A 56,159-nucleotide genomic window follows, 5' to 3' on the forward strand; every position below is an offset into this window, starting at 1 on the left:
TAGGGAAGGTCCCTCCTGAGCCTCTTGCCCCACCCACTATCCAGCTGCGGGCTAAGCCTTCTCTTATCTGACCATTCCTTAGGCAGTGTCTCTGGGCCCTGTCTCCCAAGGTCTTTCCCACATACCATTACATCACCCTCCCCTTCAGACTCATCCCCCCTCCTGAGTTCGCAGGGAAAACTGATTGTGGGCTGTGAGAATGAAATGTAGCTTGTCTCTCCCCTCTTCTGCTGGTAACTTCCTGAGATCACATGAGGTGTCCCTTCTGAGCCTCCTGCTCTGCCCATTATGCAGCTGTGGGCTGTGCCCTCTCTTATCTCACCGTTCCCTAGGCAGCGTCTCTTCGCCCCGTCTCCCAAGGTTTTCCCACTTACCATTACAGAATGCTTATTCACACTGATGTTACGTAGTTGGGTAGTGAAACATCTGCAAGCAAACAACCAAACACTGCGTGCACCAAGGATGCCAAAATCCTAAATGCTTTTACGGGTAGTCCTCATGGAGCGACTGCCTTGTTTAACAACCATTCGCAGTTATGACAGTGATGATGAAGTAACTTTGCAACCCATCCTCCCATCGATGACCTTCGCGGGTTTGTAAAGCAAAGGAAAGCTGAAGGAAGATCATAAGCACAGTTGCAGTTCTACTTAGCGACCGCTTTGCTTCATGACTGAGTTGCTGGTCCCAACTGGGGTTGCTAAACAAGGACTGCCTGTAATGTCAGATCAGTTATGGTTTCTCAAACTTGGCACCTTTAAGACATGTGGACTTCAACTCCCAGAATTCTCCAGCCAGCATGCTGAGATACCCCAAAGGCAGTTTATTTCCTCCCTCCCTCTTTGAATCCCAGATGCAAAAAAAAAAAGTGCATGGGAGGGTGAAGCGTGGCTTTTTCTTGCATTTAAGGCTCAGTCCTGGGGGGCGGGGGGCGGGGGGCAGCCAAGACCCTTGCTTAGCACTTGTGGACACCCCAGGGTCTCCCCGCCAAAACGTTTTGCATGGGGGGGGTGGAGAAACATCGCTTCTAAGGACACCCCCGATCTCCCCTCCAAAAAAATAAGTTTGCATGGGGGGGCGGAGAAACGCGGCTGCTTCTTGCATTTAAGGACACCCGCAGGTCTCCCCTCCAAAACATTAAACAAAAAAAGTTTTGCATCATGGGGTGGAGAAACGCGGCTTCCTCCGGCACTCAGGGCGGCGGGCTGGGGCCTGCCCTCCCCTCCCCTCCCCTCCCGGGGGCAGGAAGCTCGCCCCCCTCCCCTCCCCTCCCCTCCCCGGCAGCCTCTCCCAGGGCGCGCGCGCGAGCCGAGCCCAGCCGAGCCGCGCTCAACCAGCCCGGAGAGGCGGCCGCCGCCGGCACCGGCGCCGCCCCGCTCCCTCGGCCATGGCCTGCCCGGTGGCGGCGCGCGCCTGGCTGGGCGGCCTCCTGCGCGACTTCCCCGGGCCGCTGGGCCCCGCCGAGGCGCCGCCCTGGAGCCCCGCCGCCGGGGCCAGGGCCGCCCCGCAGCGCCCGGACGAAGCGCTGGCCGAGCTGGCCGAGCTGGCTCGCGGCTTCCTGGGCCGGAGGTGAGCCGGGGCTCGGGGGAGGGCCCGGCCGGCTCCGGCGGGGCGCGGGCCGCTGGGCCGGGGGCGGCCGGGGGCGCGCGCTGCCCCGCGTCCTCCCCGGGGGAGGTGTGCATGCGTGTGCACGGGCGCCGCGCCGGGTCCCTGCCTTGCCTCGCGGAGGGGGGCGCATTGGGCGTGCTGAGCCCGGCCCCCTCTGCAAAACCCGCGGGGAAGCTGCCCGGCCGCGAGCGGCCTCGGCCCGCGCCCCGGGTTCGCGCCGCGAACCGAATTGACTCTCCTTGGGGGCTTACCGGGGGAGTGGGGGCGGCTCCGCAGCCGGCGGGGGAATCGGCCCATTTCCTGGGTGTGTAGAAGCCCCGCCGGGCGCGTTGCCTTCGGTGCTTCCGTGAACCCGTGTCCTGCATTCAGACGGGCCGCCTAACCTGGCTCCCGAATTAACTCGCGGAGTTCCTGCTCAGGCGGACACCCCAATGAGCCCCTTTGCAAAATTCGCTGGGGAAGCGTCAGGGTGTTTTCTCACTTTGCCGCCGCCTTTCGGATGCTTCGCTTGGTGACCGAATTAACTCGCTTTGGAGGCTTGCTGGGTTGGCCCAAGTTGGCCAGTGAATCAGCCCCTTTGCTGGGTTTGGATCGTGGTTAACGTGGTTCTTGCACTAAGCTGTTTTCTAAAGGTCCTGCGTTTGCCTGGGATGCCTAACCCGATTCCTGAATTACAGGTAGTCCTTGCTTAACAACCATTTCTTTAGTGATGGTTCAGACTTACGATTCTGGCTGGGCACCCGTCCTTGCAAGAACGTTGATAAAATCTTTTTGCTGCTTCTCAAGACTTTGTCAAATTTATTTCATGAGTACGATTCTCACAATTTGGGCACTTGGCAACTGGTTCGCATTTATGACCATTGCGGCATCATGTGGTCACGTGATTGCCATTTTTGACCTTCTCAGCCAGCTTCTGGCAAGCAAAATTAATGGGGGACTGCATGATTTGCTTAACAACCATGTGGTGCTCTTAACGACCGCTCCAAAAAAGGTTATGAAATTGGGTCAGATTCACTTTATGACTGCTTTGCTTAGCAACCAAAATTCTGGTCCCAGTTGTGGTCATTAAGCGAGGACTACCTGTAAACCTTGGCAGAATTTGTGGCATCAACTCACAGTACACGCAGTGCATTAACCTAGGAGGGAAAAACTACCTAACCAAGATTAACTCTAGCCAGGCTTAGTGTATTATATATAGGCTGTAGGCTTCCCCACTATGCTTTAAACCTGTGGTGGAAATGCAGCTGTGTATTGGAAAGTTGGAGTGCATGGTGCATGTGTGAACAGAGGCGGGAGGGTCACAAGTCCACGTCTGACTGGGGCTGGACACCTGTGGCTGTATTTATGAAACTCAGTTAACTGGCTTACTAAATTAGCCCAGTTGGTTTAGAGGATGAGTGGGCTTTGTGTGCATTTTGGCTTAAGGAGAGTTTGTAACTGCTGTGATGTTAGGAATGCATGTGTCACAGAAGGATCAGAGAATCATGCGCAGGGCAGTCCTTCTAGGGGTTCCTGCATGTAGAAATGAGAGTTACAAACGCTGAAAGGGCAGAATTGCGTTCATCACATGGATATTTTGGCTTTTCCCCAAATAAATACAGAGAGCATTTGTTGGTAGATGGGTTTTAGCATGGCCAGGCATTAAAGAATTGTGGAATCAGAGGATATAGGGGTTAAAAAGGACCATGGAGATCATCTAGTCTCCCCCCTGCCCAGTACAGAGACTAGATGATCTCCATGGTCCTTTTTTTCTAACCCCTGTATCCTTGTTAGAAATGAGAAGCAATGCAAGCAGAATTTGGCAGTGTTCTGATCTAGCTCCATCTTCAGCGTAGCCTCTGTGTGAATGAAGTTCTGTTGGTCAAATTTTGGGGAGAATTTTTGCACGTTTGGGCATTTGTTGACAAGATGTCCTAACCAAGTTTTTGTAATTTCCCTATGTGCAATCTTCCTCTTCCACTTGCCTATCCTTTAAATGTCCTTTCATGAAAGGAAGTGTGGGAGTAAACTGAGAACAATGGGTAGATACGTGCTTGTAAGCCGGCACCTTCCCAAAGCTCTGCCTGTAAACAGTATTTTCCGTTTTATCTCAGGGGTTCTCCAAAGGCTAATCTTGTGATTGAGAAATGCATGGTGATTGCTGGGTGACTGGCCTAAGTCACTTGGGGACATTAGTGAAAAGGACTCTGAGCTACATAGTTCGGCAAGTTGGATACGGATTCTGATCTTACTAACTGTACAGTTTTTGCCACGCGTTTATCTCACGTAGTTATTTATTAAATTTACGTAGCCGCCCATCTCACATGTGTGACTCTGGACGGCGTACGAAAAAACAAGCAAGCAGTTACAAAGCAATATAATACAGTTTAAAAAATTCAAAACCATTTAAAACAGTTAAAGGGTTTCCCTTGACATTAGGTCCAGTCGTGTCCGACTCTAGGGGGCGGTGCTCATCTCCGTTTCAAAATCGAAGAGCCGGCGTTTGTCCGTAGACACTTCCTTGGTCATGTGGCCGGCATGACTACACGGAACGCCGTTACCTTCCCGCCGAAGTGGTACCTATTGATCTACTCACATTTGCATGTTTTCGAACTGCTAGGTTGGCAGGAGCTGGGACTAGCCACGGGAGCTCACCCCGTCACGCGGATTTGAACCGCCGACCTTCCGATCGGCAAGCTCAGCAGCTCAGCGGTTTAACCCGCAGAGCCACCGCATCCCTAAAACAGTTAAAACACAGGTGTAAAGAAGACCGCAGGTGAATGGACCAACGTCCGTTCTATGGACGTTGTCTTATGTCTTTTATGATTTATTATTTACATAAATATAAATACATATTTATATATATATAAATATTTCTTTATAAACATATGTGTTTATATATAAATAAATATATATTTATATAAATATAAATAATGCGTTTATTATTACAAATAGCCTCCGGTCTAGTTCTGAAGGCGAGTTCAAATAGCATAAAGTAGGATGATTTTTACCAAATGTAGTTTTGTATACCCGACAGGTAGACCTGAACTGTTGAATGTTTGCATAATACTGAGGATTTTTTTTTAAACATTCTTTGCAAAAGGTTGAGAGCTATGACATTTTGGGGTGGGGGGTTGGAAAAGTCTTCTGGCTTCCTGGAAGAAGCGTGATCTTCTATTACAGTGTTTCTCAGCCCTGTCAACTTTAAGATGTGTGGACATCAATGTATGAAGTCCATACATCCTAAAGTTGACAAGGTTGAGAAACGCTGTTCTATTGTGTTGACCCCTTGGCTGGCAAATCGCAACAGCATGATATTCTCAAGGCATTAGTAAATAGCTTCATGTAGGACCAGGAGGCCCAATGACACCCTGATTTCTAGCTTTTCTGCCCCTTCTCCAACTTTGTTACTTACTACTACTTCAGAGTAGGTGTTTATGGATTAGCCAAAAGACCATATCCCACTCAAAACACCATGTTGCATCAAAGACAGTAAAACCAAAGAGCTGCCATGATTTTACCTCGTTAAAAGATGTTTCAGTAAGTCCACCTCCTTTGCAAGCCAGTTGGTCCTAAAAACAGTCTCTCATTTGAGCAGCTGTAATTATAAACTTGACAGTGCTTGCTAACTATGTGTGCATTTACTCCCTGAAGGAGGGAAGACAGTCTAATATTAGGGCACCAGTGAAGTGTTCTAACTAGCAATGGATTTTGATACTGGATCCTCACTGAGGCCTATAAATGAGAATCATATATAAAGTATGCAACGTCTTCTACAGCTATACGCTACATATGCACTTCCTTTCCTATATGGTATTTTCTGGAATTGACCATATTTTACTATGGTGTCCAGGAGTTTGAATCTTGCCCTAGTAAAGGCCATTTTCTGGCCCTGCATCAGATGATAGTTGAGTATTTTTCTGCTTTAAATGACCGGTTTATGTTTGATTGATTTTATTGTAATCTCTTTGTTTGATCTGAGCTGCCCAGAGGTGTCAAGAGTCGGGCAACATACAGTTTAATAAATTGTTGTTGTTGTTATACACAACAACATGAAATCAGAGCTGCCAATTCTTTAGCTGGTGTTGGCCTTCATTCGCACTGAATTCTTCCCAAGAACCTAGGATGTAGAGTCCCTCTTCTGGGGGGAGATGGGCGCTGGCAAAATTTGATAAATCAAATAAATGTCATAATGTATTGGTGTAGCATATGTGCAGGTCTGAGCAGTAATAATACTAATACTTTTGTTCTTGGCCAACCATTTTAGGAATGTATTGCTTTTGAGCAACTCTGTGCCAGTTTAAGCACTGGCATCCCAGACCTTCCCCTTGGTCTGTTGACCAACCAAAAATAGACAAGGTGATGGACCATGCAGCAACATAGTTTTAAAAAGCTGGTCTACCCAAACATAGGGCAGAGTTGTTAGTTACTAGAACTTGTGGCCCATGTTCTAGAGGATAACACGTGTCTGCAAAAGTGCCTGATTTGCTCTCTTGGCAGCCCGCTCTGCTTATGCCAGCAGAATTTGGAGATGGGGATCCATGAACGGGTAATGCAATCTTAAAATAAGCCGTTGAAAGCCAAACAAAAACCCTGAAAAAAATCAGGAAATTGCAGTTCATGTGCCTTTGTCCTTCCTCCCCCAAGTATCCTCCATAGACTAACCACTGAAGTATTTATTATATATCGCACCAATATGACATGATTCCCACATTGACCTAAAACTTTATTCTGGCTGTAATTTTATGTATTCCTCATTCAGTTCAGTGGAGCCTGTTCTAAAGGAGCGTGTGGAATGATGCTGCATGTTGACTAATCTCATGTGACTGAATTTTTGGCAAGCTTTACCGTTGAAGAGTGAAACATTTTTAGCAAGTCAAGACACAGTTTGGCCTCCTGTGCTATTTGAATGGGAAAATCACCCTACCTTGTAAACTTAGCTGGGGGCTATGCTATATTTCTTCAGCGTGGAGCAATGAACAAGACCGAATTCTGTCTTGATTTCAGCGTAAGCAAACACAGGCTGCATTCTTCAAGCAGAAATAAATTCCTGCAGTTTCAGACAGAATTTCTAGAGCCCTGTTTTGTTTCTTTTGGGGCTGTGAGCAGACATTTTTTGGCCTTTCGTGGTTGTTTTTTGCTGGTTCATTCCACCCTTTTTTTAAAAAAACACTATTATTATTATGTTGTTGTTGTAAAACTTACATATTACATTATATTGTTTTGATACGGTGGTATTGATAAGTGTGGATTAAAGATTATTAACACTCTCTTGTTTAAATAGCTTAGACCATTGAGGTTACAGAAAAAGAATTATTAGATCAATCTTAATTATGGTTTAAAATGTCAATAAGATTATTTGAGTTTTTCATCCAGAATGGAATATAACATTAAAGAACTGCTGCGGGTTGCATCAAAGTGGTTATTGTACAATAAAGGTTTCACTCTTAAGCTGATTACTTATTACTAAGATCTCCACTGTATTGTCGCTTAACGTTGGTTATGCGTATTGGAAAGAAAAAGAGAAGTTAAAGTTTGCCGATGATTAAAATACCAGTAGATACTTATTTTTATAGGATTTTGTCTCCTGAACATTGGTCAGGTTTATGTTTTCAGAAACCAACCATTATTTAGGCTGTCAGATGTAATAATTAAAGGGATACATTAAAGGTAGTGAATATGGTACGTCAAATGCTCCTGCTTTTTGGGGGCGTATCCTTCACCCCGAAAGTAAGTTAGTCTGCCTGCCTTTAAAGATCTGGGTCTCCCCCCACCCCCCAGTATTGAGTATGGGAGTGGGTGACCTGCTGGATGACTTTTTTTTTTCCTTCCAGCACTTATGCGTGTATCTGCTGTTATTTTGCATGGTGAGTTTCTAAAAAAACCCCAAACCCAATAGATAGTTCCAGTATTTATTCAACTCAAATGCTGAGCTTTATTCAACTTAAGTTGATTAAATGGAGCTTAACTGGCGGGTGCAGGACGCAGCTGGCCATGGTTGATCCAGATTAACGCTTGCAGAACTTGCTCCAACTCCCTACGTGTAATTCATGCGTTCTGTCTCTTGTAAAAGAAAACGTCTGCCCTTCAGTGCAATCTATCCCATTGAATATCACGCTTGTGGGGAGATGCAGTGTGCTTAGCACTGATTTCTTATTATCTGGAGCGGCCAGATTCTTGAGGTTTGGATTGCGTTCTTAAAGGGAAGCCAAGCCTTATCCAAGCCAAGAGAGGCATGTATCCTGTATCCTGTAGGAAATTTTGAAACGAAAAGGGAAGCTATTGTTAGCGTTCCAGTCCTGGGGTGGAATATGATTGTTAGAGAAGGAGAGAATAACAGGAAATACCAAGAATTGGCTCAGCACTGAAAATATCCCCCTTACAGTATGGAGGAAAGGGGTAAACCATTTCCAGATGGGTAAGTATGAATGATAGAATGGAATGGATTGTCTTGAGCTGTCTAGAAGAAATTGCTGTGGATTGTAATTGGCAAGAGCTGGAGGGTTGATGTGGAGTTTTACCATCAGAGCCAAAAGGGGTTGGAAGGCTGCTGTAAATATGACCCACAACCTTCATGTGATTCCCTTCTGAACATCGCTGGTGTTCCAGGAATCTTTTGAAGTACATTCCTAATCCAGATTCCGTATTGTTACTAAGCTGAAATGTGTGTAATTGAAAATAAATCGCCACTAAAGTGCACGGAATTGATGCAATCAGATCTGTTCTTGTAAAGTGGCACGTACATGGGCATAAGGAAGGTGTGTTGTATTCTCATCCTATATTCTGTGGAGTGCTTGGTGCTCTCTGAGCTTGGTGGTTGGCTTGCAGATGTTCCATTAGCCCACTAGGTAGCCTCATCAGTGCGAGGGAGTGTGGGGTTTGCTTCCTGTTTATATACAGTAGCTTTCTCCTTGGTAGGTATCCTAATCGAGGAACTACCAAGGAGAAAACCACATTCCCACCAACACTGGCAGGGCAAGCTACTGTATATAAACAGGGAGCAAAACCCCACGCTCACCAGCACTGATGATGTTCCCTAGTGGGGTAATGAAACATCTTCAAGGAAACCACCAAGCTCAGAGAGCACCAAGCACTCCACAGTCCAACCCTGAGCTACAGAGATTCTCTTGTTTGGATCCTACATTCCACTGACTGCAAACTTCAAAAGTTCACCCAGTGGGGTATCTGACTGTTCTCCTTCCAAACCATATCTTGCAAGCAACAGCACTCTGTGGTTTGCTAGCAAACAAGGGTGGAGGAACTGCCTTATACAAGGAGAGAGAAGGACACGTCAGCCCCAAGGTCATTCACATAATTGCTCAAACATGGTTTGATGTGATGTCCAAGAGAGAGAGCACCTCAGACCATGGGTGGATTTCTGCAGCCTGGTGTTGCTGAATGTGGCGGACTGCAACTCCTGTCACCTTGGCCATTGCAGGTTACCAAGTTAGGGAAAGCTAATTCAAGCTGATAAGCATCTTTGGTATTTCCCTGCTTGCCTGCAGGGAGCTTTAAAAACCCACAGAAACGTTGTTTGGCCTGTTTTCTCTCCCTACCCCTTTCACTCACCTTATCCTTTTTATTAGGAACGCACCTCCTCTTCTTGCGGCAGCCTTAATTCACGCGGCAGTCAGCGAGATGCTCCAAAGTGGCCTGGAGGATTTTAAACAACAGAACCTAGAAGAAGAGGAGGCCAGTGACCGTGAGACGTGCCACTGTAAGTGTTTTCCCTCCCGTGGTTCTAAACATGGTTCACCATCTCTAACAAAAGCTCCTTATTTTGGGTTTGACGTTGTTCATCTCTTTCTCCCTAATTCATGTAAAGTAATTCAATTTAAAATTTGTCTGTTACTCTTTATAATAAATAAAAAAGGGAGCAGTGGATAAGGCTTAGAAATACCATATGCAGGCAAAATTAGAATATGGGAACTCTATCCTAGATAATTAGCAAGTAGAAGAACAGGATAAAAATGAAGCAAACGGCTTCAGCGAACAATTTGCTTTAATCTAGCCAATTAAAAACCAGTAAGAGGAATCTACTTTTCTGGCATCGCAGCTTGAAGTTGCTCTGTTCTGGTTAACAACAGTCTTACTTCAGACGGAAAAGGGCATTTGGGAAAGGCCCACGCGAGATAATCTTGGACTGGTAGTAAGTTGATACAGATCCAGGTCTCAAATCACTGAAAATATTAAGGGAGAAGCATCCACATTTTAACAAGCCAGTGAGAAGTGGATTGGATCATGCTCAACTATAGTTTGTTTTGTGATTTATTGTATTAATAAATCAGCTAGATCGGCAGAACTCGTTAAGGCTTAAACCATGGTTTACAGACCACTGGGGCCAGGTTCACACAACCCAGTCAGAACTGAACAAGACGGGGCTTAAGGGTGATGCATGAATCTAATTGCGGTTTGAAATGGTGGTCTAAATCAGACATTGTATTCTTCTCTAACTTGAATTTGAACAGGCAAATGGAGTCCCACCTATACTGTAGAAATTGCAGTGGGGGGCAGCCTTTCTCAACCTTTTGAGCCTGGAGGAACCCTTGAAATATTTTTCAGGCCTCAGGCCTGAAGGCTCAAATACAGGCCAGAAGTTACATAATTATTATACTTGTTTCATGTGCAGGCCTGTATACATGCATGAACAGTGTTCTTAAACTAAACGTAAAGAATGAAACTTACCTCTTTAATGTGAAGTGGCTGGAATTTGAAATAATTTTTTAAATAAATCGTGATCTCCCAGGGAACCCCCAGGGACCTCTCACGGAACCTGAAGGTGCTCTGGAATCCTGGTTGAGAACCTGATGGGGGGTATAGCAAGCATGAGTTTAGGCTGATGTCTTGACATTAAAAGATTTAGCTAACAGAAATAATGGCCTTTATGGTTTTCAGTGGCATGGCAAGTTCATTGCCTCTGCCTCAGCATAACTGCAAAACAAGCTGTTACGACAACATGAATGGGAACTAGTGAGGTCATACCTAGCAGTGCATAATTTTATCGCAACAAGGCAGAGAATTGTGGCCAACATATGTTGTGATAGGAACAGCTAACCGGCTTAGTTTTCCATTTTGGCATGATAATGCCAATATATAATGTTATTACTATGCTTATGGAGAAGTAGAACTGCCCCTGAAATGAATGGGAAAGCTTTTGTGCATTTTTTGCACATTGCAGTGATAATGTGCGTTCTTTTTAAATTATTATTTATTTATTTATATTTCAAATTTAGTCACCGCCTGTCTCACACAAAGAGTGGCTCTGGGCGGCTTACAACAAAACAAGAACAAATAGTAATTAAAATGCAATAAAACAATATTCTTCAATAAAAATTATAGATGTTAAAAAGTTCTTAATTTACGGGAGCCTCTTCAGGGTGCTAACCACCCCCAGGGTCGGTTACCCCTCCTTACATCCCACATGAGATGGCAGAGCCAGGTCTTCATCCCTTTCCAGAAGGCCGGGAGAGTGGGGGCATGCCTCACCTCTGTTTTTAAATCATTATTATTAATTTTTATTGCTTTTTAAAATAATGACAGAAAAAGGAAGGTAATGCTCATTTTGGGACCACAATAGTTGCACAATCAGAACATCTGTTTTGGGTTTAATTTGTGTTTCTTGTATGCTGTTTTCCTGTGAAGTACAAAATAACAGGAAGCTATTTTATCCCAACTCCAACTTTTAATCCACACTGCTTAGTTTTGTCTACATTGCCAGGTAATGATCTTCAGGCTTTCAGGCAGGGTTCTTTTCTCAAGGTGCTGAGGTCCAAACTTTGCACACTAATGTATAGTCTTGCAGAGCTGTGGCCTTTTTTTGCATGGAAAGTCTGTATTTCAGTCTAGACTAACAGGTTGAGCATGACACAGAGTCATTGAATTCATCGCACAATACATTGAAATGCTAGATAAATGTGCATTAGATGGATGATGATTTCCTGCAACATCCTCTGGATTGCACCTGTTGGTTTTAGTATCAGTTTGTTCAGCAGTTGACAGGGTTCTGTTCTGCAAGAACGGATGTGGCTTGAAGTTAGACCCACTTGAGTGTGAAACGATGAACGCCCTTCCTCTTTCTCTTCGCTAAGACTTGGAGACAAATGACAACAGTGTGGGGGAAGACAGTCTGGCCAACACAAGTCTCCTTTACACCTAAATTATCTTGTTGCTACTGTTTTTTAACAACTAATACCTGAGCTTGTCTCTGTCCTGTTCAAGGCTTCCTCTCTAAGTGTTCTTCGTGTCAGCTTGTAAGGCTTTCGTTTGTAATGAGAATTTGAGTTTCCTCTTGTGCCTTTCTTCCAAGAATCTCAGTTTCTCTACAAGGTTCTGAAATCTGCTGGATCTTGACATGTGTATATAAAAGGGCAGGGCTTGACTGCATCACCACATTCATCATCCTGCCTTTTTTTTTTTTATGCCCACCCATGGATGCCACTGTTTATGCAATTACTTTGGGTCATTCCCCATCTGCCTCACTGGATTATGGTTAGGATGTGATTTTGGAAGTTGTCTACTTTGCTCTAAATTCCAGAAGGATACCCATCATACCACTATAGAAGATCTTGCCACGAGCTCTTCTACTTCAGCAATCTGCTGGGACATTTTCCCTCTGCATCCAAACAAAGTTAAGAAGTTGGGTCCATCTGCTGGGGAGAATGAAAAGTACATGTCCTTTAATGACATTTAAGAGCAACATAACAAAATTTTATCTTTTAGCCAGTCCCTAAGGTTTTAACGTTAGTATTACAACCCAGTACTGTCTTCGTTAAAAAACCTAAAACACTAGAGTCTTGTGGCACCATGCATCTGATAAAATAAATCAAAGTTCAAGAAAAAATTTGTAGTAATAAATGTTAGTCGTTTGGGTAGCAATATGTAAGTACCAAAAGCCATCCCTCTAGATTTTGTTGTCACATTTTACTTTAGGGTTGTGTGTCAGTGATTGTATGGTGATCTTGTGCAGCCTTACATTGGATTTCTGACTTCCTTGATTGTGAACATCAAATTTGTGTTGCCTGCTGAGTCAGATTTTCTTCCCCCCCAAGATCCATCAAGTAATTCCAAGGCTGCAGTTCAAGTTATTACTTCAAAGTTGTGTGTGCGTGCGCGTTTGAGTCAGTTTTTGACTAGTCCCTGCAGTTTTCTTGACAAGGTTTTTCAGCAGTGGTTTGCCATTGCCTCCTTCCTAGACTGAGAGAGGGGGACTGGCCCAAGGCCACCCAGCTGGCTTTGTGCCTAAGGTGGGACTAGAACTCACGGTCTCCCAGTTTCTAGCCTGGGGCCTGAACCTCTACCCCAACTTGTTGTTGTTGTTGTTGTTATTCCTTGCAGTTTTCTTGACAAGGTTTTTCAGCAGTGGTTTGCCATTGCCTCCTTCCTAGGCTGAGAGAAGGGGACTGGCCCAAGGCCACCCAGCTGGCTTTGGTCCTAATATAGGACTAGAACTCACGGTCTCCCGGTTTCTAGCCTGGTGCCTTAACCAGTATGCCAAACTGGCTCATAGATGACCCCTAAAACTAAAATAAAGCAATTGTTTTATCTAACAGGTGAGAAGTCCATGAGAGCCAGTTTGGTGTAGTGGTTAAGGCACCAGGCTAGAAACCAGGAGACCATGAGTGTTTTTATCTAAAACCTAAAATTTTTCAATTCATCAGTTAGCAAAGGAGGCAGTGGAAGTTCCGAAATACACATTTCAATGAGTTCTTTTTCTTGAATGGCAGTCTTGCAAGGTGGTCCTCTGCAACGCTCCTTCTTTAACAAACTCTTGGAGATTTGCTGCGAATGGCAGAAGGACTTACCCGCCCTGAAGCCGTCTAAGCGCTACCTTCAGATTTCTGTCCATGCAACTCGTAATACTCGACGGAAGATGGAAGATAGACACGTTTCCCTACCAGAATTTAATCAACTTTTTGGCCTGCAGGTAATTTTATAGAAGCTGGGGAGGAAACGCTGAAATAAATAGTCCTCCGTGATCTTGTGACTTACGTTTTGGGTCTGCAAATTCTGTCCTTCCTTATCTTTGTCCCCATTAACCATCCCTGATGGGATTTGGCATTTGAAAACATCCGGGGGGCCCACACATTTCTTTCCCTCCAAAAGAGTCCTACTAATTTTTAAATTTTTATTTTACACATTTTGATCCCACTGCAATCCAACGACTTGGCGGCTTACACAGAGTATAAAAACCAGTGAAAACTTCCATGGTACAGACTTTGGTAAAAATAAGAAAAACTGTACCAACCATGGCAATTAGGCCCAGGGGTATTGAAAAAACCTTGATTTCCTAAGCATGGTGGTGGAATAGAAAGATCAAGGTAGGCTGGGAATTGTTTAATGATGAGTAGGAAGGGAAGAAAGCAAATGTAATGGTGGAGTGATTGGGCTGCCAACTTCTCACCCTGCCCTCAAATGAATTGTGACCATGGAGATCCAAAAGTTTATTTGCCCAAGGACATTTCCTTGACCCTTGGCTCAACAAATCTATTTTGTGTTTTCCTTCTCTCTTTACTCATCCTTGCCATCAAAAGGATGGTTTAGATCGAGCCTATTTTGCTGTTTTTGATGGCCATGGAGGGATTGAGGCAGCTAACTATGCAGCTACCCATTTGCATGCCAACCTGGCACATCACAAGGAGCTTCTGGAAGACCCAGCAGAAGCTTTGAAAGATTCCTTCCAGAAGACAGATGAGATGTTCCTTTCAAGAGCCAGGAGAGAGGTGAGTGGGGTGGAAGGAAGGCAGGGACCAAATGCTAGTAGAATGTTAACAAAAGAGGATGTGTAAAAGTTAGCGAGTTTGGATAAATGTATTCTCCTGACAAGTGACTTTTCTGTACCGACTTTAAGTTGGTTTGGATGCATGGAGTAGATTTTAGACTTAAGAATGTGTAATCTGAAGAAATGGAAAATGTAATGGAGATGAACTTCACTCAGGGTCTGTAACAGTATGCGGGAAAGACCTTGGGAGACTGAGCAAAGAGATGCTGCCTAGGGAATGGTCAGATAAGAGACAGCTTAGCCTGCAGCTGTATAGTGGGCGGGGCAAGAGCTCAGAAGGGACCCTCCCAAGTTTCTTGGGCTGTAAAGGAGACAGAGGGAGAATTTTCCTTTCAGACTTGCAAGATTCTGTTAATGTAGCTTTACAATAAAGTAGAATTAGCTTATCTCATTGTGTTTCCTGTCTGGTCTACCTGGTAAGGCTGTCAGGGTTTGAGCTGAAGTTCTTAATTTTTTTGCACCATGGACCTCTACAAGAGTGTGCTGAAACCTTCTCAGAAAAATGTATGTAGATGCCCAAAATAAAATACATAGATATAGACTGTATTACCAAGGACACCAGTTCTGCTCAAATATAGTTATCAAAATATTAAGAATAATTCCAGTGATTTTAGAGATTGATTGAAGTTAATGAACATTTTTCGAGTCTAGAGACAATCCATTACTTTGTGGCCTACAGTAGCGATTGAACAAAAAACTACATTTCACTTAAAGGTTAGTGAAAATAATGTAATTTTTTCCCACCCAAGTCCACAGATGACCTGAAATCCATCCAGGCATTTTGAAAGCTAAGAAAGCTGGTCTAAGTTTTTGCAGATAGAGAACTATCTCTGATCAGGGTTTGGCTGATCCCATTTTCCATACTGGGCTGGGTTAGAAACTGGACTACCAAGTTAGTATAATGGGCCAGCTGATTAACAGTAACTTGCTACAGTGTTTAAGTAAGTTATTTAAATCTCCAAGGGGAAAAAAAATCAGGTTTTCGTTTGTGTAGGTCATCTGTTTCATAATCAAATAAAAGGTTTGTGAAGGTTTTCATATACTGATGGATCTGGAGTGTGCTCTGTGCATTTTATATACGAACATAATGGCAGAGGTGGTTTTGTGTGTGCATAGAATACAGTACGTTTTTTCCAGAATCTCTGTGTTAGTGATCACAGATCTGTGGTTGTTCAGCTGAAATGGAACTCACACGAGTAACAAAGATCACTTTATTGATTGTATTTGTAAAATGAATAAATTTGGAGTAAAAAGTAGGTGACTAATATTGATTGGGGCCAGGGTAGAATAACGCTTCCTTTGCATCTACCAGACTGCAGATTCAAATTGCTTCCCATAAGACTGGCTATTTTCTTGTTTTCTTTAAAAAAAAAAAAATGCTTGGTTTTGGGTACCAATTCCCGTGTGTTTTTCAGCTTTAAAACCAGAACCTCAGTAGGAAAATTGCCATGCATGAAATGGGCCTTGTGCAGAGCCTGAAATGGCACATCCAGAAAGATGAATTTTCTCATAAATATGCACAGTGTTGCAGACTTAAATATAGAAATTGAAGAAAGAGAGGAAGAAATAAATACCTGCACACAATAACGAGTTGCGTGTTTCTGTCCGAAGTGTTTAATAACTGATGAGATCTCACGGCGGGTGGTGCAAAACAGGTGGTGTAAATTCAGTGTAATCTCACATCTTTAAGAGAATATTCTTTAGCAGAATATTAATAGAATATCTGTCTTTGCAGTGTGGTTAACCAACAGGTGTCAGTTTTCCTCATGTCTTCTGTTTCATCCTTTGGGAAAAAATCTTTTCCTGCTTTTTCAAACTTGTCTACAGAAGCTACGCAGTGGCACGACAGGGGTGTCTTCTTTCATTGCTGAGGACAAACTGCATATTGCCTGGCTGGGAGACTCCCAAGTGATGCTGGTCCAGCAAGGGAAAGTCATAACTCTGATGGAACCTCATAAACCAGAACGAGAGGTAACTTGCCCTGTTCTTCAAAATTTGTGGTCTATGTTGGTTTGGGCTCCCTTTTGGTATAAAGACAGTTCACCTATTTGGAAGATCCCCGGAATGTCTAAAAAGCTTATTTCTTTCCAAGCCCTTTATTTTTTTAATTGAAGAACCCCAAAAGACCTTTCTAATCAACTGAATGTTAGAGCCACAGTGGCAAAGCATTGTGGGCCTGGTGTTGGGGAGAGAGGAAATACAGGATTCGCTTCCTGAGGTTTTTACCTCTCAGCAAAGACCTTGGAAAAGGAAATTGAGAGATGAACCTCAAGAAAACAGGTCTTTCAAAAAAAAAAAAAAAAAAAACAACCAGTAACTGTGGATGATAGAAAAAAGTGAGGGTTTTTTTTTTGTAATCATAAAGTAAGAGTTAATTTTGTAATTGTACGTCTTTGCTGCAAAGGGAATTGGAAGCTGAGATTTAAGATAAAAAGATTTTAGATAGAGATACATTTTTAGATAAATCTAAAATAAAAAGATTTATTATTTTTATTTTTTTCTGCACTTTTTTCTTTTTTTTTTTTCTTTCTTTCTTTGCTCTTTACGCTTTATTAGTTTGTGTTAGTTTTTATGTTCTTTGTAAAAAATTAATAAAATGGAAGGAAGGGAGGAAGGAAGGTTGTTCTGCCAATGTTGTTATCTGTGATGAAATACAATAAAATATCTGGGCCATTCCTGAAGACAGAATTTATATCTTAGGTGGAAATCATAAAATGAATTCGATTGGGAAGAAACCTATTGTCTTGGCTGGCTGGAATTCTGTCACTCCTGTCGGATGCTTGCTTAAGTGCCGTCCTTTGATATAAAAAAAGGATCAGATGGTTGACTTACTGATTTGTGATCTAGACCTTCTTAGATGATCAAAAAGCAGCAACCACAGTTGGGGCTCCCTGTGAAGACATGGTGGCTTCTAGGCTACCGTTTCTTGAATCACGTGTAGACGAGCGCAGAGAGAGAAAAGAAGTGAAAAGCCTTTGTAGGGAGTTCTGATCTGAGGCTTGGCAGGATTGCTGTACCTGTGTGCATTGCATTTCCATAGTGTGGCTGGATGAACCCAGGTTTTGGGTGGTTTCTAAATGGTGGGGTCTCTACCTTTGCGTACTAGGAGAAGCCAAGACTTGCTCAAAATATTAGAGCTTAAACGAGCCACCATTTCCTGCAGTGTAGAGCTCAGGAGTAACTGCCATAGGACCAAGAGGAGGTGAAGCGCATGTTTCAAAAGGGCTTTTAAAGATCTTGCTTCCCTGAACTGTATGAGAAGGTTTCAGGAGCGAGAAGACAAAAAGGGACACACACTTCTTTTTTCCATTCCCAAACCTCTCCTCTGTTGCGTTGTCCCCAGCCAAAGCTTAGGTGTGTTTGTTTCTGTCCTGACTTAAGCAAAAGACCACGCTGAGACGAAGAGATTGTCCCTAGTGTTTATTAACTGCTATAGTAGGCAGAAAGTCCTACCAAACCGAAGGAGCGTGGGAAACCCAGACAGATAAACCCCCAAAGCTCAAGGTGGGTCAGTTCTGGGTTTCTTTGAAGGACAGTTCAAAGCCTCTAAACTGCGCATGCGTTTTCCCCCCTGGATAGGGGCCCCCTCCTGCTCACCCTCCATACTCATAACGGTTTCCTTGCATACACAGGACGAGCAACAACGCATAGAAGCTTTAGGGGGCTGTGTAACGTACATGGACTGTTGGCGTGTCAACGGCACCCTGGCTGTTTCCAGAGCTATTGGTAAGCGTGTTTTGTCATAGAGCTTAGTTAATTTTCAAGATAGAATTAAAGCACAAAATACAGAATATAGAACAGATCGAATACAAGTCTAAAAACGGAACAAGAGAAACTAAAACAGCGCAAGAATAGACAGAAAAACATATAAGGCAGGTGGCTTCTGGCCTTCTCCATCACAGATATAAGAGTACATAAGAGTTAATCCCTTGCTATTAATTAAACATTCAGTAACATTATTTCTCTAAAATGAAACCATTTAATCATCAAAACCCGAAATCAAAACTTCATTTTTTTGCGTTACAAGCAAATAGTCCAAGAGCAGCTTCCAAATAGAAACAAATCCAGTTACTGTATTTTCTCGTATCAGTGCTGTCAGTTTAGCCATTTGCACCAATTCCATTCACTTAATCATCCAATCCTCCATTGAGGGAATTTGTACTTCCTTCCATCTTTCAGCTTGTAAGAGTCTTGCTGCTGTTAGGCAAGCGTGGTTTGTAAAGCTAGTTGGCCAGTGTGTGTTTGTTGAAAATCGTTAGCTCAAATAAGACAGCCAGCGCATCAGTGCAACGGGAGGTCTATCTCCCGTTGCAGCTTTGCACCTCTGATCAAGCAGGGTTGATTCCAATTGTTGGCCTCCACAAGTAGAAACTTTACAAAGAACTCATTTATGTAACGCTTAGAAAACCCAGCGACAGCAAAGCTAAGTTTGCTGTTGGCGTGTCAACGGCACCCTGGCTGTTTCCAGAGCTATTGGTAAGCGTGTTTTGTCATAGAGCTTTATTAATTTTCAAGATAGAATTAAAACACAAAGTACAGAATATAGAACTGTGTATATATAAAAAAAGCAAAGCTAAGGGTTTTTTTTTTTTTTTTTTTGGAAGAAACATATGAAGAATGAGACTATTAAAAAACAAAATGAAACAGCCAGTCGTATCCTAATTTTACTAGGCCGCCTGTTTTTAATATTAACAGAAACAGCATCTTCTAATCTTGGCACGTCGGCTGGCATTGAGGCACCTACATTAAGAATTGCCCTGTACGGTGCATTGCCATAGTAACCCGAACCTGACAGTGCGCATTAAAGAATAAAGTTCTTGCAGTTCGCTCCCGAAGGATCTGCAGTGGTATTTTTAATATTTTAAATAGACGGGCAGAAGTGTGCATTAATATCTGTGGCTAACAGTTCTTCCTTTTAGCTCAGACTGGTAGGTATATGAACATTCTGAAATGGGTCGTTATAACCTTGTTTTCACATCTGTATGTGGAAAGTTATAGGGAGCCCTTTGCTTATTACGCATATGCTTAACAGGCTCATTGTAGAGGGCAGGGGGAATGGCCTTGAAGGACAGGAGGAAGAGGCACTGCCGAGTCAACGGTCAGATAAGAGGGGCTTGAGCCCGGGCCAAGAAAGGAACGTGAGAAAACGTCTCAGACAAGCCCCTCCCCGGTTCATACAAAGATAAAGGGAAGGAGGGGGAAGCACATATAGTAACAACTGTTACTATAGATGTTACAATAAAAGTCCTGACCTATAAGGCATTGGTTTCTTCGACTGGTCTACCTTGTTGGGCTGACACTCATCCATTTCCAAGCAGCATGGCCAGTGGTTTCATTTTAAACAAAGGGAAGCATTAGTGTCCTGGTTTAAGCAAAGACCACACCGAGACAAGGAGGAAGTCTCTAGTGTTTTATTTAACTGCTATAATAGACAGAAAATCCTACCAAACTGAAGAAGTGTGGGAAAACCCAGACAGATAAACCCCAAAACTCAAGGCAGGTCTGTTCTGGGTTTCTTTGAATGACAGCTCAAAGTCTCTAAACCACGCACGCGTTTTCCCCCCTGGATAGGGGCCTCCTCCTGCTCACCATCCATACTCATGACAATTAGGCATGGTTTACCTTGTGGGGAGAAAGGCCCCACATCTGCCATGTGTCCCATGGCAGACCAGAGGCAGTTTATTATAAGGGGGCCCAAGCTGTGGTTGCTGATTTTCTCCCAGAGAAGCAAATGCTGCTTCCTTCCATCGCTTGAGATATGGAAAGAGGCCGGAACAGATGCAAAACCCAGCAGAATAGGGGGAGAATGCCTAGACTTTTTTTCCCCTAGTTTCAGTACTTCTGTCCAGTCCCTCAGAAGCGCAACAAACACTCTTGGGCATCAGGCTAAGGTGATAATGCAGTGTGTTGTTGTTTCCCACTGGTCCAAAGGGTTGTGGGCTGTTTGACAGAAAGGAATTGGAGCCTGCGCTCCTTCTGTGAATACTTACCTCCTCCTCTCTCTCTCTCTCTCTCAGGGGATCTATTGCAAAAGCCTTACATCTCCGGCTGTGCGGATAGCGTGTCGTTTGAGCTGACGGGGGCAGAAGATTACATCCTCCTTGCCTGTGACGGATTCTTCGATACCATCCAGCCTGTTGAGGTGGTGGACCATGTTCTAGAGCACTTAATGCAAAACCAAGGAGATGGCCTTCAGACGGCGGAGAGGCTGGTGGCTGTGGCAAAACAGAGTGGCTCTACCGACAACATCACTGTCCTGGTAGTGTTTCTCCGTGAGCCCAAGGACATCATCGCCGACTGTCTCAGAAACCCCAAAAGCTGCCCTGTGGATGATGGTGCGGCAGGGTCCCTGTTTAGCATCTTCGGCCCCGGAGCAAACCATTGAAAGAGCGTTGCGCTCTAAAAGCAACGTCCACAGCCCAACGCCCAACGCCCAAATGTAAGCAAGTTTTTAAAAACTCTTCTACACTGGAAAAAGGAAAGGTGTTCCTGGATTGGATGCTTGGGTTTGGCATTGAAAAGGAAGTCCGTCCGGTTCTTCCCTAACCCAAGGCCGTGCCTGGGTCGTACAACCTCAGGCTACAGCTGAAGGAGGAGTATGATAGAAAGTCCAGCCTTGTGTTGAAGAAATCACCAGGAGGAGATAGGGCAATCTTACGTTCTCACTGGCTTGGTGTTCTACGGGAAGGGTTGGGGGTTTAAATGGAAAAGGTGTCAGTCAGGCTGAAGTGATAGAGCTTAAGCCGATCTGTGAAAAATAGGGTTCAGACGAGCTGGTGGTTGAAGGCCTCACTTCTTGAGAAGTTGTGTGGCGTGCTCACATCTCTTTGTCTCGGGAGAGAGCCGAAGGTGCATTTAAGTGAATCACTTAGCAGGCCTCGTTGGAAGACACTTAGTGTCAGACTGGAAGGGGGCTGCGTCGGGGTATTTTTGAAATTACCATTTAATAAGCTGTGGCTTATTTCTGCAGAGCAATTCAGTATTAAATCCAGGATTGGGATGTCATCCATCTTGGGGTGAATGAAAGACTCAGATTGGGCTTTTGTAGACCAAAGAAAATGTTAGCCAAGAATGTCAGCTATGAGGTTTAAGAAAAGGAAGTAGATAAGGAAGGGATAAGAATCTACTGCCCCCTCCCCCATCCCCAATTATTTAATGTATCAAACCTGCATCAAACTCATGCGTGGTCAGACAGTACCATAAGCTAAGCTGAGATAACATAAGTTACAGTCAAATTGCCAAACACGGTTTTTGCATCATTGTCACCTCTATCATTCTGCACAGTGTTCAAAGATGTTCTTTAGGATATACAGGTTTTATTTTTTTGATCAAATTAAAAAAGATGTTCTGAGTATCCGCAACTTTCAGTGAACCATATATTAAGTATTTTAGTGTTTTATTATTTGTATACTGGCCTGTATCTTCAGCCTTTTAAAAAAAATTCTCCCAGAAGTTTATTTGAATCATATTTTTAGATGTACGTGTTTACTATTATTTATCACTGGTATTTGAAACGGGCGGCTCTCAGATGCCATTAGGCTGCTGATAAAGGGGTAGGATTACTTTTGCTATCATATTCTGTAGGCTGCATTTTAGCTTTTATCTTTGTAGGAATTTATTTCAGACATTTAAACACTGCTCAAGCACTGGAGGCTTTTTTAAATGTATGTTGAGATCTCTGTAATTCAGGAATGCTTTCACTGCAAACGAGGGGAACGACTGGAAACTTTCCAAAACGGAAGAGGCTTTGAATTAAATGAAACAATCTGCTATTCCTTTAGCCGGGCACTGTTACAGAAAACACACTTTTTGAGATCTGTTGGTTTAAACTTGAATCTGGTAATACAGGTAGTCCTTGACTTACAACCACAATTGGGACTGGAACGTCCGTTGCTAAGCAAGGTGGTGGTTAAGTGAGTTGTGCCTGATTTTATGACCTTTTTGCCGTGGTGGTTAAGCGAATCACAGCAGTCGTTAAGCGAATCCGGCTTCCCCCATTGACTTTGCTTGTTGGAAGCTGGCTGGGAAGGTTGCAAATGGCAATCAGGTAACCCCGGAATGCTGCAGCCGCCGTAAGTGTGAGCTGGTTGCCAAGCGCCTAAATTTTGATCATGTGACCGCAGGGACGCTGCAATGGTCATAAATGCAATGACTGGTTGTAAGTCACTTTTTTCTGCGCCATCGTAACTAGCTTCTTGTAGTCTCCCTAACTTCTTTTTCTCCTGCCAGGAGTACATCCGATGCACCTATTTCTGATTTGAAACTACCCATCATTTTCACTGCATCTGAAGTTGGGGAGCCTGTTGGTTTAAACCAGTGTTTCTCAACCTTGGCAGCTTGAAGATGTGTGGACTCCAGCTGGAGTCCACACATCTTCAAGCTGCCAAGGTTGAGAAACACTGGTTTAAACTGTGATTTGTTAACAAGTAGGATCATAGAGCAGGGGAAGGGAGTGGAGGATCAGGCCACAGTGCAGTATGAACTAAAATTATTCTGATCAAGTTTCTCTAGAAACCCTGGTAATGAGTTTCTTCCTGCTGGTGGAAGTACCATCACAATAATTTGGTGAACTTCAACTAGAGACCCACAAATCAGCCTCTGCCGGCTGTAAGGTCGATGAAAGCAATTTTCATACGGCTTTCTTGAAACACCGATTGTGTCTCGAGCAGCAGGAGCGACTACAGAATGTAGGAAGAAAAGCTTAACATACAGTTAATATATTCTAATAGAGCCAGTTTGGTGTAGCGGTGAAGGCGTCGGATTAGAAACCGGAGACCGTGAGTTCTAGTTTTGCCTTAGGCACAAAGCTGGATGACCTTGGGCCAGTCACCTCCTCTCAGCCCCAGGAAGGAGGCAGTAGCAAACCACTTCTGAAAAACCTTGCCAAGAAAACTGCAGGCGGTCTCTGAGAGTTGGACATGATTGAACGGATAAAAATGTAATAATATATTCTAATAGCGTTTTATCTGAACCAGATTGCTTGCTTTGCTTTGTTGCTTGCCCATCAGTTGGAGGCTGAAGATGGAACTTGTAGCTGTTTTCCAGTTTCTGTCTTGTTTGGACATGACAGGCCTTGATGTAATCCACCCTTGTTCTTCTGGGTGAACTGCTGATTGCTCAGCTCTTGCAAACATACTGTTCTGTAGCTGTCATCAATCCCAGGATAATGGCAACCCAGCCCTTCTGGAAGGGAACAGATTGGAGAAGAGCACTGTATCCTGTCCTACCGGTGGGAAGAGCCAAGCCAAAACACTTGGGCAGTGCCCTCTGGCGTGCGGCTCCTGAACAATGCTTGCTGCTTTCTGTGATTGTAGCTGGAGACCCCAGGATCTTCGTTCACAAAACAGGTCTTCATGATCCACTCCTTCTTTGGCTCCTCCTCAATCCGTTTGGATTCGTGGATGGTGCTCAGACATCTCATAAAGCTATCACACAGTTTGGTTGCTATCACAGTAACCTGTGGTTGAACAAACCATAGCTTAGTGCAGTGGGTGACCCAGCCACTGCCGGTGTGATTGGTACAGAAGATTGGTCAATATGTCATTCCCCCAATCCAGCCAAGATACGTGGTTGTGACATGGGCACGATCGCACTTCTGCTGCTCAAGGACCAGAACTTGTTAGGGTACAAGGTGAACATCTGGAAGATGTCAGTATCAGTCTGTTGCCCACCGCCTTCAATTTTTGGACAAAACCATTTCTTTTCAAGAAGTATCCTGATCGAAGGATGCATTTCAGTGAAGGATGCTACTTACCAAGCTCTTCCACTTGGGGAAAAAAAGTTAGAATCCATTTTTCACTCTACTGTGCTTTTCCAGACGGGGACCACCTTCTTTGGACTGGGACTTTTGGAAAAATATCTGGGATGGCCCTTCCCATCCTCACTGAAATGGGATGGCAAGCTGAAGTCTGGCGGTTTGAACAGTTGGCTTGCAGACTTAGAGATTTTTCACCACCACCACCTTTTCACTATGGTGGAGAAAAGATTAGCCATGCCCAGTCTTACATGAGACTACAGGACAGACCAGAAATCTCGCTGCTGTAAAGAAGGAGAAATTTTCGAGAGAAAGATGTTTCCATCGTGGCTTGCTAATCGGTTTGACATGCAGCATTTTGCAGAACATTTCAGAAAGCAAGGGAATGAGCAGCACCATTTTTAGAACCACGGGGGATGGAAACTTTAAGTAAATCCACCCTCTAACGGCGATGGAGCGAGAGGGAGGGATGAGAAAGCATTTAAGAATTATTAGTGCCTGGAGGAGGAATGGAAAAGCTGCAGATGCCCGTTTCTTTTAGAAAGATGCAAAAGTTCTGGAAGATGGTCTAAGCTGGCTAGCTGAGAGAGTAAGAAGTGTTCCAGATTTATTTGTGATGGGTTAGTTGGTTGATTTTCTGGTATTGTTTTTCTTCTTGGCAGATAACCGTCTGCCCCGCACACCTGCTGCTGTGGGGAAATTTTCTCCAGGTTGCCGGGGCCGCAGACTTGACAGAATGAATAACTGGATTGTTTCTGCAGAGCTGGCAGCTGAGATGGTTAATTAGGAAGCCATGATTTAATAATTGACACTTAATAGAACTCAAAAGTAGGACAGGACGTTCCGTCGTCTTTTTTTTTTTTTTTTTTTAATGTGATGGGAATCTTTGTTGTAAGAGTTCTGCACAGTTGCAGAAGGGCCTTGTTTGAAATGGTCTTCTCTCTTGGGCTTGTCTTCTGAGGCTGATGCCTTTACTTCACGAGACCATGTTGGTTTTCCGTCCACAAGTCAAGTGAGATTATGGGCAACTCTTTCCCAGAAGGGTCCCATTTGGGGAGATAGAGAGAGCTGACCCCACCATTTTGCAGAATGCAGTCTAGGTCTCTCAATCAGAGTGACATGGGTCTGACTCTGATCTCACATGGTAACTATATTTGAATAGGTTTACACCAGAAAATAGCACAACAACATCATGCTTGCTTCGTTGCTCGTTGTCAATGGTTTTCAGAAGGACCTTTGATGTTGCATGAAGTCCTTTTCGTCATGGACATGTAGGCACCTAGAATTCCATCCTGTCCTTCTGGAATTAGAGAAGCTGTAGTGCTTCTGTTCTCAGAGGGCTATCTGGGCTGACAAGGCGGGCTTCAAGGACCAGAGTGAAGGCCTATGGTTCAACAATGGCACCATCATTAAGCCCACCGCTGTCCACCTTTCTCTCTCTCCCCCCTCCCCCAAGAAACCAGGAGTAAACTAAAAGAGCAAGGAGCATCTACTCTCCCTTTGGGAACAGCAGTGAAATCTGGCTGAAAGCAGAGAATGAAGAGGAGATGGCAGTGAAGAAGTAGGGGTGTGTTGTGTGGATAATTCTGGAGCTGGCAGTCCTTCTGTGGCAAATAGAGTGTAGGCGGATGTATTGTGGGATACGCAGTGCATGCTTCAGTTCAGTTTAACATCTGTCCTCCCCATTGGTTGCCATTTGAAAAGGACTTAAGATTTTGGGTCAGGATTTTCTATTTAACTGCAGTGTCATCAGGTATACCCCTTTTGGGAGTATTTATCACTCACCTGCTTTCCCTCCTTTGGGCAAAGAATTTCTCTTGGGGAGCTTAACATCGAAGTCTTTGGATTCTTGCGTCTTACAATTTGAGAAAAAAAAATTTTGAGCTTCCTTTGATTTTACACCTTAAGGAAGGAGATGAGAGATCATCAGGCAAGGTAGAAGAACTATTGTCCTTGAAGGCTTGGGTGGTTGATATTTTGGGCAGTGGGAAAAGATGCCATCTTCCCTGGCCCACAAAACTTAAGTCAGGAGCAATTTAAGGAACCAGAAGGGTCTCTGGGGTTTTTTTTTGTTGTTGAACAAACTCCAAGGTGTTCCCAGACTGGCAAAAGTCATGTTGTGTCCAACCCATCATTTCAACCACAGCGGATTATTGTGGAGGAAAACTGGAAGAAGCCATGGAGAGATTTGGAAGATTTGCAAATTGAAGATAATGTCTAGGTGCAAGGAAATCTCTGCAAATGCAGGAAAAGTCCTTTTCTGGAAGTCCCTTAGTATGCCTGCTTGGGAATTCTGCTGTCTGCAAATGTCTTAGCAAACAAATCTACCTACTTCCTCAGTTTATCTGCTGATAGACCATGGGGCACATTCATCTTTTGCTTGGGAAGGAAATAGCTGATGAGTAGAAAGATACTCGCAGAAGAATGCATCTAATATTTTTACATATGCTCATATCCTATTATACAACTAAATGCTTGATCATTGTCTATTTTTAACAAAACAAAAAGATAAACATACGTGCAGTATATGCAGTTCAAATTGCTAAGTTGTCCTCAAAATATTGATTACATAGAGAAAGAAGGAAGAATTCTTACATAATTGACTGAGAATAGGTGTTCTTCCAGCCTCGAAGACCCAATTCGAAAAGCAAAGTACCCATTTCTGTTCTGTTCTTATTTTCCAAGCCATTGGTATCTAATTCAAAAGAATCCAAGCATTTACAGGAACCAGCAAATGAGGTTAATGTGAAGTGACTCCCCATCATAGCATGTGAGCTCCTGCGAACCAGTGTTGCCATTCAAATATTGTTTAGTATGTATATGTACAATTACCGTCCTGATACGGTAGATATTGATACTTAAGGTGACTGCATTCATGGTCCAAATATGTCATATTCCATTGTACCTCTTAGCACGTGTTGAAAAGTCTACATGGAAAGTACAGCTCGTAAATGGTTATTTTATCCATTGTCACATATATAATTTGCCATTCTGCTTAGATAAGCACTCAAAGCAATATATATAAGTATAGAGATAAGCTTTTGCTGTGGCAGCATTATCATATACATATTTTGTTGCAAGAATACACACAAACACACACCCATCCATTCATCCATCCCCCCAGTGTTAGGGGAGGGAGGGAGAGAGGGAGATAGATAGATTAGATAGATAGATAGATAGATAGATAGATAGATAGATAGATAGATAGATAGAGATAATCTTCATCCTCTAAAACTGGGGAACATTTCCTTTGTTTTTTTTCCCCTTAAATTATCAGTCGTGGAGTCTGTTGGACCAAAGTTATGAGAATCTCCACTTTCATAGTTTCCAAGAACAGATCCCTCTGTTTACTTAATGCAGAAGTGCATTCTTCAGCTTTCCTTCTGCACTTCCAGAACACCCCTGGACTGGATAGAGCAAACAGATTTAAGGCCAGCTTTGCATTTTTATGGGTTGTAAGGAGCAACATGGGTGCCGCACGTTGCAGAAGTTGGATGCAACCATTTCACTGCTTTAAATTCCTGTCCCTCCCATTCCAAAAAGGGGCTACCAGCCCCTCCCTCCCCAGTCCCACTTACAAAATGCAAAGCATGAGATGGACCTCAAGCCAATGACAGTTGATCTCTTTAGAATTAAATTACAGGGCATCTTCCTTGAAACAGGCTTAAGCTGAATTACCTCTTTGAACCAAGCTCTTATGCTTGTGTGAAAGTGAAAATAAGTTCTAGGATGTAATAGGTGCTAGCCTGCTGACTTATGGATGGGGCAAAGCTCAGCATGAGCCCTCCAGACTACAACAGGTCTTGAATTCTAGGAAGGATAATACAGGCCCATTCTTAAGAGTCCGCTTCAAATGGCCCTATTTAGACTTGAATGGCAACCAGTAGCAGTTCTCCAAAATCTGTTCCAGAGGATATAATTCTCAATTTGACATGGTCTGGGCAGAGGCTATTAAAAATGCCACCAGGGTTCCCTGACAGGTCCTTCTACAGCAGCTTTTCTCAACCTTGGCAACTTGAAGATAGCTAGACTTCAACTTCCAGAATTCCTCAGCCAGCAAACCGGGCTGCAGAATTGTAGGAGTTGAAGTCCACCTATCTTAAAGTTACCAAGGTTGAGAAACGCTGTTCCACAGGGTGAAATGTAAGAACATTGGGCCATACAAAAAGAGCAATGAAGTGTGCCATCATGCCAGCCTTCCTGGCAACTGTCTGCAAGCGTGCTTCATTTGTAGCACCATTGAAGGTTGCATTTGGCATAGTAGATGGAGCAGCTCAAATTTTGGTGAGAGAAGAGACCATCTTGTAAAAGTCAGGCCGTTGTTGTAAATCAGCCTCTTCGCACTGGCCTTTGGTAACTTTAATAACGAGCTGTTGAGAAATTAATGAGAGTCAGTTTGGTGTAGTGGCTAAAGGCACCAGGCTAGAAACTGGGAGACGGTGCGATCTAGTCCTGCTGTGGCACTAGGCCAGCTTGGTGACCTTGGGCCGGTCCTTCTCTCTCAGCTCTAGGAAGAAGGGACAAGGGCAGACCTCTTCCAAAAATGTTGCCAAGAAAACTGTATGGACTTGTGGACGTGTCCAGGCAGTTACCAGGAGCCAAGACTGACTCGGGAGGGAGGGAGGGAGGGAGGGAGGGAGGAAGGAAGGAAGGAAGGAAGGAAGGAAGGAAGGAAGGAAGGAAGGAAGGAAATCTATCTTACATGCTTCAGATCCTACGTGTTCTTCAGATCCTATCATAACTCCTTGGGGCCCTTCCATTTTAATATAAGTTAAGCCTAAGGAGGTGGAAGTAAAATCAGAATTTCTTCTTCCCCTCCAACTCCTGTTCCTTCCTTGGTCATATCCTGTGTTAAATTTCTAATTATTCCTTGGACTGCGTCCTTGCACTCTTCTGGTCTTGTTACGTCCATCGATAGTGTTACATAATTATAATATTTAGGAAAAGCGTATTAAAGCTTCTTGCCTTATTGAGACTGAAATATATAAGCTAGCGTGGCAGGGCTCGGCAGCCATCTTCTGGGCAACAAAGTCCAGAATTCTGTACCTTGAAAGAAGCATATCCTTGCATTTTTGAAATTGCTATGTCAAAGTCCATTAGTGACATGCTGGGCGTCAAACAAAAGCAGTATGTCTTAACTTGTGGAAGTGTTAACCAAGGGCTGCTTTGGCATCTGCCTTTTCAAATGCGTGTCTTTTCAATGCCAAGGACTAGAAACTTTTTTTTTAAAAAAAAGAATTAACAGACCAGATTCTCAGGAGACACATAATTGTGCATGTCACAACATGTTTACATAACTGAAAGAGGACAGAGTCAAACCAGTTCTTGACGGCTGCCGAGAAAACGGCATAGATCTGTCCCTTGAAGTCACCAGAAACCAGGTTTGACGTCAGATATATAATTTGCCTAGAGCCTTGTTTATGGTCCTCGATAAGCTTTCTACATTTGAGCCAAACTAGAGACAATCAAATAGCTGTGATTAATCACGTAACATGTTTGCATCAAGCCATTTATATCCAGCATTTGGCATGTTATATAACTACAGAAGTACAGGCAGTAATGTTCTATTTCTGTAACCATGTCTACTGATGTTTTTTTTTAAAAAAAACTTGTCAGTATTAACTTGCAGCATTTTCTTTTAAAACTATAGCTTTATCTTGGCAACAGATAAAGCCCTCCTTCCCTTCTGTTGTTCAGTCAACCTTGAAAGGAATCCCAAAGGCCATGCTGCTTTTCCATTAAGGCACACTTTATCGGTGTGTGCCGTTTTTAAAATGCAAAACAAACCATCCTATTTATTGTAAAGACAGTCTTCGTGTCAACAGTCTGGAATAGGGTGGGATTTTAGAGACGGTTAGGTCAGGAATTTTGGCCGGCTAATTTTAGGATTTTTCCCCCTGCGGTATATGCGATCTGTGCATTAACTGTAGCTTGGCTGGGAATCATACGGTTATGCAATTGTATTGTGTGTGTGTAGGTTTTTGGGTTTTTTGTTTTTGTTTTGTTTTGTTTTGCTCTCTAGTAAAAAAAATACATCGTGCATCCTGTGATATTTCATACCAAAAGTGGGTGAAGTTGATTGAAAGGGTATCAGTAATTATATTTTCTTAATACTTGCAGAGTGCCTCACATCCCTGTTTGTAAGTGGGGGAGACCCCTGCTTGTTCCCAAGCATTAATAAAGGACCACAGGTTTCATCTCAAGCTTTCTGCGCTTTGTCAATGGATGGGCTGAAACTCGGAGACCATTTTTTTAAAGCAGTTTTTAAAACTCAGGGCTATCGCATGCATGCTCAGTTGTGTATGCTTGCTCAGCTTCTCTCCCCTCCAGTTGTCACTTCAGCAACCCTGCCTTCTTGCCAAATTGTCAAAACACTTAACAACCAACAAAAGAAACGACAACAGGAGAAAGACGTGTTTAATACCCTTGGCTTGCCTGCAGCTGGATTCCCTTGGCAGCTTAGATTCAACTCCATTGTTTTCCAGTGCGACAATAAGACTTTCTCTTTTTCTCACCTCCCCCCCCCAAGAGGAAGCGGGTGAGGAGGCAAAAAATCATTGCACTTCATCTAAGGAGAATTCTGGAACTGAGGAAAGGCCGTTCCTCTGGCCCTTACATGTGAGAATTCTGCTCTTGGCTCAGAAGAACAAGTAGCAATTTATCTTTCCTTTACGCACCCTCTGCTCATTGTTGGAAGGGGGGGGGTCAACAGCAACTCAAACAGGATTTCCCCCCTCCCATTTTGCTTCTCCCCCCACCCCCAGCCATTCAACCTTGCACATCAAAAGGGGGAAGAGAAGGCATCAATTCCCCCACCCACCCGTAACAATCTATTTGGGGTGGTTACCTTGAGTGGATAACTGGTAATTTTTTATTTATTTGATGAAGCCTTACCCAAAGTGTTTTTGGTGTTGACGCTTTCCAAAAACATGCTAATGTACAGAGGATTTCTCGTCTTTGCCATAGAGCATCCTGCCTGCAATTTAAGAGGACACAGTCTCCCCCCCACCCCACCATTACCTCCGTATTTTGCATAGTATTTCAGAACCTAGTGCAGGGATCAAAAGCCTGTAGATCTCCCAACTGTTTGTAGATTCCCCAGATGTTTATAGATCTCATACCAGTCAAAATGCCAAATGTTAGGGAATGCAGTTCTGCCAGCTTAGAAGGCTGCAAATTCCCCATCTTTGCCTAAGAATGTCTCAATCTCCTCTCTCCCAGCTTCATGCGTTCTTACCCTCATTAGCTTGTTCAGTCCCTTGTAATAGCCATGCACAAGCAAAATTGCCATTACTCATCCATGCTTCAGAGACAGCTGAAATGCCCTTGGATAGCCCCAAAACATGTTTTTGTTTTGTTTTATCCTTAAGGTTCCTTCTTGCAATAAAATATAGCGGAGAAGTACCATTATCCCACTGTTTTGAACTCCTGTTCACAGCTGGAATTGCCCCTGGTAATTCCCCCCACCCCTTATTTCAAAGTCACCCATGACAAAACTCAAAATGGAGACTAATATTTACCCAGATTTGTTTTCTAGAGGGTTCGCTGTGGAGCCATTGCGGCACCATTCTTACGATCGCAGCCAGAGAGACGGAGGTTTTCCAGCTGCGTTGAAAAGGATGCCACTTTGAAGTTTCTACCAGACTTACAGTGGTCTATAAAGTGCCAAGGAAAAAGCAGGCATCAAAAGCTTTGTATTAGATTTTGGCAGTGGGTTTTGTAAAAGACTTTATTGCCAACCAGTCTGATTGCATATGAAAAACTTGCTTTTGCTAAATATTTTAATGCCTTGGAATAATCTTGTCTGTTCATACTAAAGCTTAATACAAGGATACAGATGAAGGGTTCTCCAGCAGCCCACAACATAAAATCCAGGTTTTACAAGGCAAGTAAAGATAGCCAGGGTGGTTTATCACGAAGAATGCCCTGCTGGAATTTGCAGAACAGGCCCTGCAAAAAAAGATTGATGGCTTATGCTTCATGGCCAACACAATTAGCTTATGGTTTGATGTGTTGAGCAACCGAGTCGATTCAGTTAACGCCGTTTGCGGGGGTTGGCATGATTTATTTTAAACAGCTTCGCACCTACATTACGGTACACATTACACACTTTTGCAGGATCCCTGCTTCTCAGAGCTATGGATGCATTAGGTTTTGACCAGCAGGGGGGTGAAAAACAGTACTCCGGGATGTCTTCTAATAATGGAAGTTATTCCCAGTCTGAGCATCTTTTTAGAACTGGGCTAGCTTTTAGAATCCAAGTTTAAGCCAGGAAAAGATTAGAAATCTTGTGGTTTTTGTCCTACCAGAAATGCTACTAGCCATGCGGTCAGTACATATCCATGAAGGATGGAACCAATTCAGCTGAATCCCGCATTAATTGTGCCACATGCGTTGAACCCAGTCCACGCTTAACAGGGTTTCTACATGCTTTAATTACATGCAGGATCATCTGCCATCTGGTCCTCCCCCTCCTCATGAAGAACTGATTATGTAAGAAAGGAGATGAAAAATATTTTTGTAGCAAGTAACATTGTCATCTGTGATTTCTCTGGTGTTCCTGAGCAAATTTTTAAAAAGGGGAAACATGGACAAGAAACGGTTTCACTGTGTTCTACCATGTGGCATGGGAAGCTGTCATAAGAAACAGGTGCTTGGCACGGAGGATTTACACGTTGCGTGTGTTTAAATCTATCTTGCTTTTAAACACTGGACTGTATAACTCACGTTGGAGGGCAGCATAATGGAAGAGTCAGGTTCAGTTAGTCTCCTGTTCAGGGAATTTGGAAGAACCAGAAGGAGCTACAGATCCTACTTCAAAGTCTCTGGAAAGGGGGGACTGAGTACCAAGGTTAGCAAGTCAAAGGTGTAAGATGTGCTATTTTTTACCCTAAAACCACCTTACTGTGGGTTTTGGAGAAACAGAGGCTTAAAAAAAAAATCTTAGTGAGATAGTGGTTCATGTGTCAGATTTGGAACAGGTTCAAATCTACCTTGAACTGGGGAAGCTCCTGGGTGATTGTGGGCCACCTACTCTCTCTCCAGCCTAGATGCCGAATATATGTTAAGGGAAGCTGGATGGGAAGAGCATGGTTTTAAAATTGGAGGAAGAAACATCAGTAACCTGTGCTGGGCTGATGGCCCTGCCCTGTTAGCCAAAAATGCAAAGGATCTGCAAGCCCCAGTATTAAAACCCAGTGAAAAAATGGGACTAAAATTAAATATAAAAAACACCAAACTAATGACAATTTTCACTAGCTGTGTCTGAACCTACAAAGATCAGAATCGTGCAAACCATGGTATTCCCAGTGATACTCTATGGAAGCGAAAGTTGGACTTTGAAGAAGCAGGACAGGAAGAGTATTGATGCCTTTGAACTCTGGTGTTGGAGAAGACTCCTGAGAAGACCACGGACAGCGAAGAAAATAAACCAAATCATTGAACGATCAACCCAGAGTTCTCACCCATGGCACAATTGACCACGCTCAAATTATCCTACTTCAGACACATGATGCAAAGACCCAGCTCTCTGGAGAAGGCTCTAATGCTGGGAAAGGTGGAAGGAAAGAGGAGAGGAGAACGACCAGCAGTAAGGTGGATGGACTCAGGTACAGTTGCGATGGGGGCGCCGTTGCGAGACCTGAAAGACCATTTGTTGGCACATAATCGCTTTCTCTCCCAGCCAGATCTACCTCACAGGGTTGTTGCGATGAAATTGGCAAAGCAAGCTCTGGATGCATTACCACCTCGGAGAATGGTGGGGATATAAATTGAAAGGAAAGACATACATGCAGCGTTAATGAATTATAATTTGGAAAGTGGGAGGGAGAAGGATTTATATCCCTGTTTCTCCCCCCCCCCCAATGCATTCCTTGGAGCAGGGGCTGGGTGGAGATCAGCCGGTTTCTTTTGAAAAAAAAAACTGAAAGGCTTAATTATTCCAGCGCAGGACTACGTTTACCGAAAAGCATAATAATTGGGGGGGGAGTGCAGTTTGGAAGGGAAAAATAGGAATAAAATTGCAGCTGCAAATTGCAAGGAAGGAAGAGCAAAGAGAAGCCACGTGATTTGCAGATTTCTCCCCCCCCGCCTTTTCCCTCCGCTGCTGCAAACCCCGCCTTCCGCGGCCACGCCCCTTAAGTCCTCGTCCTCCGCCGCCTTTCGAGGCCACGCCCATCGGGCTGCGGCACCCTCCGCTCGCGCCCGTCCTCGCGGATGATGTAGGCTGCCCCACCAAACCGTAAGCCCCACCCCGCTGGCGCCCCGCCCCTCCCCGTGTCTGAGCCAATCGCAGAGCGCGGGCCCAGCCCTCTCCCTCGCCGCGGCAGGGGCGGGGGGTGCGCGTGCGCGGTCTGTAGGGCTAGGCCCCGCCCCGCTCCTCTCAGCCGCTTTTCAGAGGGCGGCTGGCGGGGTTGCGCGGCGGCCGCGGCTGGTGGGTTCCCTCTGTTCCTTTCCCGTGGCGGCCCTTCCTCCCTCGCCCCGCCCGGCCAGAGCGAGCCGCGGAGGACGGAGCCCGGCCCCCCCCGCCTCCCTCCCTTCTGCCCGCCGGCCTCGCGGCGCCCCCCTCCGCCTCGTCTCCCCTCCCGGATAACAACATGGCGGCGGTGTCGGGGGCAGCCGCTGGCAGCTGCGGGAGCCCCGCCGGGGGCCCGGAGATGGTGCGCGGGCAGGTCTTCGACGTGGGGCCTCGCTACACCAACCTCTCCTATATCGGGGAAGGGGCTTACGGGATGGTCTGGTAAGGAGGCCCCTCGCTCCCCTCGGACGGCGGCTCGCTTCCCCCGGGAGGGGATGATGGGGATGGGGGTCCGACCCTAGGCGGGGGAGAGGTGGGGGCGCACGCGCCTACTTCCAGACAGGTCGGAGCACAACTCCCATTGCTGCCTTCCCGTGCTGGTGGTGGATGATGGGAACCTAGGTTGAGGGCCGTGTGCGCCGCCTTCCAGACAGGTCGGACTACAACTCCCATTGCTGTCCCAGCCTTCCCATGCTGGTGGATGATGGGTAAGGGGGTCCAGGCGGGGGAGAGGTTGGGAGCCGTGTGCTCTGCCTTCCAGACAGGTTGGGCCCCAGCTCCCATTGCTGTCCCAGTCTTCCCATGCTGGTTGTGGATGATGGGGATGTTGGGCCAGGTTGGGGCCGTGGGCGTTGCCTTCCAGATGGGTCGGACTACCACTCCCATTGCTGTCCCAGGTTTCCCCTGCTGGTGGTGGATGATGGGAATCTAGGTTGAGGGCTGTGTGCATTGCCTTCCATACAGGTTGAACCAAAGCTCCCATTGCTGCCCCAGCCCTCCTATGCTGGTGGTGGATGATGGGCAAGGGGGTCCAGGCGGGGGAGAGGTGGTTGATGGGAAGCTAGGTTGAGGGCTGTATGCGTTGCCTTCCAGACAGGTCGGACCACAGCCCCCATCCCTACCCCAGGGATCGGGGGGGGGCTTCCTGTGCTGGTGGTGGATGATGGGGATGGTGGTCCAGGCTGGGAGAGGATGGGGCCATCTGTGCTACCTTTCAGACAGGTTGGACCACAGTTCCCATCGCTGCCCCAGGGATCAGAGGGCCTTCCCATGTTGGTGGTAGATGATGGGGGTGGGTCTGAAGGGCACCAGCCTGGAGAGAAGTGGGGGCCTTCTAGATGTGCTGCTCCACCCTCCTGTCATATTTTAAGTGACAAGGGGCATAGCAGTCACACCATCTCGGAGGGGCCCCAGCTTCTGGGATGCTGCAACACCCCTGCACAGAGACTGGTTGCCACAGCCTTTTTGACCGCAGCCCTGCCGCCTGTTTGCTGGTTTCAGTTTTGTTCTGCGTTTCATGCAGGAGCTCAAGGGAGCCTAGATAGCGCTCCCTCCTCTGCGATAACCCAGTGAGGTGGGTTGGGCTGAGAGAGAAAGAACCACTGGCCCTGCGTCACTTCAAAGAGTTTCCAGGGCCGGGAGTGCAGTAGAACCCCGGTCTCCCCATGAAAAGTCACCACCTTCGCTGCTACACCGTGCTGATGCTCTGTTCTTGCTGGGCAGGGTGCTCTACATCAAGTGCGAATGCGGTTGAGCCGCAGGGGTGCCTTTAAAACGTGCCAAAGATGAAGTCAAGGGCCTGGAGATTGTACAGAGCAATCTTGGGCACTTTTAGTTGAGAATTAGACCTACCAAGTTCAATCTTGTTAACTCCTGGTTAAAATATCCTTAGCACTGCAGCCTTGTCTGTTGAAAAACACTTGTTTTGCCTGTTCTGCCTCAATGAGGCAGTCAGGCTGCCTTGTAACACAGTGCAAAGCAGTCAAAATAGGTGTGTGTTGACCTATATCAGTGGTTGATTTATTTAAAACAGTCACTTCGTCTCTTGCTTTTTCTCTGTCTGACTTCCCATTATTTTCCAAAGGGGTTGGTACCTGAAATTTTTTTCTTTCTTTCTTTCTTTCTTTCTTTCTTTCTTTCTTTCTTTCTTTCTTTCTCTTTCTTTCTTTCTTTCTTTCTTTCTTTCTTTCTCTGTCTGTCTGTCTGTCTGTCTATCTATCTATCTATCTATCTATCTATCTATCTATCTATCTATCTATCTATCTATTTTCACATTTCTATCACCACCCATCTCCCCCTAAAAGGGGGACTTAGGCCATTTCTGTGCCTGGACATTTATGTCTTATATTTTAATTGTGGCAAATTCCTTGGGGAAGCACTGTTTTTAGGCAATCTTGCCCTCAGGAAGCATATATTTCAAATTCTCAGTTTGGTCCTATGCACACTTTCCAAAAGTATAATGAAACTTTGCTGCCACGGATACATAAACCCATCCTATTTATGTTCCCTCCTACTACTGGTATTAATAACAGCAATAATGATCTAATTTATTATCTCCTTTGCCAGATTACTTAATAAAACATTCCCCTAAGTTTATTTGCCTGCTATAGTGTCAACAAGTCACTTCACTCTAAGCGGCTGCCATCAATACAATCTAAATAAGAAATTTGATGCCGAATATTCACTATTAACCATACTGTTCGTTGCAAGCAGGAAACGGAGTGTGTGTCTGTAGATGTGTCTGTGTTCATATACAGAGATAATGTATGCCAAGTATTATTTAATATGTTTGACTTGATGGTCATGAATGTGGCATGTGAGTTTTCTGGGAAGGGGGCTCCAGAAAGATGCTAGAAGAACACCTGATCCCTCGCTGCATACTAAGCTAAGGGGGATAGCAGAGACCCAAAGTTCAGGTACTGTAGGTCTCTCCCCATTTTACTATTTGTTGCGCACAGAGCGTCATCTCTTCTTTCTCTGCTGGTACCCCCTCCTGCTGTATTTTCTTAGTGGCTGTTTGTCATGGATGTGCTTGAAGAAGTAAGCTCTGAGAAGTAAGATCCAATCGTAGGTTGGATTTAAATGAGATTTACTACTTATTGTATGCTGTTGTGAGTACAGTAGGAGAATAGACCAAGTATGAAAAAAGGCAATTAAGTCTTGCAGGGGTTTTGATGCATAGCTTACTGTGTCTTACATACTTTTGAAAAATTGGGTACAAGAAGCTGTGAAATCCAGGAGCAAAGTGAGATTTGAAAGCTAGTTTGCTGCTTGGTATCTGCAGTGTTTTCATTTTGGCTGCACTAATACATTGCGATGTGTGGTAGAACTCTTGTGTAGGAAGATTTGGGTTAAGTGCCCTTGTTAAACTTAACCATCCTCCTCCTCATGGTAGAATATATTACGTACATTAAATCAGTGGGTTTATGCTGGCAGGAATTGGATTGGATTGGAATAAAGAAGGATTGGATTTTGTGGTGTTCACACAACCAAAGTGTCTCAGTAGCAACCCCCCACCCCCCAAAAAACCAGAGTCAAGCGATGGTACAGTGACATTCTGCTTATGAGATTACTCATATAATTCTAATAGTTTTAAGGTACTTAACTACTGTTTAGATAAGAATGTGCTTCAGTAGCACAGAGGTAAATATGAAATATCTTCCTTTCATTGAGCAGGTTTTTCTGTTTGGAAATACTGGTCAATTAACTGACCAGATAGTTTTCTGCAGAGTTGGAGATATATTTCCTTCAGCACTTCCTAAGTGATTTAGGAGCAGCTCGACCCTGCCCAGAGCCTTCTCTAGTTAGTACAGCCAGAGAGGTGGCAGTGATATTACATGCTTGTGTTGTGAAGGCTTTGCGCTTAAATCCAGCTGGTGCTGCTGCTTTTCAACTGGCACTGTTTTGCAGAGGCATTCAGCAAGGCTGTATTCCTGATGTTGTGTGCGGACTAGCCAGCTCAAAGCCAGAATTCTAACTCCCTTCAGTCAAGTGCCTGTTCTCACATGGTGCAAGATCTGTCCCACCACTATCCATTCAGAGGGGTAGGCTGAACAGTGTTGTGTATGCACAGTGTACTTTTCATTAGGATCTTTTTAGTTAATTGTTGTCCTCATGGAAAGGATTGTTCATCTCTTAGATTTTTTTTAATCAATGAAACCTGGCATAAATGTTCAGGAATGCTATTTCCCACTGGGGAATTGCCTTCTTCTGATCCAGCATGATGAGCTAAACTGTAATTCATTTTTAAAATCTTAATATCTTAATGCTTGACAGTTGTTTGACTGCTTGGCTAGTTAATGAATAGGTTTATCTTATTTGGCTGGTAAAATTTCAATCAAATCATAAAAATTTTGGGGGAAAAAACCACAGTATTAATAACAGTTAATTGAAAGAATTCTGATTTTATTATTTTATACAAATAATTCTTTGTATTATGTCGGAGTGGTTGTGCTTTATTTCTGTGAAAACTGTTTCTGAAATGTGGTTTAAAACCTGAAGCATAAATATGTGTCAGTCAGCTGTGGCTGTTAACCGATGCTAACGTGGGAATTTAAGAAAAGTTTTGTGTATGCAGATAGGTGAGAATTTAAGACAATCTTGGCTTATACACTTTTCAGCAGATTATAAGCATGTGAGCATCCTGATTCTGAGTCAAATAAATTATTAGTGCTTCCATTCCGTGTTCAGAGTGAGGGTGTTGGACGTGTTCAGTATCTTTGCTAGACTCACATCTGAGGCCTTGCACTAGTGAGGTGGCTGATACAAGCTAAAATACAGGTGCTACCAAGGGGAAATGACCAAAGGTGATATCCATGTCTGTATGTCTGCTTCGATGTGAAATGAACATGCTAGTCAGGCAGACTGGAAATATTTCAATAAAGCTGGAAAGCATTGCTTGTTTAGGTACTAGATTTATCTTCTGGTTTTCTCTAATGTCTTTCTTCAGCCCAGTCTGGTTTCATCCTACCACCGTTGTAGGATCTTGGCACGCAAAGCCAAGATGCTTTTTTTCCTTCTTAGCATGTTCTGCAAACCCAACCACTTGTGGTTTATTAATAAGCCATGGTTAAGCAAGTCATGGCTTAATATGAATGAATACAGCCTTTTATTGTTGTTCCTCTCACTTTTGGTGGTCTTCATAACCTTGCCTGACTGATGGCAGAGTTCCCTGGCAAAATCTGCCGGGCTCAGCCTTGGGTTGTTGACTTTTCTCACCGCTGAAGCTTTAATCCATGTTTTTCCTTCTGCATCTCTGTAGTTCTGGCACGTTGTCATTTATCAGTACTCTTTTCAACTTTCATGCTGGACCTCTTGTGGCTTCTCCCTTCCTCTCTCTGACTTTATTTCCACTTTGCGCCTTGGTAATCAGCATTCACGTTAACAACCTTTTTGAACCAGCTGCTTCCACTTTTCTCTGGTGCTGATTTTTTCATAGTTTGGCGAACCACGCTCTCATATTCAGTAATAATGGTTTTCTTTGAATCCCTTGTACAGAATTTTGGCTTCCTATAGCCCTTTCCTTAGCGTGGCCACCATTTCATTCCTTCCCTCCTTTCTACGTCTGTTTCTTCAAGGTGCAGTGTACTGATACTGCAGTCATCTTTAAAGTGTTATTTCTCCTGTCACTTCTGCCTGCGTCTCAGGGCTTGTAACTTAGGAACATAGGAAGCTGCTTTCTCTTGGCTCTGTTGCAGAAAATACCAAGCCATAATTCTTCAGAATCCTGGCTTAACATTCATGAACAAGCATGCCAATATTGTCTCCCTGATTTCTCAAGCTCTTTTTTTTTTTTTTTTGCAAGTGGGTATAGCTGAACCTTTTAGGATTGAAAAAGCTTAATGTTATATCAGAACACAAATCTCACTGTGTCCCCTGACCAACGAGATATAATTTGAAGCCAGAACTTGAAGTTGGCTGCCAGATCCACACCATTCAAGGAGGGAAATGGCAGGTAGTTCTGGCTTTTCTGTTATGATTAATTCTTTTGCTGTTGCTACTTGCAGGAAACATGTTGTCTTGAAAATAATAAACCACAATCTTGAAACATCAATGCTTATGAGTGGGTATGTGGTAATAACAAAACTTTCACCTTTAACTCATCCCTTTCCTTGGTTCTGGACTCAGTGGGTACACTGTTACTGCTCACCCCCTCTATTTGCAAAAGCTGAGATTCTAAGCTGCCGAATTTCTTTGAAGGAAATTTGACTGAAGTTGCCCATTGTAACTTCATGTTTCTTTTTCCTCTGTTAAATTCCAGACACCGTCTGGTCTATGCTTGCTCTAATAATAGTTGTTTCTTTGTCTCCTCTCTGCCAAAGCCTATACTTGTTCCACCTCTGCTCTCAGTTTATGCTCTGAGTTTGCTTTTTCTATAAGAATAAAGTTGATGATGATTGCTTCTCACAGGCTTCCCCGCTTCCTAGTTAGGCAAATGGATTTAAATAACTTCTTTTCAACTCAATAGCCTAGAAGGCAGCAAAAGCCCATCTCTCACATATAGCTGTCACAGTCTTAGAATTCTGATTTGTCACATGGGACCCACTCATACTGTTATGAAGAATTAAAACAATCCAGTAGAATTCTTCCATGTTTCTAGAGCGGCCTTCCTGAAGTTGGGCACCCAACGGATGTGTTGACCAACTTTCATACATGGCTACTGAAATCATCTTTGGAAGGTGATATAAGGGCTTCGCTTTTTAAACCGTTACCCTTCTCTCTGTGTTAATAGGCAAATCATAAAAAATTGAGAAGCAAGAATGGCCATTTCTCTGTAATCCTGAAATGGTGTGATCCTGAACATTTAAAAACAGAATCACTCATGGCCTTGACAGAGGTGCGCTGGCAGACTGGTAATTTGTTGCTCAGCAAAAAAGGGAAGAAACTTATTCCCTAACTAATCAGATAGATTGTACTTTGATCTTTGATCTAGGTAATACCTTTGGCCACGTTTTCAAGGAATTCTGGGAATGCGGTCCCAGTACATTGGTTTGGAGAGCATCTGATCGAGGAGGGTTATATAACATTAATTTCTTTGCTTGTTGTGACCCAACCCAGAATCGTTGAGAGCCGGGCAGCGTACAAGTTTAATAAATTTATTATCTTCTTCCCCTTGGTTAACAGTACAAAAATTAATTATTCTTAGGTGTCAGCCTTTTATTTCACATATGTATGCGATCCACATGTTTTGCGCACACAGGCACACCTAAAGCTCTTGTTTCCTGATAACTTTCTTTAGCTTTTGATAATGGGTCTCTTGTTATTCCTTTAGTTTTCTCTTCCAGTCTTTATCGTGTCCCTTATAAATCTGTTGCTAGACGGCTTCTCTGAAAACCTTCCTTTTAATTTGGTTAACTCCCTGGCGAAATATCCTATCTGTGTAAAGAGTAAAAGTGGAGGATAAAAGCAGGCTGGAGTTAATCCTTCCTGAATTCCTCCAGGGTTAAATTGACTGCAAAGTTTTTTGTTTTTTTTTTTCCTTCCAGAAGTTTTGTTTACTTAAAGCATTTTTAGCCTCTTTAATCAGGAAGGTTCCTTGAGAGCTTACAAAGGTCTTGGAAAGAGAGTTCCTGGCCCCAGGCTTACACCTACAATATGTGGCACACATTGTAGGAGGAAAAGGCAACCCAGGTTACAGTTTTTATAATGGTTATCTAGAAATAGTACATTTAGCCTGTTTGCTAAATGACCATTGTGGGAAGAGCAGAGACGGAGTATCTCAGCCAAAGCGGCGGAAGAGCTCTGCTTAATTTCTTTCTTGCCTTCTACATTATTAGAATAGTTCTATTAGATTATTGCTGGCGGGAGTCATCGTTCCGTTGAAAGCCAAGCTTGTAAGCACCTATTATTATTAGGCTTGAAATCTGGAGTGAAGTTTAAAATAAATTAAATGTGGTCGCCAAGCAACAGTAGGAGCTGGGTCGCCAAGCAATAATCTTGCTTATATTCAAAGGATACGTTCCCTGAACTTCCGAAGGTTATAAGCGCTCTTCACAGGTTGGAAAACCACCAGAGCAGAAAGTGAGCGATTTTTAACAGGCCAACAAGGAAGGCTGGATTAACGTATCCAAATCCACAGGAAAAAAAGTCCCACTTGTTTGTTGTTATCCTTTGCTAAATTGTAGCATTTTTATCTCTGTACCATTCTATCCCACGATGGCAGTAGGCTTACAGAGGTGGGCAATATTGTTGGCAGCAGAGCTAAATTATTTAAGTTTTGCAGTAGGACTGAAAGTGAGTACTTCTGGGTGCTAGATCCAGAGTTACATGTGCTGTACATAAAGGGGTTGGCCGAAGACATCTTTCCTGCTCTAAAAATGGTAAATGGATATCAGAGTGGCCCGACATGGGAAAACCTCTCGTTTCCTCTCCATCCCCTCTCAGCCTCTTGGCCACAACCCTCCCCTTCAGCAAGATCCCACAATCCTCACTTTCTCTGAAATCAGGCAAGACTGCTATGAAAAGAAGAGAATGGGCTGTCTGTTCTTTGCAACCTTGTTGTGTACTGGGTCGCAAAGAACAGACAGTCGCAAAGAAATTGACTCCTTGTTGGAGACAATTCTTTGTTTTAAACAGCATTTCTTTGGGGACCTACAATTTTTATCTGCTGTATTGCTGAGAAGGAAGAGTAACTCATGGGCAAAGATTGAGAGGGGAAATTGGGTTACTCTGCAATTTTTGTGGTCGTCAGTATCCAAGGGGGACACGGTGGCGCTGCGGGTTAAACCGCTGAGCTGCCGATCGGAAGGTCGGCGGTTCGAAACCACGCGGCGGGGTGAGCTCGTCCCAGCTCCTGCTCACCTAGCAGTTTGAAAACATGCAAATGTGAGTAGATCAATAGGTACCGCTTCGGCGGGAAGGTAACGGCGTTCCGTGTCGTCATGCCGGCCACATGACCACGGACGGGTCTACGGACAACGCCGACTCTAACGGCTTAGAAATGGAGATGAGCACTGCCCCCTAGAGTCGGACACGACTGGACTTTACGTCAAGGGAAACCTTTACCTTTACAGTATCCAAGAGAGTTTTTAATGTTGAAACTTACACCAACACTTGACTAGAAGACCACGTTGAAAGTCTGCTAAATTTCTTAAGAATGCCTCTTGTTCTGTAGATCGTTGAGTTTATTTTATTAACTTAAAAGCTAAAGACTCCGCCCAGAATCCCTCTGGTGGGAGGAGACGGGCGGTGACAAATTTGATAGATAAATAAATAAAATAAACTTTTCTTCTTCTTCTTCCAGTTCAGCCTATGATAATGTAAACAGAGTTCGAGTGGCTATAAAGAAAATAAGCCCCTTTGAACACCAGACTTACTGTCAAAGAACCCTGAGAGAGATCAAGATCCTGTTGCGTTTCAAGCATGAAAATATTATTGGAATCAATGACATCATTAGGGCTCAAACTATTGATCAGATGAAAGATGTGTATCCTTTAAAGACAATACATTCTTGTCATCTTCTTTGAGTTAAAGTAAAATTATTTATTTTGATACTGTTCAAAATGATACATTGAATTCTTGGTTTCTGCAGTTTGGTTAACCAGTGGCACTTTCCAACAATTAATTTGGCAAAACCCATATGCTGGTCTTTGACCGCAATAAAGGTTTGTTTGTTTGTTTGGCTAAACCCAAGTAACTCTTTTGTCTAACACTGGATGGGAAAATGTAGACCCTGCTGAGGTGCTACCTGGAAGTGTATATCTCCTTTCAATAGGATTCCCACCCCCTGGCAGAACTCTGGAATGGTATCCCCAATTAGGAATGCCTGTGCCAACTATATTGTGTTTTCAATGGCAGGCAAAGATTTTCCCAGGTATTTTTGGTGTTGACTTTAACCATATATGCTCTTCAAAAACGTTGTAACTCTTCACGCTGCCGTTTTTATTATTCTGGTGCTTTACTTTGATTTCCGTGTTATGTTGCATATTTTTAACTATTTAGCGGTTTTTAATGATTTTATTCTGTTGTAGGCTACTCTGGGAAGCTTGGTTTTGAAGGGCAGCATATGCATTTTGAAAAAAGATAGGTAAATCATAGGGACTTACATTCCATGCTCGAAATAAAGTATTTTGAAGCTGTCTTGAGAATTTTGCAAAGGATCTGGTGCTTTTAAGCACCATAGAAAAGAATATGGAATTTGTGCCACCTTTAAGTTCTGTACAATGAAAATAATACCAAGCAAGAGTTATATGATCTTAAAAAGTACTAAGGGTGTTGGTTGTGCATATGTCTTTGTAGCCATGAACAGCCCAGAAATATTCTAATTATTTGAAATAACAGAAATACAATTTTAAACATCTCAGGAGCTCGGCCGAGTTACCTATCTGATATATAACGTTTGTTAGTTTGTTGCCTTAACTTGATTTTCAGATACATTGTGCAAGATCTCATGGAGACAGATCTTTACAAGCTGTTAAAGACTCAACATCTCAGCAACGATCACATCTGTTACTTCCTTTACCAGATTCTGAGAGGACTGAAATACATCCATTCAGCTAACGTGCTGCACCGTGACCTCAAACCGTCCAACTTGCTGTTAAACACTACTTGTGATCTCAAGGTTAGTATTTAGCTTTTTTTTTTTTCTTTTTGTAACTGAAGCGATTCTCTGAAGCCTTTTACCCGTGTGGGATATATCTCCCTAAAATGTACCATACCATTTTAAAAATAGATTTTGGTGCCTGGAAAGACTCAAATTACTGGACATTTGAATAGCTTACTCAGATCTTGTTGATGGAGTGTGCTGCAGCCATGCTGGATGCACGTATGTTCCTTATTTCTGAGATTGTTGCCAAAAGAAACAGGGTCACAGTCCAGAGCAGCCTTTCTCAACCTCCTGACCCTGGAGGAGCCCTTGAAACATTTTCCAGGCCCCGGGGAACCCCTGCAGATTCAGGTGCAAACATAGGCCAGAAGTTACCAAATTATTACATTCGTTTCATCGGTAGGTCTGTCTGTATGCATTCACAGTGTTCTTCAACTGAAAATAAAGAATGAAACTTGCCTCTTTCATGTGAAGTTGCCCAAATTTGAAATAACTTTTTAAATAAATTGTGATCTCCCAGGGAACCCCTACGGACTCTTGCGGAACCCGAGGGTGCTATGGAACCCTGGCTGGGAAACGTTGGTCCAGTGCATTGGTGATGCCTGAGGGGAGGGAGGACAGGGAAGGTGGTTCAAATAGCAGGGGTTGCACTAGTGATATGCTATGCTGGGTGTTGCGGTGCAGAGAAGCGGGGGCAATGTATACCCCAGCTTTGCCCTACACACCCCATTCAATCTCTCCAGGATCCCTCCCGTTTTGTTTTGGCTGAAACCCGGCACAACCAAAACATTGCAGGTTTTGCTTTTGCCAACCAATCAGCGTGGCAGGACTTCCAGAACATAATGCTTTGTCCTGCGTTTGAAACAAAACGTATTTTCTGCTTAGTGCACATCCCTAAACAATTTATATTACAACTTGCAAATCCGAGGGGGTCATTGCTAGCTATGCTACTGTAATGTGGCTGAAAGCAGTAAAAGAGAAAAAACCTACTCGTTCTTAAAAAAAAACCAAAAAAAAAACCTTTCTTCTATCCCATAATAGATATGTGACTTTGGTTTGGCTCGCGTGGCAGACCCAGATCACGATCACACTGGTTTCCTAACAGAATATGTAGCTACTCGTTGGTATAGAGCTCCTGAAATCATGTTGAATTCTAAGGTGAGAGCTGTGCATGAAAGACCACAGCGTGTCAGGGCTGAGATCTTTTGTGTTTAATATTATGGGAGAGAGTCTTTTAATCCAAATCAGACCGTCAATCAATCAATGCTATTTCTGTTCATCATAGAAATCAACTGTTAGTCTTGTTTAACAGAGGGAGCCTAGTTTATGTTAACCATTAGTTTAACTTTGCTGATCATAAGATGGTGCTTCCTGCTTTATAAACAGTACTTTTTTCCCCAAGAATATTGTGCTGTTTTTTTGTGTAGGGTTATAACTGGATAATTTGTATATTCTCCATTTAAGGTTGTAATTGCATACCCACATGCCTTGAAATAAGTCCCCTGTACTACAAGGAATTGATCTTTGAGTAAATTCATTTATGGAATTGCATGAACACACATTCTTAATTTTTATACAGCATTTTTGTAATGCTTCATCGTTTGCATCGTTGTAATGCTTAGGGTGTAAAGCCCTAAGTCTTCTCAAGTGCTAGAAGTAATGACCTGTGCTAGAAAATGATCATATTTTAAAACTCCAAAACTGTAAAATGTGCAACACTATAGCAAATGTTTTTTTCCCCATTTTGTCTCTAGGGTTATACCAAATCTATTGATATCTGGTCTGTAGGCTGTATTCTGGCAGAGATGCTATCAAACAGACCCATCTTCCCAGGAAAACACTACCTTGATCAGCTCAACCATATTCTTGGTAAGGTTCTTCTTTTTACATATAAATAATATAGACAAAGACTCTTGATAATGACATCAAGGACTTCACTCTTGACATGACTGATTGGTGTTTCTTCCTTTTTCTTTGTTTAATTGCTGGAACTAGAAGTGGCCATCTATTTTACATTTTTTTATTTTAAATTTATATCCTTACTTTTATTGGCATCCTGGAAAAAGAAAACAGCCTACCCATAGTGGGGATAACAAGTTGGTAAGAAGCAGAGAGGTACTGCTGTTATTTGAGAGAAGCAGTACATAATAATTTTGGAAAAAGAACACTTGAACTTAAAATAATACAAAGTTATGCTTTGAACTACAAAATCCATGGGATTTTTCAAGAGGAGCAAAAATTCAGTCTGCTCTTTTCTTTAGAGTTTTTTTCCTTAGGGATATATATTTTTTATTTATATCCATTTATTTGGCCACCCATCTCACCAATGCGACTCTGGGCACTCTGCATAAAAGCTCTTTCTCTCCTACAAAGTCATGCTGGAAGTCTTGACATAGGCAATGGGGCAGAACAGATGAAAGTGATGGTTGATGTAGAACGTGTTGAGAAGTTGTCAACCTTTGTAGATGTCACTCTAAAGTGGCTACTTTCACGGATGCCTTAAAGTATTCAACTTTGGCGGAATTGTATCCAGAGGGAGAGCCATGTTTTCTTAAGCAGAAAATATGTAAAATAAAAGAATGCTTTAAAATGTTACCTCATAATACCCCAAAGCCCAAAGTTGTTGGCCATGGGTGGGGCGGTCACCTCGAGGAAGGCCTCTGTAAGTGACCTTAGTTGTGTGCACAGATCCATGTGGGAGAATTTTGCAATTCCCATTTCAGAAAGTTGCCATCCCCAGCCTGTGTGCTTTGAGATGCATGGACTAATTCTCAGCCATGGCCAAGCAGATGAACTGGGGAGTTGGGGTTCCCACATCTGGAAGGCCCCCTGACTGAGAAAGAATACTTTAAAGAACCTGAAAAGTTGACTACCAACTGTTGGAAATGGACACAGGGCAATTGTTTTTGCATCAATCAATTGTGTCCATGTTAGCAATTCCCAGTTAGGAATCTAGCAGCTGTGTATCCATGGCCAAGTTTTCCCTCTTTAGGAATGCTAACAGCTGGCAAAACGATCTCAGAAAGTTGAGGGCAGCTCTTTCCCCAGATGCCATTTGTGCTGAGGCTGACATGAGCAGAATGCCAGCTTGACCAAATGATAGTAAATTGAAGAGTCCATATATTCATCCAATGCCTGTACTTGCTTTATTTTTGCAGTAATTTTTCTCCCCTTTTTCTTCATGTTGTAGGAATTCTTGGGTCTCCTTCCCAAGAAGACTTGAACTGTATAATCAATGCGAAAGCGAGAAACTATTTGCTTTCTTTACCATATAAAAATAAGGTGCCATGGAACAGACTATTTCCAAATGCTGACCCCAAAGGTAATTTAACAGAATAAGACCCAGAGGTCCTGGAATATCATGGTATAAGATGAGTCACAGAAAAAGTTAAGAGAGCTGAGATTGTGTGACAGTCCCTGCTGTTTCTCTTTCTTCACTAATACTCATATAAAAAGAATTAAGGGTTGTAAGTCCTCTGTATTTATGATCTTCCTCATAAATACATCGATAACAGTCTTCCAAATGTCTGGATATCCTATGCTATCTCTAAAAGTATTTCAGGTCTTTCACAGCATACCAATCATATTTTGTGGGGCTGCGTTTGATAAATTCGTGGCGATCAGATAGTCTTCTTTCAAAGGTTAATAGCTTAAGGACTGATGTTTTACTTAATATGATGGAAATAGAAGTTTGAACTGATGATCATTTTGTTTCATAGCTTATACAGAACCTGAATGTTTTGGAGGGCACCAGGAGAAGCTAGCATTTGATAGTCTTGGTGTGCTATATAGTTCCTATGTTTTATTATGCAGGGAGTCCTTCATCTCATCCTGTAGATATTTTGATCTTTGCATGGGTGCACATAGAGCTGTTATGCTGGGGAGAGAGGCCTTCTTTCTGGTGTACATGCATGTAAATTAGGGAAATGGCAGCAAAGCAGAAGAAAAAGAATGTTGTTAGCTATCCCAAGTCAAGCAGAATTATTAGCAGTTGATTGAATTCTCATGTCAGTCCATAGTTCCAAAAACATGTATTTCCTATTTTCTTCTTCTCAGTAAATGCCTTTATTGTAGATGAGGTCCTGCCTTGCCCTAGCACCCAGTTTTCCCAGCTGCTCAGTGAAACCCGTTTTGCATCACTGGAAAAAGAGAGAGATTAAAAATCACTCAGCATGTTATGTACTGGATGGAGATCCGGATGAGTAGAGTCCAAAGTAAACTGATTCTAAAATTGTCTCTCTAGCTCTCGATTTGTTGGATAAAATGTTGACTTTCAACCCTCACAAGAGAATTGAAGTGGAACAAGCTTTGGCCCATCCGTATCTAGAACAGTATTACGATCCCAGTGATGAGGTATGGAAGCTATGGCGTTACGGGTATTTGAGAGTGTAGGAATGCCTTAGTTGGATGCTTTAAAAGCTTTGGGAGCTGGAGAGGACAGCAAGTAATTATAGCTCAAATCTTGTTTTATATATATTTATATACAAGTTTAGTCACCTAACGAGGGTCTCGGTTATGATTTCTGAGGCTGTAAGGTTTACTTGCTTTCACGATAGGCATCTGTAAGAGCAGAGCCACATTTTATGTCAGTTCTTCCACCACATTAATAGTTATATCAATAATCCTTCTTCGCATATATCAATAAATGTGTGAAAAACCTGATCTCGCCAGCTCTCCAAACTGTATCTAAATAATTCAGCCAGATGTCAACAATTAAAACTTTTGTAACTGTATCTTTATACAGGTAACTACTTAGTGTAAGTAATTTCACCGTGCATTGTTTGATATTTTAGTTTTGACCACCAGGTCTTCTGAGCAGTTTTGCAACATTTAAAAAGTCAAAAAAGTTGTTCCCATTCATATATTCTTTTTGTGCTTCAATATCACCCATGTTTCTGATAGCCTACTCTTTATTTTTTTAAAGCCTGTAGCTGAAGCACCGTTCAAATTTGACATGGAGCTGGATGACTTGCCGAAGGAAAAACTGAAAGAACTAATTTTTGAGGAAACTGCCAGATTTCAGCCGGGATACAGATCCTAAATGGCATATGGGTACATTGAGAGATTTAACCTAACTATGCGAAACAGACACATTTTTTTATATTTCTTTAATGTGATCATTTGATAAATATTAAATTATTATATATCATCTCAGTTATGACTTGTCAGTCATTAAGTCTTTCTAAAGAAAATTGCTTTTTAAAAATTAACTCTTGTTTGGAACATATGGAGTAGCCCCAAATGGCTATTCAAAAATTCTGACAAACTGTCTGGAAAAATTCAGAAAAGCAATACAAAAGCCTGTAACGGCTTCAGTTAGTTTTCCTAAAATGCCTATTGGTTTTTTTCCCTCTCTCATATTGACGGTGTAGTCTTCTTTAATAAAGGAAGAATCATTTGCTGTTTTGACCAGTACTTAGTATATAAAATGGAAAACAGAATCTTGTGAAATATCAAACTTTTTATGAAATATCAAACTGAAATACCAAACTTTTTGCTTCAAAAACACACTTTGTGTATCCGCCTTCAGAAGCTAAGGCAAATTCCCCCCAGAATGTATTGCCACTTTTTATGTACAAGATTTATGTATGGGATTGACTTCCAGAGGTGTATTCCATTCAGCTTCTGCAGAGAATTCTGTGTTACTCCTCTTAAAATGAGTGACTTGGAAGTTGATCCTGCTGAAGATCAAAATCAAAAGACTTTATGCAGTGTTAGACAGAAGAGAGAAAACGATAGATTTTAAGTGGATAGAATCTTTTCAAAAAGTTGCTAGTGATGTGTAAACCACTGACTTTTAGGAAAATCGTAATTTCTAGGTAACATAAGGTAAGAATTGGTTTTGTGTGGTAAAGCCAGATAAACAGTAACTCTTGTTCAGAGCAAGATTCCTTGGAGATTTGAGCAATAATTCAAGTAAAGATGTTACTTCTCCATTAAATGCCTAGTGGTCTCTTGGGGCTTTAAAAAAATAGAATGTACTTCAGCGCAATGATTTCTCATTGCAACAAGCTCGCTTGCAATCCTGTAGACATAAATCTATGAGATAGTTCCATTAAAATCAGTGGTTGGGCTGCTGACTGCAGATCTCTGATTTGATGTACAGCGTTGTTCAGTTAAGAATTTAGGAAGATCTCTTAGAGTGAATCAGAGAGTTAATTTTTCCAGCATCAGACCACCTATACGCTGACCAAGCTAAGAGATGAGATCTTGCTCTACTGGAAATGCCACGGAATGCATCTAGGCATGTCTTAGGCATGGCCTTATATCAAGTTGTGACTAGTTAGATCTGGACGTTGCTGAGTGGTCCTAATGTTAGTCGACAAAGGGAAGAATAGCCTTTTCCCTGTGCAAGAATCTCATGGAGACTTAAAGAGCATCAAGCATTCAAGGCAAAAGAGTGTTAAGGGAGCAGAAAACATTCTGGTTGGTCTTTCCTGGGGTATTTCATTTCCTCGCTGAATTTGGATTTTCTCTTTTAAGACCTGCCTCTTGCAGACATAACCAAGCACTCTCTGGATCAGTTGGGGAGTATGGAATAATTTAAACGGAAGGGTCCCCTGCAATTGATCCTAGTAGCTTTGCCCATATTGTCTACATTTAATTTTGACGTATTACTCGGAGACTTGAGGACGGCAGGACCCAACAGTGCCAGAACTTTGGCACTCTTGCAATTAGGGATGCAATTTGTTATTTTTAATCTCAAGTACACCGCACTGTATGACCTCTGTACTCTGTCCCAGTGTGCTCTGTTCTCCATTAAAACATTCCTCTTTTGTCTTTTTTGTAGGATAAAGGAATTAAAGGGCTGGGCATACTCTTCATAGATGTTCTCTTCCTGGTTCTTTCTCTGTGGTCATATGATGTGGCCTACTTCAGCTTATCCACTAACATTTCAAGCCATTCAGGAGCGCCATTTCTGTGGTACTCCTGGCTTTTTATGTTTTCAGCCGACTCTTTATTTATGCCTGAAGAAACGTTACCAATACCCCTGCGTGTAAAACCCATACCGATCTTTTGCAGGTACTGTCTTTCTATATATACCCATAGATGACTGTAGGTTCAGACAGCTTCCCTTTCTGGTTTGAAAGATGCAGTGTTGGTTTCCGATCTTTCCGATGGCAGGATATTTTATATGCGGAATCATTTTCATTTTCTAGATTTTTATAATGGCATTTAAGAAGAAAAAAAAAAAAGGAACATTGAGGGCACTTTAAGTCAGGGGCATTTTCCACACTTTTGCACTTCTTTAAGCTTGCCATGGTTTTACTGACATGCATAGTACAAGAGGACAGATTCAAGCATGCACTGTATTTATACATTTAACTTTTTTTTTCCCTCTGGGCATAAATTAATGCAGGTCAGTTTATGCAAAACCATGCAAAAAAGCCGCCTCCTCTCCCCACTTTAAGAGGTCGTAGGCACTTGTGCAATTTTAACTTTTAATGGTACTCCTGGATTTTCTAATTCCACATTTGCAGGATACATATTGCGACCTGTCTACCTAGAAGCAAATCCCAGTGATTTCAACAGGACATGCTCCCTCGTCTCGTTTCATGTCAGAAGTGCAGGATGGAGGGAAACGGGGAAAATATTAATTCAAAGTTAAAAAGTTAAAAACGTTTAATAAAAATATAAAATTTATATAACTCTAGCCCAGTGCCTGGCCACATGGATGGCAGAGGTCTTCCAATCAATAAGTCGCTCTGTGTGCTTGTTGGTCCCAAAGGGCACTGTAAAAGATGGGTAATTGCTTGAATATTGCTGCATTCGCAGCAAATATCCTTGCCCTCAGGGAGAAACCCTGCCTACTTAGAATTTCAGTAGTTTTCAGCATGGCTGAAAATGACTTAGAATGAAATCTAGTATTTGATGAATTTCTCTTCTGGAGATGCACCCAGGTGTAATATGTATTAGCAGAGGAGCTTTTGTGAATGCTTCAAACTCCACCCAAAGACTAGGAATCCTTAAAGCTCACTTGGTACCTGTCCTTTGAATGTGTGTGGTGGGCTCTGAGAAAGGAGCACTGCATCTTTAAATAAGAAAGTGAGACTCTCCTGTTTCTGTAGCATGTCAGCATCTCATGTTTATTCCTGTAACTTTCCCTGTCCCAATATGCTTTCAGGATTTGTAACTCTGGACCTCTTGTTCAGTCAATTGATTCAGTTGCATTATCAAGAATGCTGACCTGGGCCCACCAAATGAACCCGTCATTTGGTTCTGTTTCATCAGTACTCTCCTTTTTTTTTTTTTTTTTTATGATAGCTCTTCAAGTATCTGTTTCTGAAACTGTTCAATGTGGAGTTTACTAGGTGTTATGTTCCAGTGCGGTGCCTCATTTACCGTTTTCCCCACTACGTGGTGAGAAATTTACCTTGTTTTAAGATGATGACTGTGTCCTCGCATGACTGTTAAAAGCTTTCTGTGCAGAGATGATTGTCTTAAGTGCCACATAGCTGCAGTTGAAGGGAAAAAAAAGTTACCTCTAAGTGTGTTGACTGAAATTCTCCCCAACAAAGAATGTTTCATTGGGGGGAATAGCGTGTTTTAGCTGTTCCATCTTTTGGCTCTGTTGTATTTTGGCAGCAGCGAAGGCTAGATTGTATAAAGACAGCTTGAACAATGAACTGCAGTGCCCTTGTTACTAATAAAGATAAACAAATTTTCATCTTGTATATTTACATTTACCTTTTCAAGCCATTTTCTTTGCCTTCTGAAGAATTTTTGGTGGGAATCTGGCTCTTACCGTCTTGGGGCTGCCTGTGTTGATTTTACTTCCTGCATCGTCGAGAAAGTATTTAGGGTAGACTTTGGGGGCCAGTCGTTACGCATACACAGTGAGATGGAATCAGATGCCTCAGAGGCTGTGCAAGGTGTATATAAAGGTTTATATTAGGTGTTTACAGATCACCATATTTTATAAGAATAAATAAGGAACTAACCTGCTAAACCAAAACTGAATAAATGTGTTGTCTCCGAAAGTTGCTTTCTGTTAACTCTCATTTGATCTGCGAGAAGCACATATTGGGAACCTTGTTGGAAAACATTTGACGGGTCCCAGTTTCTCTGCAACTTCATACAACTGTTCAGACCTCTTTAAGATCTGTCTTTGACTTTTCAACGGAGTTTACCGTAATGGCAACTCCTACTTGAGCTCTGTACTTGGTGCTCTACTGGCATCATTATTACAGCATTGATTTGGTGATTTTAGACTGTTAGAAACCTCTTTAAGTCAAATAACTCAGCAGTTTTGTTACCAGAATTGAAAGCTTTGTTGGTTTTGTTTATTACGTTTTGTAGGATCCACTTCTCCTGCAATTTACAATTTGACAGAGGAAGCTATAGGCAGAATATATTAACATCTTCTGTTCTGAAATGTTCATTCTGTTTATTAAATCAGATTGACTTCAGGCCACTACCTGTTCATTAAAAGCAGATCTTTTGACAGACTAGGATGTCTTTTTTTAAAAAAGCAATGCTTGTATCGGTATTGTCTTAATACATTATTTCTTACTCCATATATTTCTGTGTACTAGAAAAGATATTAAAGGTAAAGAATATGCAATCATATTAATGCTTCTTCAGAAGGCTTTGATATATGGAATCCATATATTTGAGCTAATATGAGTTGAATGAACCATCTGCTGGCCATTTAAAAAAAACACTTTGGATAACATTATCTTCACCTTTGAGACTATGCAGATCAATTGGGCAATATGGAAGACTCACTGAGCTGATGCACATTCTTTATGGAACCCCACTGGCCACAAGATAGATAAGCTGTCCAAAATTCTAGTTTTAAAAGTAACCTCACGGTTTACAAAGATAGTGATACAATATGGCTGCCTACCCCCCCCCCCAGATGTTCGGGACCACAACTCCCAGAGTTCCCTGCCACTACGTTGGCCATGATGGACATTCTAGGAGTCCTGGTTGTACCACGATGTCAGGAATACGCCTGGGAGTAGCTTGACTGATTGTGATTGACTGTGTTTTAGTAATGGAAAGCAATTATGTCAAACGAGTGAAACCCTCAACTGGCAGTAAATCCCCCAAATAGTGGTGCAGGAGTCTTTCTCAGCCCTGCTGTTTGTAACTTTAAAGATTCTAGAGTTTGAAAGTAAGAACTTCCAGACGTGCACACCTTGTATTCTGCCAGTCAACTATAGCTCGTTCCTATATCACGACCTTTGCTATAGCATAGTCAGGTTAATGCAAGGAATCGCAGGGATACTGTCCATTTCTTAAGGCTAAATTGGTTCCTGCAGATGCAGTAAATTTGAAACCTTATTTGAAATGAGCTCCGGTCAGGCAGGCCTAGCAGAATACTTCCACGCGAACAAAGCAATGTTTTGATGCAATTCTCAGCTGAAGGGTAGATATTTTTGTGAGCGTTGCAGGTTCAGGTCCAAGGAAAGCCTAAACGTAGGTTTATGTTTAGATGTTGAGGAAGCAATTTTCACAGAATTACAAAATGTTACAGTAGTTGTCCCCAACCTGTGTGCCCTCCAGAGAGAGGGTTGTCATCTCCTGAGGTCTCCATCCAGCTAGGCCATTGCCAAGAATCTGAAGAGCACCAAACTTAGGGAAATCGGGGTTGAAGCACTGAAACGCGGACCTTGCTGAAGATCACCATGTCGGTTGGGATGAAAAGTGGAAGAAATTGTGCCATCTGAGAACAAATGTGCAAAGGTTACGAGTTTATTTACTATTTTTGCCTTTTCTCGTGGCGTGTCAGCGTAAAGCACTCTTAAGGAAATTCTTTTTGCTTTTATCTTGCTTTGTACTGTTGGTGCCTTAGTCATGTACCCCAGGCAGCCTGCATAGCTAGTTTTAGTTAATGGTTAATTTAAAACCGGAAACAAAAGCAGAATTTTATAAAGGCTTCCCGTACGTTAACATGATAACAAACATTTCTATTGTGTGACAGATTTGTGATTTGGTTTATTATGATATGTATAGAATTATTGTAAGTAGAAAAAGTTTATATTTTGTCTTACTTCTGTTGTAAACGTACATGCTTTTTAAACAATGGAACAGTTAACGTTAGTACGTGCCATCCGATTCTTGTAACAACAAATGTGAAGGAACTCATTAAATTTGATCCTGGATTACTAAAGCGACAAAGTAGCTGTGGATACGTGGAATGATGGGGAAACCTGTTCTTCTCTCAAAAAGAATTCAACTCATAGCGTGCGCACTT

At 42.9% G+C, this 56,159-nt stretch overlaps 2 protein-coding genes across 3 annotated transcripts; both read left to right on the forward strand.

Moving 5' to 3' along the window:
- The first annotated feature begins 1,377 nt into the window (after positions 1-1,377).
- PPM1F (protein phosphatase, Mg2+/Mn2+ dependent 1F) lies at positions 1,378-22,671 on the forward strand. The gene is made up of 7 exons (XM_063315596.1): positions 1,378-1,566; positions 9,171-9,301; positions 13,308-13,507; positions 14,115-14,303; positions 16,190-16,333; positions 17,995-18,088; positions 20,380-22,671. Exons 1-7 carry the CDS (start codon positions 1,385-1,387, stop codon positions 20,745-20,747), a joined length of 1,308 nt encoding a protein of 435 aa, XP_063171666.1. The 5' UTR covers positions 1,378-1,384; the 3' UTR covers positions 20,748-22,671.
- An 11,884-nt stretch (positions 22,672-34,555) lies between these two features.
- MAPK1 (mitogen-activated protein kinase 1) lies at positions 34,556-52,407 on the forward strand. 2 transcript variants are annotated; one of them, XM_063315776.1, is made up of 9 exons: positions 34,556-34,854; positions 43,655-43,837; positions 44,782-44,971; positions 45,998-46,114; positions 46,711-46,825; positions 48,147-48,278; positions 49,200-49,309; positions 49,881-50,008; positions 51,747-52,407. In XM_063315776.1, exons 1-8 carry the CDS (start codon positions 34,712-34,714, stop codon positions 49,995-49,997), a joined length of 1,107 nt encoding a protein of 368 aa, XP_063171846.1. In that variant the 5' UTR covers positions 34,556-34,711; the 3' UTR covers positions 49,998-50,008; positions 51,747-52,407. The 2 variants fall into 2 exon arrangements, with proteins under 2 accessions (XP_063171846.1, XP_063171845.1); XM_063315775.1 differs by lacking the exon at positions 51,747-52,407 and having other exon boundaries at positions 34,560-34,854; positions 49,881-50,110.
- Positions 52,408-56,159: the final 3,752 nt, after the last annotated feature.

Source organism: Candoia aspera, chromosome 15 (genome assembly GCF_035149785.1).
Source record: "Candoia aspera isolate rCanAsp1 chromosome 15, rCanAsp1.hap2, whole genome shotgun sequence".
Lineage (NCBI taxonomy): Eukaryota > Metazoa > Chordata > Lepidosauria > Squamata > Boidae > Candoia > Candoia aspera.

What these genes read in the sequence shown, in the direction of transcription:
- PPM1F (XM_063315596.1), top strand. Translation starts at nt 1,385, where the DNA reads ATGGCCTGCCCGGTGGCGGCGCGCGCCTGGCTGGGCGGCCTCCTGCGC. An exon ending in ATCAACTTTTTGGCCTGCAG is followed by an intron (nt 13,508 to 14,114) that starts GTAATTTTATAG and finishes TGCCATCAAAAG; the next exon opens with GATGGTTTAGATCGAGCCTA. An exon ending in TTTCAAGAGCCAGGAGAGAG is followed by an intron (nt 14,304 to 16,189) that starts GTGAGTGGGGTG and finishes ACTTGTCTACAG; the next exon opens with AAGCTACGCAGTGGCACGAC.
- MAPK1 (XM_063315776.1), top strand. Translation starts at nt 34,712, where the DNA reads ATGGCGGCGGTGTCGGGGGCAGCCGCTGGCAGCTGCGGGAGCCCCGCC. An exon ending in AAATCATGTTGAATTCTAAG is followed by an intron (nt 46,115 to 46,710) that starts GTGAGAGCTGTG and finishes TTTTGTCTCTAG; the next exon opens with GGTTATACCAAATCTATTGA. An exon ending in TCAGCTCAACCATATTCTTG is followed by an intron (nt 46,826 to 48,146) that starts GTAAGGTTCTTC and finishes TTCATGTTGTAG; the next exon opens with GAATTCTTGGGTCTCCTTCC.